A 72,089-nucleotide genomic window follows, 5' to 3' on the forward strand; every position below is an offset into this window, starting at 1 on the left:
CTCAGTCATGTCTGACTCTTTGCAACCACATGGAATGTAGCATGCCAGGCTTCCCTGGCCTTCACTATCTCCCAGAGTTTGCTCAAACTCATGTCCGTTGAGTCGGTGATGCCATCCAACTATCTCATCCTCTGTTTCCCCTTCTCTTTCTGCTCTCAATCTTTCCAACATCAGGGTCTTTTCCAATGAGTTGCGTGGCTCTTTGTATCAGATGGCCAAAGTATTGGAGCTTCAGCCTCATAATCAGTTCTTACAATGAATATTTAGGGTTGATTTCCTTTAGGATCGACTGGTTTGATGGTAGTACCATATTTTTAATCAAAAGAATTAATTTAAATATTTCAGTGAGCTTTCTAAGTGTTCATATTACATTTTTCATAATGAAGATACTTTCATTGCTTTCAAATTACAAAATTAATATATAGTCAATTAAAACATTTCGGGTCACATCAGAAACCAAAAAACTTCACAATAGTATGATCTATAGCATTGGAAAAAGAATGAATCTGATGCTTAACTTGAAGGTGGCTGCTAATTTTTCAATGGACTGCTGCATCTAGTGTTGGGGGTGTGGTGTGTGTGTGGCCCTTTGCACTGTTTTGGAGGCAGGCAGTCTTACCTTCTGGGGAGGAATTTTTGCAAATTGATGCTCTGGCTTTTCTGTGATCTGTTCTCCTTTTTATATCCTGACTTATTTTTTACATATTTTATCTTTTAAAAATTTTTAATTGAAGGATAATTACCGAATTTTGTGATTTTCTGTCATATGTCACCAAGAATCAGCCATAGGTACATCCATGTCCCCTCTATCCTGACTCTCCTTCCCATTTCCCTCCTCAGCCCACCCTTCTAGACTGTCACAGAGCCCCTGTTTGAGTTTTCTGAGTCACACAGGAAATTCCCACTGGCTATCTATTTTACATATGGCATTGTAAATTTCCATGTTACTCTCTCCATAAATCTCACCTTCTCCCTCCTCCCCTCCCCCATGTCCATAGGTCTGTTCTCTATGTCTGTTTCTCCATTGCTGCCCTGAAAATAAATTCATCAGTACCGTCTTTTTAGATTCCATATATATGCATCAGTATACAATATTTGTATTTCTTTCTGACTTATGTCACTCTGTATAATAGGCTCTAGGTTCGTCCACCTCATTAGAACCGACTCAAATGCATTCTTTTTTATGGCTGAGTAGTATTGCATTGCATAGATGTACCACAGATTCTTTATCCTTTCATCTGTTGATGGATATCTAGGTTACTTCCATGTTCTAGCTATAGTAAATAGTGCAGCAATGAGCAATGGGATACATGTGTATTTTTCAATTTTGATTTCCTCAGGGTATATGCCTAGGAGTGGGATTGCTGTGTCATATGGTGGTTTTATTTCTAGTATTTTAAGGAAACTAGATACCATCTTCCACAGTTTACATTCCCATTAGCAATGCAAGAGCATTCTGTTTTCTCCACACCCTCTTCACCTTTTATTGTTTGTAGACATTTTGATGATGGACATTCTGACCAGTGTGAGGTGGTATCTCATTGTAGTTTTGATTTGCATTTCTCTGATAATGAGTGATGTTCAGCATCTTTCCATGTGTTTATTAGCCATCTATATGTCTTCGTTGGAGATATTTCTTTTTAGGTTTTTTTTCCCCACCCTTTTTGATTGGGTTTTTCTGGTATTGAGTTGTATGAGCTGCTTGTATATTTTGGAAATTAATTCTTTGTCAGTTGTTTCATTTGCTACTATTTTCTCCCATTCTGAGGGTGGTTGTTGTTGTTGTTGTTGTTGTTGTTTTACCTTGTTTGTAGTTTTCTTTGCTGTGCAAAAGTTTTTAAGTTTAATTAGGTCCCACTTGTTTATTTTTGTTTTTATTTCCATTACTCTAGGAGATAGGTCAGAGAAGATCTTGCTTTGATTTATGTTGAATGTTCTATGTTTTTCTCTAAGACTTTTATAGTTTCTGGTCTTACATTTAGGTCTTTAATACATTTTGAGTTTATCTTTGTGTGTGGCATTAGGAAATGTTCTTAGTTGCTCAGTCATGTACGACGCTTTGCGACCCCATGGACTGCAGCCTGCCAGGCTCCTCTGTTCATGGGATTCTCCAGGCAAGAATACTGGAGTGGATTGCCATGCCCTTCTCCAGGGGATCTTCCCAACCCAGGAATAGGACTCAGGTCTCCAGCATTGCAGGCAGATTCTTTACTGAGTGAGCCACCAGGGAAGCCCAATGTGGCATTAGGAAGTGTTCTAATTTCACTCTTTTGCATGTAGATGTCCAGTTTTCCCAGCATCACTTCTTGAAGAGGCTATTTTTGCCCCATTGTATATTCTTGCCTCCTTTGTCAAAAACAAGTTAAGTGCCTGGGTTTATCTCTGGGTTCTTCATCTTGTTCCATTGGTCTATATTTCTGTTTTTGTGCCAGTATCATACTGTCTTGATGACTGTAGCTTTGTAGTATAGTCTGAAGTCATGAAGTTTGATTCCTCCAGCTCCATTCTTTTTTCTCAAGACTGCTTTGGCTATTTGGGGTCCTTTGTGTTTCCATATGAATTGTGAAATTTTTTGTTCTAGTTCTGTGAAAAATGCCATTGGTAATTTGATAGGGATCACATTGAATCTGTAGATTGCATTTGGTAGTATATTCATTTTCATAATATTGATTCTTCCTACCCAGGAACATGGAATATCTCTCCATTTGTTTATGTCATCTTTGATTTCTTTCATCAGTGTCTTATGATTTTCCATTTACAGGTCTTTTGTCTCCTTAGGTGGATTTATTACTAGATACTTTATTCTTTTTGTTGTAATGCTGAACGGGATTGATTCCTTAATTCTGATTTTTCATTTTTAGGATATAGGAATGCAAGTGATTTCTGTGTATTGAACTTGTATCCTGTAACTTTGCTGAATTCACTGATTAGCTCTAGTAATTTTCTGATAGTTTCTTTTGGATTTTCTATGTATAGGATCATATAATCTGCAAATAGTGAGAGTTTTACTTCTTTTCTGATCTGGATTATTTTTATTTCTTTTTCTTCTCTAATTGTGTAGCTAATGCTTCCAAAACTAGGTTAAAAAACAGTGGTGAGAGTGGACACCCTTGTCTTGCTCCTGATCCTAGAAGGAATGCTTTTAGTTTTTCACCATTGAGAATTATGTTTTCTGTAGGCTTATCATAGATGGCCTTTACTATGTTGAGGGAGGTTCCTTCCATGCCCATTTTTTGAAGCATTTTTATCATAAAAGGGTGCTGAATTTTGCTGAAGGCTTTTTCTGCATCTACTAAGATGATCATATTGTTTCTAATCTTTCAATTTTGTTAATATGGTGCATTACATTGATTGATTTACATATATTGAAGAATCCTTGCATACCTGGAATTGTGAGATAGTTTGAACTGCTGAAACCTGGCTTGCAGAATTTTGAGCATTACTTTACTAGCATGTGAGATGAGTGCAATTGTGTGGTAGTTTGAGCATTCTTTGGCATTGCCTTTCTTTGGGATTGGAATGAAAACTGACCTTTTCCAGTCCTGTGGCCACTGCTGAGTTTTCCAAATTTGCTGGCATATTGAGGGCAGCCCTTTCACAGCATCATCTTTCAGGATTTGAAATAGCTCAACTGGAATTCCATCACTTTCACTAGCTTTGTTCGTAGTGATGCTTTCTAAGGCCCACTTGACTTCACATTCCAGGATGTCTGGCTCTAGGTGAGTGATCACACCATTGTGATTATCTGCATCATGAAGATCTTTTTTGTACAGTTCTTCTTTGTATTCTTGCCACCTCTTCTTAACATCTTAATCTTCTGTTAGGTCCATACCATTTCTGTCCTTTATCGAGCCCATCTTTGCATGAAATGTTCCCTTGGTATATCTCCTTTTCTTGAAGAGATCTCTAGTCTTTCCCATTCTATTGTTTTCCTCTATTTCTTTGCATTGATCACTGAGGAAGGTTTTGTTACCTCTCCTTGCTATTCTTTGGAACTCTCCATTCAAATGGATATATCTTTCCTTTTCTCCTTTGCCTTTAGCTTCTCTTCTTTCTCAGGTTTTTGAAAGGCCTCCTCAGACAACCATTTTGCTGTTTTGCATTTCTTTTTCTTGGGGATGATCTGATCCCTGCCTCCTGTACAATGTCACAAACCTCCATTAATAGTTCTTCAGGCACTCTATCAGATTTAATCCCTTGAATCTATTTGTCACTTCCACTGTATAATTATAAGGTATTTGATTTAGGTCATACCTGAATGGTCTAGTGGTTTTCCCTACTTTCTCCAATTTAAGTCTGAATCTTGCTATCAGGAGTTCATGATCTGAGCCACAGTCAACCTCTTGTCTTATTTTCGCTAACTGTATAAAGCTTCTCTATATTTGGCTGCAAAGAATATAATCAATCTGATTTTGGTAGTGACCATCTGGTGATGTCCATGTGTCTTCTCTTTTTGTTGGAAGAGGGTGTTTGCTATGACTAGTGCATTCTCTTGGCAAAAGTCTGTTAGCCTTCACCTTGCTTCATTTTGTACTCCAAGGCTGACTTTGCCTGTTACTCCAGGTATCTCTTGACTTCCTACTTTTGCATTCCAGTTCCAATAATGAAAAGGAGATCAAATTGCCAACATCTACTGGATCATCAAAAAAGCAAGAGAGTTCCAGAAAAACATCTACTTCTGCTTTATTGACTATGCCAAAGCCTTTGACTGTGTGGTTCACAACAAACTGTGGAAAATTCTTCAAGACATGACAATACCAGACCACCTGACCTGCCTCCTGAGAAATCTGTATGCAGGTCAAGAAGCAACAGTAAGTACTGGACATGAAACAGCAGACTGGATCCAAATTGGGAAAGGAGTATGTCAAGGCTGTATATTGTCACCCTGCTGATTTAACTTATATGCAGAATACATCATGTGAAATGCTGGGCTGGATGAAGCACAAGCTATAATCAAGATTGCTGGGAGAAATATCAATAACCTCATATATGCAGATGACACCACCATTATGGCAGAAAGCAAAGAACCAACGAGCCTTTTGATGAAAGTGAAAGGTGGGGAGTGAAAAAGTTGGATTAAAACTCAACATTCAGAAAACAAAGATCATGGCATCCGGTCCCATCACTTCATGGCAAATAGATGGGGGAACAATGGAAAGAGTGACAGACTTTATTTTCTTGGACTCCAGAATCACTGCAAATGGTGACTGCAGCTATGTAATTAAAGGATGCTTGATTCTTAGAAGAAAAGATATGAGAAACCTAGACAGCATATCAAAGAACAGAGACATTACTTTGCCTACAAAGATCTATCTAGTCTAAGCTATGGTTTTTCCATAATCATGTGTGGATGTGAAAGTTGGACTATTGATGGTTTTGAACTGTGATGTTGCAGAAGACTCTTGAGAGTTCCTCAGACAGCAAGGAGATCAAACTATCCATCCTAAGGAAATCAGTCCAGAATATTCCTTAGAAGGACTGATGCTGAAGCTGAAGCTCCAGTACTTTGTCCACCTGATGCGAAGAACTAACTCAATGGAAAAGACCCTGATGCTGGGAAATACTGAAGGTGGGAGGAGAAAGGGATGACAGAGGAGATGGTTGGATGGCATAACTGACATGATGGACATGAGTTTGTGCAAGCTCTGAGAGTTGGTGATGGACAGGGAAGCCTGGTGTGCTGCAGTCCATGTGGTCTCAAAGAGTCAGACACAACTGAGCAACTGAATTGACTGACTGCATCGCTGGAATAAACCGGATTTGATCATGGTGTATGAGCTTTTTAATGTGTTGTTGAATTCTGTTTGCTAGATTTTTGTTAATGACTTTTGCATCTATGCTCATCAGTGATATTAGCCTATAATTTTCCTTTTTGTGTGTTGTCTTTGCCTGGTTTTGGTATCAGCATGATTGTGGCCATGTAGAATGAGTTTGGAAGTGTTCCTTCCTCTGCAATTTCTTGGAAGAGTTTCAGAAAAATAGACATTAGCCCTTCTATAAATGTTTGATAGAATTCCCCTGTGATGCCATCTGGTCCTGGGCTTTTGTTTGGGGGAAGATTTTTGATCACTGTTTTGATTTCAGTTTTTGTAATTGGGTTGTTCACATTTTCTATTTCTTTCTGGTTCAGGCTTGGAAGGTTGAACTTTTCTAAGAATCTGTCCATTTCCTCTAGGTTGTCCATTTTATTAGCATATAGTTGCTCATAATATTCTCTTCTGATCTTATGTATTTCTGTGTAGTCTGTTGTAACCTCTCCTTTTTCATTTTTAGTTTTGTTGATTTGACTTTTCTCCCATTTTTTCTTGATGAGTCTGGCTAGTGGTTTGTTAATTTTGTTTATTTTCTCAGAGAACCAGCTTTAACTTTATTAATCTTTGCTATTGCTTCCTTCATTTCTTTTTCATTTATTTCTGCCCTGATCTTTATGATTCTTTCCTTCTGCAGACTTTGGGGTCTTTTGGTTCTTCTTTTTCCAGCTGCTTTAGATGTAGAGTTAGGTTGTCTATTCTTGTTTCATGAGGTATGATTTTATTGCTATAAACTGTCCTCTTAGGACTGCTTTTGCTGAACCCCATAGATTTTGGCTCGTTGAGTTTTCATTGTCATTTATTTCTAGGAATCTTTTGATTTCCCTTCTCATTTCTTCAGTAACCTCTTCATTATTTACTAGTGCATTTTAGTAACACAAAATCCATAAGTTTGTGTTTTTTGCAGTTTTTTTTTTCCCCTGTAGTTGATATCTAGTCTCATAGTGTTGTGGTCAGAGAAGACACTTGATACAATTTCAATTTTCTTAAATTTACTGAGGCTTGATTTGTGGCCCAAGATGTGGTCTATCCTGGAGGATGATCCATGTGCACTTGAGAGGAAAGTGTATTCTTCTGCATTTGGATGAAATGTCTTGAAGACATCAATCAGGTCCATTTGGTCTATTGTTTCATTTAAGGGTTGTGTTTTATTCTTGGTTCTGTTTTGATGATTTATGCATTGGTGTAAGTGGGTGTCAAAGTCCCTGACCATTATTGTGCTACTGTCCATTTCCCCTCTTACGCCTATTAGTGTTTGCCTTATGTATTGAGATGCTCCTATGTTGGGTGCATAAACAATTACAATTGTTATGCCTTCTTCTTGGATTGATCCCCTGATCACTAGGTAGTGTCCTTCTCTGTCTCTTAAAATATTCTTTATTTTAAAATTTATTTAGTCTGAAATAAGGATTGCCACTCTGGCTTTCTTTTGGTTTCCATTTGCATGGAATACCTTTTTCCATCCTCTTACTTTCAGTCTGTATGTGTCTCTAGGTCTGAAGTGGGTCTCTTGTAGGCAGTGTATATATATGGTTCTTGCTTTATCTTTTGGTTGGTGCATTCAATCCATTTACATTTAGGTAATTATTGATACATGTATTCCTACTGGCATTTTCTTGATTGTTTTGGGTTTGTTTTTGTAGGTCTTTCCTTTCTCTTGTGTTTACTGGCTATGTAAGCCCCTTTAGTATTTGTTGCATGGCTGGTTTGGTGGTGCTAAATTCTCTTACCTTCTGCTTATCTGTAAAGCTTTTGATTTCTCCATCAATTTTGAATGAGCTTTTTGTTGCATATAGTAATCTTGGTCATAGATTTTTCTCTTTCAGTACTTTAAATTATCCTGTGATTCCCTTCTGGCCTGCAAAGTTTCTGCTGAAAGATCCGCTGTTAATCTTATGGGTTTTCCCTTGCATGTTACTTGTTTTTCCCTTGCTGCTTTTATTATTTATTCTTTGTGTTTAATCTCTATAAGCTTGATTAATATGTGTCTCAATGTGTTTCTCCTTGGGTGTATCCTATAAGGGATTCTCAGCACTTCTTGGACTTGATTGACTATTTCATTTCCCATGTTGTGGAAGTTTTCAACTATAATTTCTTCAAAAATTTTCTCAGTGTCTTTCTTTTCCTCTTCTTCCTCTGGGACCCTTAAAACTCAAATGGTGATGTGTTTAATATTGTCCCAAAGATCTCTGAAGGTATCCTCAATTCTTTTCATTCTTTTCCCTTTATTCTGCTCTTCAGCAGTTGTTTCCACCATTCTATCTTCCTGCTTACTTATTCATTCCTCTGCCTCAATTATTCTGCTACTGAACCTTCTAGAGTATTTTAAATTAAATTTTAATTAATTTTAACAATTTTAATTAAAGTAAGTGTGTTATTCATCTCTGTTTGCTTATTCTTTACTTCTTCTATGTCCTTGGTGACTGTATAAACTGTGTTAAATGTTTCTTGCATTTTCTCCATTCTATTTTCTAGTCTTCAGAGCATCTTTACTATCATTATTCTGAATTCTCTTTCAGGTAGATTGCTTATTTCCTCTACATTTATTTGGTCTTGTGAGTTTCTACCTTGCTCTTTCATTTGTGCTATGTTTCTCTGCCTTTTCTTTTTTTTTTTTTTAATTTTATTTTATTTTTAAACTTTACATAATTGTATTAGTTTTGCCAAATATCAAAATGAATCCACCACAGGTATACATGTGTTCCCCATCCTGAACCCTCCTCCCTCCTCCCTCCCCATACCATCCCTCTGGGTCGTCCCAGTGCACTAGCCCCAAGCATCCAGTATTGTGCATCGAACCTGGACTGGCAACTCGTTTCATACATGATATTTTACATGTTTCAATGCCATTCTCCCAAATCTTCCCACCCTCTCCCTCTCCCACAGAGTCCATAAGACTGTTCTATACATCAGTGTCTCTTTTGCTGTCTCGTACACAGGGTTATTGTTACCATCTTTCTGAATTCCATATATATGTGTTAGTATACTGTATTGGTGTTTTTCCTTCTGGCTTACTTCACTCTGTATAATAGGCTCCAGTTTCATCCATCTCATTAGAACTGATTCAAATGTTTTCTTTTTAATGGCTGAGTAATACTCCATTGTGTATATGTACCACAGCTTTCTTATCCATTCATCTGCTGATGGGCATCTAGGTTGCTTCCATGTCCTGGCTATTATAAACAGTGCTGCAATGAACTTTGGGGTACACGTGTCTCTTTCCCTTCTGGTTTCCTCAGTGTGTATGCCCAGCAGTGGGATTGCTGGATCATAAGGCAGTTCTATTTCCAGTTTTTTAAGGAATCTCCACACTGTTCTCCATAGTCGCTGTACTAGTTTGCATTCCCACCAACAGTGTAAGAGGGTTCCCTTTTCTCCACACCCTCTCCAGCATTTATTATTTGTAGACTTTTGGAATGCAGCCATTCTGACTGGTGTGAAATGGTACCTCATAGTGGTCTTGATTTGCATTTCTCTGATAATGAGTGATGTTGAGCATCTTTTCATGTGTTTGTTAGCCATCTGTATGTCTTCTTTGGAGAAATGTCTATTTAGTTCTTTGGCTCATTTTTTGATTGGGTCATTTATTTTTCTGGAGTTGAGCTGTAGGAGTTGCTTGTATATTTTTGAGATGAGTTGTTTGTCAGTTGCTTCATTTGCTATTATTTTCTCCCATTCTGAAGGCTGTCTTTTCACCTTGCTGATAGTTTCCTTTGATGTGCAGAAGCTTTTAAGGTTAATTAGGTCCCATTTGTTTATTTTTGCTTTTATTTCCAATATTCTGGGAGGTGGGTCATAGAGGATCCTGCTGTGATGTATGTCAGAGAGTGTTTTGCCTATGTTCTCCTCTAGGAGTTTTATAGTTTCTGGTCTTAGGTTTACATCTTTAATCTGTTTTGAGTTTATTTTTGTGTATGGTGTTAGAAAGTGTTCTAGTTTCATTCTTTTACAAGTGGTTGACCAGATTTCCCAGCACCACTTGTTAAAGAGATTGTCTTTAATCCATTGTATATTCTTGCTTCCTTTGTCAAAGATAAGGTGTCCATATGTGCGTGGATTTATCTCTGGGCTTTCTATTTTGTTCCATTGATCTATATGTCTGTCTTTGTGCCAGTATCATACTGTCTTGATAACTGTGGCTTTGTAGTAGAGCCTGAAGTCAGGTAGGTTGATTCCTCCAGTTCCATTCTTCTTTCTCAGGATCGCTTTGGCTATTCGAGGTTTTTTGTATTTCCATACAAATTGTGAAATTATTTGCTCTAGCTCTGTGAAGAATACTGTTGGTAGGGATTGCACTGAATCTATAAATTGCTTTGGGTAGTATACTCATTTTCACTATATTGATTCTTCCAGTCCATGAACATGGTATATTTCTCCATCTATTAGTGTCCTCTTTGATTTCTTTCACCAGTGTTTTATAGTTTTCTATATATAGGTCTTTAGTTTCCTTAGGTAGATATATTCCTAAGTATTTTATTCTTTCCATTGCAATGGTGAATGGAATTGTTTCCTTAATTTCTCTTTCTGTTTTCTCATTATTAGTGTATAGGAATGCAAGGGATTTCTGTGTGTTGATTTTATATCCTGCAACTTTACTATAGTCATTGATTAGTTCTAGTAATTTTCTGGTGGAGTCTTTAGGGTTTTCTATGTAGAGGATCATGTCATCTGCAAATAGTGAGAGTTTTACTTCTTCTTTTCCAATTTGGATTCCTTTTATTTCTTTTTCTGCTCTGATTGCTGTGGCCAAAACTTCCAAAACTATGTTGAACAGTAATGGTGAAAGTGGGCACCCTTGTCTTGTTCCTGACTTTAGAGGAAATGCTTTCAATTTTTCACCATTGAGGATAATGTTTGCTGTGGGTTTGTCATATATAGCTTTTATTATGTTGAGGTATGTTCCTTCTATTCCTGCTTTCTGGAGAGTTTTTACCATAAATGGATGTTGAATTTTGTCAAAGGCTTTCTCTGCATCTATTGAGATAATCACATGGTTTTTATTTTTCAATTTGTTAATGTGGTGTATTACATTGATTGATTTGCAGATATTGAAGAATCCTTGCATCCCTGGGATAAAGCCCACTTGGTCATGGTGTATGATCTTTTTAATGTGTTGTTGGATTCTGATTGCTAGAATTTTGTTAAGGATTTTTGCATCTATGTTCATCAGTGATATTGGCCTGTAGTTTTCTTTTTTTGTGGGATCTTTGTCAGGTTTTGGTATTAGGGTGATGGTGGCCTCATAGAATGAGTTTGGAAGTTTACCTTCCTTTGCAATTTTCTGGAAGAGTTTGAGCAGGATAGGTGTTAGCTCTTCTCTAAATTTTTGGTAGAATTCAGCTGTGAAGCCGTCTGGACCTGGGCTTTTGTTTGCTGGAAGATTTTTGATTACAGTTTCAATTTCCATGCTTGTGATGGGTCTGTTATTTCTCTGCCTTTTCATCATTTTTTTCTAACTTGCTCCACTTGACGTCTCCTTTTCCCCAGGCTTCAGGGTTATATTCCTTCTTCCTTTTGGTTTTTGCCCTTGGAGGGAAAGTTTGTTTGAGTAGTTTGTGTTGATTTCTTGTTAGGGGTGACTTGTGCCTGTATTCTAGTGGGAGAAGATCAAGCAGATTAAGCAGGTAATTACAAAAATAATGGGACATATACACACAGTTCCACACATACAGTTATAACCAAAGTATTCTAAAGAAAAGAATACCTAAGATTGACTTGGTGAACAAGGGAAATCAAAAGTGATATTGATCAAGTAAAAGCAGAGCTAGCTAATGCTCAATCTGGAAAACTGAGTATGTGCATGGTGTCAACTGTGTAATATAAAAAAAGAGAACAAGAATTTAATTTACTTGGTGAAAAAGGAAAGAGTGAAGAAAAAAAAGGAGAGAAAAAAAAGAGGAGAAGGGAAGGAAAAGAAAAAAAGAGGGAAAAGAGAAAAAGAGGGAAAATAAGATAATAAAAGGGTAATTTTATTACCTTTTTGGAAAAGAGGGTAATTTAAAAAAAGGATAAAAGAAAAAATAGAAGAGAAAAGATAAATAGATATATGTGTAAAAGTTTTATATATATTCAGGAATAGCTACAGCCAGTAAAGAACTATAGAAAAAGCAGTTTAATACATCAAAAACAAAATCAAAAAGCTTTTTAAAAAAACTATAAAAACAAAGAAGGAAACTCCACAGCACTGCAAAAGGTTAATGTGAAGGTGGAATATGAAGGGGGAATAAACAGTGTAATTTATAAGAAAAAAGAAAAGGTTCTCAAGGTCGTAGCTCTTCTTGGTTGTAGAGTCTGCCCCCATTGATGGGGTTGGATTAGTGCCCTGTCATGTCTTCCTTGTTAGGGAGCTTGTGTCTGTGTTCTGGTTGATGGAGATGGATCTTGTCTCTCTGAAGGGCAGTGCAGTGTCCAGTAGCAGGTTTTGTGGTGTCTATGGGTTCAGTTGGAAGAGGAAATGGCAACCCACTCCAGTATTCTTGCCTGGAGAATCCCATGGACAGAGGAGCCTGGGAGGCTACAGTTCATGGGGTCACAAGAGTTGGACACAACATGACTTAGTGACTAAACCAACATGGGTTGAGTATGTCTTTGGTCAGTCCTTCTGGTTTTGGCAGTGTTAGACACATCTCTTTCTGCAGGTACTTCAACTCTCAGCATATCTTCACTGCCGTCAGCTCCTACTTGTTCCTGGGATCATTGCTGGTGCTTCTGTTCCACTATCCCACCCTGCACTGCTGACACCTGCTAGGTAGGGGCCTGTGTGGATCTTCTCTCAGCTCCCTGACCATGCCCTCTGCACCAAGAGATGAGTGTGGGCTTCCCTCAGCCCCTGAGCCTGCCCTCACATTCACAGGTTGTGTGTGCCCTTGTCTCAGATCCCTAGGCATGCCCTGTGTATCGTGGGGTTTGTGCTCACCTGTCTCAGTTCCCCAGGCCCATCCTCTTCGTCATGGGGCTTAAGTGTTCTTCTTTTGGCTCCCCAGACCTGTCCTCTGTGCCACGAGGGTTGTGTGTGCTGCAGAGGTTTGTATGCCTACCAACTCTCGGTTGCCCCAGCCTGCCCTCTGTTTGGGAACTTTGTCTGTGAGCTGTTAATGGGCTGAGAAGTGCAGCTTTCTGTTTTCTACCCTCTAAGTCCCTGCTTTGCCCAGTTTTCCAAGACTCTGCAGCCCCACCTTGGGCCCGCTTGCAAGGGAACTTCCCTGTGAATGGGATCTCCTCCTGTTTCAGGACTCCCTCCCTCCCTCAGGGTACAAGCTTCTGTCCAGAAATTCTTCATCTTTTCCCTTTTTCTGGCTCCATCTTCTCTCTTACCTCATTCCAGGGAGCTTAGCCTGTCCTCCTAGAGGCCTGGGGTCTTCTGCTGTTGCCTAGAGGTTGCTTTGTAGGAGTTGTTCCATATCTTGAGGAGTTTTTGATGTATTTGTGGGGAGGCTGGCGATCTCCCATTTTACTCCTCCTCCATCTTCCTCTTTTAATCTATACCCTGACTTCTAATCATTAGTTTGCTTTATTTTTGTGTGACTGACAGATAAAAGAAGCTAAAGTAAGAGTCATAAAGTGTCCATTTGTTCAAGATGATGTTTCTAGTTTACATGTTACATTTCTTACTTCCATTGAGATCTTTAATCGCTGTCTGAAGTGAGAGATAATATGAGTGAGGAACCGAGTTTTTTTCCCAAGAACAAACATAATGAAGAGTATGACTGTCTTGAAACAAATGCTTTCAGTTAAATAAACACATGTAAAAGAAGGGCTTCCTTGGTGGCTCGGTGTTAAAGAATCTGCCTACGAATGCAGGAGACACGAGTTTGATTCCTGGGTCAGGAAGATCTCCTGGAGGAGGAAATGGCAACCCACTCCAGTATTCTTGTCTGGAGAATCCCATGGACAGAGGAGGCTGGTGGGCTATAGTCCACGGGGTCACAAAGAGTTGGACACGACTGAGTAACTAAACAACAACAAATTAAAAGAAAGTCTTGTTCAAATACTCTTTATATTTTTTTAAGCATCTTTTTTTTTGTATGTGTGTGTGTGAAAATGACCATAGAAAACTTGCTAATGTAGAAATAGCCTTGGTTAATGAACATTTCCTGAGTGCTGCAGAGCAATGTGCTAGACAATAAAGATGCAGCTTTGACCTCAAGGTAGGGATATATGTCACTCCTGTGTGTGTAGAAAGACCCTTACAAGATAAAAGATAGAGAAGTGATGAAATAACAAGAAACCAAAACTATGAAAACATTCCATTACACTCATGTTTCCATTTTTAAGCTTTAATTTCTTCTTCCACTTATGGTCCTTTAAATCCCTTTTTTACCCTCACCACTTTTTTTCATGATGTATTTCAAGGCTGATCATATTTAGATTCCTCTTGCCCATAAAAATTAAGTACTAAAAGTTATGTTATTAAAAAAAAAAAAAATATATATATATATATTTAGGACTTCCTGGTGGTCCAGTGGTTAACATTTCACCTTCCAATGTAGGGAATGTGGGTCTGATACCTGGTCAGGGATTTAGGATCTCACATGCCTTTTGGCCAAAAAAGCCATAACGTTAAAAAAAAAACAAATAAACAGAAGCAATAATATAACAAATTGATTAAAGACTTAACAAATTTTAAAAATATGAATGAGTAATCAATTAATTAATTGCTCACAGAGTTTTTGAAGGATCATGATTCGTCCCTTAAAGATAGAATATCATTCAGGTAGTAGATTAAGGATGCAAAGTGTAAGGGTTGATGAGATACAGTCACCTAAGTCCAAGGAGGAGCCCTATGCATGTGCAGCACTCATTTTTAAAATATTTATAAAAGAATAAACAATAGATAGGATCCCATGTAACTCACAGCTTTAGAGTTGGTCAGTTTTTCTGCATTAAAATCATCACTACATCTTCCACACAATTTATAAAAAACCAATCATGTTGTGAATGCTTAGAAATACAAGCAAATCTTCTTGAGCTTAGAAGTCAACTGGATTGATGAACCACTTTTCACAAACCACATGACTGTGCTTTATTATGTGCTAAGTCATGATGGACTCTTTGCGACCCTGTGGACTGTAGCCCACCAGGCTCCTCTGTCCATGGGATTCTCCAGGCAAGAACACTGGAGTGGGTTGCCATTTCCTACTCCAGGAGATCTTCCCAACCCAGGGATTGAAGCTGAGTCTCTTGCATTGGAGGCTTGAAATGGTACAATATGCCCCTTCTTTTAAAAAATAATTATTTATTTTTAATTGGACGATAATTGCTGTACAACACTGTGATGGTTTCTGCCATTTGTCAACATGAATCAGCCACAGGGATATATATACGTCCCCTCCCTCTTGAACCTCCCTCCCACCCTCTAGGTTATCACAGAGCACCACGTTTGAACTCCCTGTGTTATACAGCAAACTATCACTGGCTATTTTATATATGGTAATGTACATGTTCCCACACTACTCTCTCTATTCGTCCCACCCTCTCCCTCCCCTACTGTGTCCACAAGCCTGTTCTCTATGTCTGCGCCTCCATTTCTGCCTGCAAATAGGTTCATCAGTACAGTCTTTCTAGATTCCACATATAAGCACTAGTAACAGTCTCCCTCTCGATGCTTCTCCCAAAGACAGAGCAGATTCAAGGGGCAGGAGCAGACTCCACGTCTGGAGAAGAGATGCTGGGAAGGTGGCTTGAGCACAGAGAGGGAGCTGATCTTGCCCATTTTGCAAAGGACTTGTTATGATCTCCCCACCCATCACCTGCAGTGTCTGTCGACTTGACTTCCACCCAAGCACACTGTCTTCTGCCACGCTGATCTTCTTGTCACTCTCCCCTAAGGCCGAGCATTTCTGGCCAGTTGTTTCTGATCCTGCTGCTCCATGGCTAGAATGCTCTCCCTCCGTGGTTGTCACTGACTGGTCACCTCATTCCAGGCCCAGATAAGTGGTCTCCTGAAATCTCTACATGACCTAGACCTATTTTTCTAGGAGTAAAAACTCCTCCAGTCTGAGGGGTAAAAAGAGAAATCTGCAGTTAAGTAAGTGCTGTAAATTGTGTCCTGGCTCCAGGATTATTAGCTCACAGTAGACTGTGAGCTCCATGAGGACAGGCATCAAATCTTCACACACACCTGTGTATGGTACCCATATCATAAATGTCTGCTGCTCTGATTTTTGAAATGCACCAACACGATTGCCTTAGACCTGAAGCAATTATTTCACAAAACATGGAACACTTTAGGGAGAAGAAAAAGTCCCTGATATTGTCAAGTACAGATTCCTCCATGACTCCCGCACAATCAAAGCCCTTTGTGAGCACCTGCTTTGATGTGGCTTTTTAATTATTCTTCTCCCCTCACAATAGAAGAAGGTAATTACATTCTGGGCTCTTAATTATGAGCTTCTTGCCCAGTGCATCTGGTTCTGCTTCTGTCTGCAGAGCAGTGAATCACAGTTTTACTCTGTCTTGTAAGTCTGTATGTTTGTGGTTGCTCAGAAGTTTACTGTGGTGTTTATTATAATGCAATTATAACAATGAGCCTACATTATTTCCAGTTAGGGTTTTTATTTTTTCAAATGTATCCATTCATGATCCCTTGGACTGCAAGAGATCAAACCAGTCAATCCTAAAGGAATCAACCCTGAATGTTCATTGGAAGGACTGTTGCTGAAGCCGATGCTCCAATACTTTGGCTACTTGACGCGAAGAGTAGACTCATTGGAAAAGACCCTGATGCTGGGATATGTTGAGTGCATGAGGAGAAGGGGGTGACAGAGGATAAGATGATTGGATGGCATCACTGACTCAGTGGACATGAATTTGAGCAAGCTCTGAGAGATAGCAAAGGCCAGGGAAAGCTGGCATGCTGCAGTCCATGAGGTCACACAGAGTTGGACGTGACTTAACGACTGAACAATAACAACCAGTCAGAAATTGAGCTCTTGCCCAGTCCAGCAGCGACACACTAACTGTACCTTATGACAGGTGCTTGGTTGGGGGTTGAAGGTGAGTATCTCTGTGGTCGTTACAAATGGGCAGACTAACGTACGCTGACTGAGTCATAAAACCTGCCATCTAAGACTTGATTTATGCTTTTAGCTTTGATCATACTCATCTGTGGGAAAATAGGGTAAAAGAACACAAAGTGAAAACTGATCATTTTCTTTACAGTCTCTCAGTGCGAACAGTGCTACCCTCACCAGACTTTCCAAAATCTTCCTCTCAAACCTCCAGCCTCCTTGCTCTTAGAAAATTGCTGTCACACAAAATATGGAGATTTGCTTATCCCTTGAAGCCTAAAATATATAAATGGAACATCAAACACTATTCAGAAGTTTGAGGAGAATTTCATCTTTGTTTGAATCATTGAGTAGATTACCATGTGAGAATAGGAAAAAAAACATAACTGACATTATCAGGGAAGAACACAAATCAGAATAAAAGACCCAAAGAACTGTTCTGTGGCTTATGCTATTTGATCTTTGCTATTTGATCTTCTAGGTTTCACTTAAAATCCCTCACCATTGACAATGCATTAATAACTTTGTGATTGATGAAATTCATGACATTTAATATCAATCAAAAGGAAAAATAAAGCACCATATTTAAGGCAAAAGTTTGTACACAAGAAGTAAAGGAGAAACCAGCTATTCAACCACATGCATGAGTCAGAGATTCAAATATCCTGTGTTTATTTGCTGAAGAGTCATGAATCCAAAACATGGGTCTTTGAAACATTGGCCAGGAAGCTAAATGATCAGACACCTGACCAGGAAATAGAATGTTAACTTTAACTAAGATCTCATAACTGTCCCAGCATTGCCACCTCACTGCCTGCTCAGCCAGAGGGGTTTGGGACCCAGGACTCTGCAGCCTTGGGTCCTCATAAACTGGGCTTTGCCTTGGGAGCTAGCTTTGCTGGTGAAAATCCTCAGTAGTCAAACCCCAGACAAAGCTTCTTCTCATTGTTCACTTACTCAGTCATGTCTGACTCTCTGCAACCCCATGGACTTCAGCATACCAGGCTTCCCTGTCTGTTACCATCTCTTGGAGCTTGCTCTAACTTGTCCAGGAAGTTGGTGATGTTAACAGAGCATCTCATCTTTTGCCGTCCACTTCTCCTCCTGCCTTCAATTTTCCCCAGCGTCAGGGTCTTCTCTAATCAGTGAATTTTTCCCATTAGGGGGCCACAGTATTGGAGCATCAGCTTCAGCATCAGTCTTTCCAAAGAATATTCAGGGTTCATTGTTCAGTTCAGTTCAGTCACTCAGTCATGTAAGACTATTTGCAACCTCATGGACTGCAGCACGCCATGCTTCCCTGTCCATCACCAACTCCTGGAGCATGCTCAAACTCATGTCCATCGAGTTGGTGATGCCATCCAACCATCTCATCCTCAGTTTTGCCTTTTTCCTCCTGCCTTCAATCTTTCCCAGTGTCAGGGTCTTTTCCAATGAGTCAACCCTTTGTATCAGGTTGGCCAAAGGATCGGAGCTTCAGCTTCAGCATCAGTCCTTCCAGTAAATATTCAGGACTGGTTTCCTTCAGGATTGACTGGTTTGATCTCCTTGCTGTTCAAGGGACTCTCAGGAATCTTCTCCAACACCAAACCATCAGTTCTTCAGTGCTCAGTTAGCTTTATGGTTCAACTCTCACTTTCATACATGACTACTGGAAAAACCATAGCTTTGACTAGATAGACCTTTGTTGGCAAAGAAATGTGTCTTCTTTTTAATATGCTATCTAGGTTTCTCATAGCTTTTCTTCTAAGGAGTAAGTGTCTTAATTTCATGGCTGCAGTCACCATCTGCAGTGATTTTGGAGCCCAAGGAAATAGTCTCTCACTTTTTCCATTGTTTCCCCATCTATTTGCCATGAAGTGATGGGATCAGATGCCATGATCTTAATTTTTTGAATATTGAGTTTTAAGCCAGCTTTTTCAGTCTCCTCTTTCACTTTCATCAAGAGGCTCTTTAGCACTTCTTTGCTTTCTGCCATAAGGGTGATGTCATCTGCATATCTGAGGTTATTGATATTTCTCCCTGCAGTCTTGATTCCAACTTGTGCTACATCCAGCCTGGCATTTTACATGATGTATTTTGCATGTAAGTTATATAAGCATGGTGATAATATACAGCCTTGATATTCTCCTTGCCCAATTTGGAACCAGTCTGTTGTTCCATGTCCAGTTCTAACTGTTGCTTCCTGACCTGCATACAGATTTCTCAGGAGACAGGTAAGGTGGTCTGGTATTCCCATTTTTTCAGAATTTTCCATAGTCTCTTGTGATCCATGCAGTCAAAGGCTTTAGCATAATCAAAAAAGCAGAAATAGATGTTTTTTTGGAAATCTTTTGCTTTTTCTATGATCCAATGGATGTTGGTACTTTGATCACTGGTTCCTTTGCCTTTTCTAAATCCAGTCTGAACATCTGGAAGTTCTCAGTTCACATAATATTGAAGCCCAGTTTGGAGAATTTTGAGTTTTGCTTTACTAGCATGTGAGATGAGTGCAATCGTGCAGTACTTTGAACATTCTTTGGCATTGACTTTCCTTGGGATTGGAATGAAAACTGACCTTTTCCAGTCCTGTGGCCACTGCTGAATTTTCCAAATTTTCTGGCATATTGAGTGCAGCACTTTCACAGCATCATCTTTTAGGATCTGAAATAGCTGAACTGGAATTCCATCACCTCTACTAGCTTTGTTCGTAGCGATGCTTCCTAAGGCCCACTTGATTTCTCATTCCAGGATATCTGGCTCTAGGTGAGTGATCACACCATCATGGTTATCTGGGTCATTAAGATCTGTTGTGTATAGTTCTTCTGTGTATTCTTGCCACCTTTTAATATCTTCTGCTTCTGTTAGGTCCATACCATTTCTTTCCTTTATTTTGCCCATCTTTGCATGAAATGTTCCCTTGGTATCTCTCATTTTCTTGAAGATATTTCTAGCCTTTCCCATTCTATTGTTTTCCTCTATTTCTTTGCACTGATCACTGAGGAAGGCTTTCTTCTCTCTCCTTGCTATTCTTCGGAACTCTGCATTCAGATGGATATGTCTTTCCTTTCGTCCTTTGCTTTTTGCTTCTCTTCTTTCCTCAGCTATTTGTAAGGCCTCCTCAGACAACTGTTCTGCTTTTTTGCATTTTTTCTTCTTGGGGATGGTTTTGATCACCACCTCCTGTACAAAGTCACAAACCTCCATCCATAGTTCTTCAGACACTCTATCAGATCTAATTTCTTGAATCTATTTGTCACTTCCACGGTATAATTGTAAGGGATCTGGTTTAGGTCATACCTGAATGGACTAGTGGTTTTCCCTACTTTTTTCAGTTTAAGTCTGAATTTGGCAATGAGGAGTTCATGATCTGAGCCACAGTCAGCTCCCAGTCTTGTTTTTACTGACTGTATAGGGCTTCTCCATCTTCAGCTGCAATGAATATAATCAGTCTGTTTGGTATTGACCATCTGATGATGTCCATGTGTACAGTCTTCTCTTGTGTTGTTGGAAGAGGGTGTTTGCTATGACCAGTGCATTCTCTTGGCAAAACTCTGTTAGCCTTTGCCCTGCTTCATTTTGTACTCCAAGGCCAAATTTGCCTGTTACTCCAGGTATCTTTTGACCTCCTACTTCTGCATTCTAGTCCCCTATGATGAAAAAAATATCTTTTTTGGGTGTTAGTTCTAGAAGTTCTTGTAGGTCATCATAGAATCATTCAACTTCATCTTCTTTGTTATTAGTGCTTGGGGCATAGACTTGGATTACTGTGATATTGAATGGTTTGCCTTGGAAACAAAGAGAGATCATTCTGTCATTTTTGAGATTGCACCCAAGTACTTCATTTTGGACTCTTTTGTTGACTATGAGTGCAACTCCATTTCTTCTAAAGGATTCTTGCCCACAGTAGTAGATATAATGGTCATCTAAATTAGCTAATTCCAGTCCATTTTAGTTGACTGATTCCTAAAATGTCAACGTTTACTCTTGCCATCTCCCATTTGACCACTTCCAACTTACCTTGATTCATGGACCTAACATTCTAGGTTCTTATGCAATATTGTTCTTTACAACATCGGACTTTACTTCCATCACCAGTCACATCCACAACAGGGTGTTGTTTTAGCTTTGGCTCAGCCTCTTCATTCTTTCTGGAGCTATTTCTCTACTCTGCTCCAGTAGCAAATTGGGCACCTACAACCTGGGGAGTTCATCTTTCAGTGTCATATCTTTTTTCCCTTTTCATACTGTTCATGGGTTTCTCAAGGCAAGAATAGTGAAGTGGTTTTCCATTCCCTTCTCCTGTGGACTGCATTTTGTCAGCACTCTCCACCATGACCCGTCTCACTTGGGTGGCCCTACACGACATGGCTCATAGTTTCTTTGAGTTAGACAAGGTTGTGATGCAAGTGATCAGTTTGGTTAGTTTTCTATAATTGTGGTTTCCATTCCAATGAATATTCAGTGTTGATTCTTAATGTGTTGTTATTTCTGCTCTCACATCCTGGCATTTATGTCTGTAGGGTGAAGCCACTCATCCCCTCATTTACAGAAGCTGCCTCAGTGTCAAGCTGAAAAGAAGCAGTTCCCAAGACAGTGCAGGGGGAGAGCTGTCCCTGATTTTATTCAAGGAGAATCTGTCACTCGAAGGTCTGTCTTCCTAATTCCTATTTGTCCACATCCTCCACATTCTGGTGGACCCACTTTAAACCCTTCATAGGCTCATGGTGGCTCAGACAGTAAAGAATCTGCCTGCAGTGCAGGACATGTGGGTCGATCCCTGTGTCAGGAAGATCCCCTGAAGGAGGAAATGGCAATCCCCTCCAGTATTCTTGCCTGGAGAATCCCCATGGACAGAGGAGCCTGGTGGCTCCTGTAGTCCATGGGGTCACAAAGAGCTGGACGCAACTGAACAACTAACACATTCAGTTTGTCTGTTCACTTTCACTTTAGGCTCCTTGATGGTGATGACTCCTAAAGGCCGAGTTCATGAGCACCTGCCGACCCTGTGCCCCACATCCACTGGGCTACACACTTAGGATGGGCTCTCTGGGCTGTGTGGTCACCAGATAAACAGACTGATGGGTGTTGCCTGCAGGTGGGGACTCAGGAGCACGGTGCCTCTGAGAACCACGGGATACAACCATCAGGGTGTGCAGGGAAAGTCACCGTTTGTCAGACTGTGCTCACTGGTGCTACTGAGTAAGAAGATGCTTTGCAGTCCATATAATCTGAATGGTATATAGTATGGAATTATCTTTAAATTTCTTAAGGACAGTAATCACTTCATTCTGGTAGTTATAAGATAACACCTATTAACTTCATTTTCCATATCTAGCAATTCAGAGCATAACACAAAAGCCCTTTTGTCTCTGTGGCTATACAGTTGCTGCATTTACTATGAATAGGTTACACGTATACACTTAAACCCCTCCATTGGCTTAGAATAAAGTAAGACAATTACAGTTACATATGAAATTCTTTGTGTGTATGACTTATTAATTATAGAGCACTTCCAAAATGTGTGTGTTGTTTGGACTTTGTCACTGCATTTCCAAATATATTCCATGAATAAAGACACACTCTTTGGTGCATTACCAGTGTCAGTGGCCACAGAAGGATTTTCTCCAAAAGCTGTCCTGGGTTTTTGAGACTCAGCTCTGTGGGGAAGATGTATGAAGAGCAGAGATGGGGAGGCAGGACAGGTGAGAGCCATCTAGGTCAGGATGTGAAGCTTCAAGTGGTACTGACCTCTTCTGGATGAGAGGCCAACCAAAGGATGGAGTTATCCTTGCCTTTTACTTGGTGCCCTGACCATGCACGCAGGGCAATTTTCTATTATAGTTTAGCTTTTTTACTTTTTTGAAAAGTTATTTAAATTTTCGTTTCTCTTCTTTAACTTTTCAGCAGGGAAACATGATTCACTTCCTCACTTTGCTGAATGGTGATGATGGCTTTTGTGAATGATCCAGACACTGATAGATGTCTTGAAGTCTCAGAGAACATCCTGACCGAGCTGACCATCTGCCCTTTGACAGACACACAGATTCTAACCCTGCTCTAGTCAGACTACAAGATGCAGAGGTGGAAGTTTTCATTTAATAAAAAGAAAAACAATTCTTCACATTAAATTACATATTGTTCAGGGAGTATAAATCAAAATACAGTTGGAAAATGCCATGGGAATCATCTCCACACTGAAAAATTTCAAAAGCAGTTCATACAGGTTCATAAGGCATATGTTTCTGTCTTGCGGTGGCAGCAGGCCATTCATGTGGGGCTGGGCCAGGGCCACCCCCGTGTGGCAGAGAGTAAATGAGGCATTTATGCCAGGCTCTGGAACTGAGTTTGACAGGAAGGTAAGCGTGAATGCCTCCTTTATGATCAAATGTAGGCAGTTAGACTAATTAATGTAAGAAGGTAAGATCCGGATGTATTATTTAGAATCAATGATGGGAATGGGTCTTTCACCATTCAGTATGTACTGAATCACCTGGTCCCCTTGGTGAGAACAGGTTCTCCCTACAGTCAAGAATGGAGGAGAAACCACTATGGACTCTTTCTGTGCTGGAAATAAAAACTATCAAAATTAAACTTTTCCAGCACTCAAAGTCCTTTTCAATAGCAAAGACATGCTTGCTTTGGTTTGTAAAAATTACTATTCAATTTATTAAAGTCACAATTTAGAAACTCAGTTCTTTAAACTTTTAGGTTCACTTAGATGTATTATTCTAAGTATGAATCTAGGAATTTTCAATAATTGTAGTAATCAGGGCTTTAATTCTACTTATAAACTTAATTACCATTTTACCAATTAGCAATTACCATTTTAACTGCATTTATATAATATATTTAGCTCTCTCTTTAAGTGTATCAATTTTCTGACTGAATTTCCTTAGGACTTGAACAAGTTTTAGAAATTAACCAAAATCTTTATATTTGGTAAAATTTAAGTTCTCTGAAATGACAAACTTTGGATCTTCCCAACCCAGGGATCCAACCCAGGTCTCTTGTACTGCAGGCAGATTCTTTACCTTTTAATCCACCAGGGAAGTCCAACTATATGGTTAAGTTGTTTATAACCTTTGTAAGGTTTCAATTTAAAATCACAAGCCTTAGTCAAGTTTTGAAATATATATTCTAAATTTGATTCTAATATCTGATTTCTTTTTCTAGGAAGCTGATTTCTGTTAAAGTCTTTAAGTACATGAAACACCAAATTTGCATAGATTTCTAAGAGCCCAAGATATTAACAGTGGGACTTTACTTTCTGAAATGCTGTGTTTATTCTAAATCGTCTTGGGATACAACAGGCAATAAACTTTTTAGTGAGTTGAGTTGATGGATTGGAGATGCTGGTTGAGCTATTTTCCCATGCTTTTTTTTTGGCCAGCCTAGCTTCTGTTTGGGGTTCTGGAAGCTTCTGCAGCAGAGGAGGAAGGGTGGGCCTAGCAGAATTCACCATTCCATCCTCATGAGTGTCTCCAGACCCTTGGAGTCCAGACCTTTGTGCATCTTGTAGCCCATGTTCATCAGCAGCAGTTTTAGGTTAATGACGGTGACCCCCAGTGTTTCTCATCATGTCCAGAGTTTATGAACCTTAGACCACATGTTGCAATTGTTTGCTGGTTCTCGATTTTGCCCTGTAAACCTCCAGTTAGATTATATATCCAGAGCCTCTCTTTAGCTATTGCTCAAATAACAGCCTTCTCATGTTATGAACTTTAATTTAATTTTATAAATATGCATCTTTCAGCTACTATTGAAAATAAATGAAGCAACCTCCTGAGTGCCAGGGAGGGCAGGTCATCTCAGAACCTGAGTCTAGGACCACACCCTCTGAGCAAGGAAGGTAAGTTCCACCTTTACTATAACCCAAAGGGACTGCAAGTTCAGAAAAGTATGAGAGTATTTAGGATTAGGTGAAGCAGGAAGGTTCCTCACTGAACATTTCCATGATTCATCACTCACGTCTCCAATCACCGTTTCCCACATTCAGCTCTGCTGATGGGCATAAACTTGAGCAAACTCCGGATGATAGTGAAATACAGGGAAGCCTGGGATGCTGTAGTCCATGGGGTTGCAAAGACTCAGACACGACTGAGCGAATGAACAGCAACAACAGCTCTGCCAAAAACAGTTGCCATAATATCTTTGATCAGATTCTTGTGCAGTGAATGAGAATAAAAGGCAAAACTAACTTCATGTCTCAAAAGAGAGTGTTGCCTCAGGATAGAAAACAGAAACATTATTCATTAGGATGATTTTAAGCACTGTAGTTGCTTGGAATATTAAACATGAATTTTTGCATGCACAATTAAGAATGAATATTTTTTCATGGCCCTTTGCCCTTCTTGAATTTTCTGCTCTCTAAACATCTAATTCTGACACCAGAGACAAAGACTGAATCCTAAACGTGGAGCAGGTCCCTGGCTGGTCCCAAGCTCCTTCAGCAGAGTGAGTGTCATGTTCGCACAGAGAATGCCATCGCCTGGTACATCCAGCTGTAGGTCTCCACCAGTTAGTACACATTTCCATAACCAGTGGGCCCTTTCAAGCACCCTTCATTTTTAATTTACTGAAAAAGTTTGACTCTCCACAGGCTCCCAAAACCATTAGGTGTGTATGAGGTTGCTGTCTCCAGATCTTTGTTCTTATGTCTCTATTTAGCAGAGAGACAGACAGACAGAGACACACAGAAAGAGACAGAGACAGAAAGGAAACAGGGGAGAAGAGGTCACAGGATAAGTCAGATCCCAAGATAAACTTGCATTTCCACATTTTAGATATTCTGTGTCTGTCTGAAAATTCTCTTCTAATGTCTCATGAAGTTAATATTAAAGAATTTTGTAATTTGGAAGCATTTTGTCGAATAATCCCTTTGAAGAGAGAATTTTGGATAAAATAAAGACCTGATCTTACTTCAGAGGCAGAAATTATCTCAGATGTGAATGTGGTTCATTTGATTCTTAAGGAAAGAGAGAGATTCTATTATTTAAAAGTTAAGAGTATACCTCATGCAATTTTCACAGCGACCCTTATATTTGATTAATTTTTATAACTAAGACCCAAGAAATAGAGAACAGTAAATGAGAGCTCAAAATGTCCACATTCATTGTAGCGACTATTGGAAAATTACTTGAACTGGGGAAACCTGAGGGATGGAATTGACTTGAAGTTTGAGTAAAACAGGATTGTTGCTGGGTCCTTTGCTTTATCCCTGGATTTCTTATGGGAAACAATTTCCCTGATACTGAACTGCCTGATAGGCAAAGATGGCCTCGATTCAGACCTGAGGGGCCACTCCAGCAACACACTCTCCTCTATGGCACCGGGATGCATATTCTTCTTTGTTTCCAGGCTGATGGTATCTGTTCTGCTTCACAAGTTATGAGGGCTAATTTGCCTTTACCCCAGGATAGATTTAGCTTGAATGTGAAATCAGTCTAGAATCTAAATCTAGAATTGAATCATAGATACACAGAATCTCAGTTCCAAGATTCACTGGGCGACAGTCTAACAGACTGCTTGGCCATCACCTAAAGGTCAGGGTTGACTCTCAGCCAGCGTGAGGAGCTCTCCCTGCCCCCTCATGTCTCAGTCCAGTTAACTCTAAATTTTAGTAACAATCTTGTTACCACCACACCTCCGATTGATTCTGTTAGACAATTCTATTTCAGATGCAGAGGGATTCATCATCAAACCAGCTCCGAAAGGGAAGTTTATTGAATGGTTATGTCAGGAAGTTCAAGCTGTGAATTTTCAGGAGAGATGGATTTAGGGGGTCAAATGATGCAACCAGGAATCTGGGTCTCTTTATCTCTTCCATTTGCATTATTTGCTGCTAGATTTGTTCTCAGGAAGCTCATACTATGAGCCAGAGTGAGGGCGATTGATCCTATAGGCTTACATAGCCTTTGCAGTCACACTTCTTTTATTATCCCACAGAAGTCCTGAGTGCTTCCATCAATTTTCCTTCCTAGGTTATCTAATAAATAGCACAGCAAGTGCTGAGCCCAGCACTACGGTCCCTTGGCTGGCCAGAACTGGACTGTATGTCTTTCCCTAAGATGATGGAAAATGAGGCTATTTTCATGTAAACCTAGTGGAAATGGTTTTCAATAACAAACATGTATTATGCTATCCAAAAAATGAAGAAGAAAAACAGTATGAATTGATGCACATGAGAGATACTCTATTTCTCACACTTCAGTGTTATGATAAAGTAGGCTATATACGGATTCTTAGAGTAGGACATAGTACAACATTATATAAAAATGTTGTAAAGGTATTGGTACTGTGTTGTGTCTTCCTTTGTTTATTAGTGATTTTACTATTTTGAGACCTGATGAGAAAAACATGAAGCAATGAAGAGGGTTCTTGAGAAATGGTTCTTGTCTGTCTATGGCAGTTGTTCAAATTAACAGACTTACAAGATGCTTTATAGAGATAAGCCATGCCATGCCATGTAGAGTAATAGACTTCATTTAGGGATATTGAATTCTATAGGCAATAAAGGTAAAAGATCACCCATGAAGCCATAGATAAATGGTAGAGCTTTCTGAAAGATGTGTGCGTGCATGTGTGTGGTGCTCAGTCATCAGAGATTGCAGCAATCTATCCCTAAGGAATAATTGTTCTTTATATGTTAATTTCCAATTCACAAACAACAAATGTTTATGAAAATCCATGTATTCCTTTAAAGTTGCCTATTAAATTATAAGCTCTAAAGTTGTGCGTATTATCTAGCAGAGGATTGATTTTCAGGAATACTTACACCTTAAAAACAGGTCAATCCTTCCACAATTCTGAAATAAAGCTTTTACCTAGTTTGAAATCTTTTCAAAGTTGTATTCAAAATAATTGAGAAACTTTTAAAATAAAACCCATTTTTTAATATCAAATATACTATCTTCTTACTCAACATGGTTTATGACACACACATTTTTAGTACCTTGCTCCCTCAATGTTCTATTGGAATAAATGACTACACATAAAAATAAAATTTAATTTATTTCACCACTTTAAAACTAGGAGGAGGGCTACCAGCAGACCGGAGCAGTGAAGAATTAATGGACCCAATAAAGCCGGTGAGAAAGGGAAGACATAAAAATAAGTTCACATTTAGTAAAGTCTGGAAATAGTCTCAAGGAATGAAGCAGCAGAGCGTGAGGGCCGGGAGGAGGCAGCTAGGCATGCTGGTCAGCTGACAAAGGAAGGGGAGATTGAGAAGTGCGTCCAGTCCTATTGCTGAATAGGATGGACAGATCTTCCCAGGACTGTCCATATGGGTTTCGTGTAATTACAGGTGTTCTTACAGTGAAAGTCCATTGGATGGCAAGGAGATCAAACCAGTCAATCCTAAAGGAAATCAACCCTGAATATTCATTGGAAGGACTGATGCTAAAGCTCCAATACTTTGGCCACCTCATGTGAAGAGCCAGCCAACTCATTGGAAAAGGCCCTGATGCTGGGAAAGATTGAGGGCAGGAGGAGAAGGGAGCAATAGAGGATGAAATGGTTGGATGGCATAACCAACTCAATGGACATGAGTTTGAGCAAACTCTGGGAGACAGTGAAGGACAGGGAAGTGTGGTGTGCTGCAGTCCCTGGGATCGCAGAGTCAGACGCGACTCAGAGACTGAACAACAACAACCCGATGGGATAAGTTATTTTCTCCCTACTCTGCACATAAGAAAATGAAGGTCCAGAGAGTCTCAGAAGTTACAACCCAGGAAGTAGATAAGCCGCATATCCACTTGAAACAAGATACCTTGAGTTTATATTAAATGCTCTCAACATATACACCATTCTTTGAATTTTCTAAATAAAATAAATAATGGCTGTGATCATCTGAAGTGAAAAGTAACAATAAAACCAGACTTACAGTAAACATTAAAATGTTGTTACCATTATGTAAGAAACTGGTCTAAAGTGATAAAATTGGAGTTTACAGCAATGGATGGTCTAGAGACAGACAACCAAAAGCATCCACATGCTAACAGCAGCCGTGTTTGATCGTAGTTTACTGTGTATGCATGGTAAGTTGCTTCAGTTGGGTCTGACTCTTTGAAAACTTAAGGACTCTTTGCCACCTTATGCAGCCTGCTAGAGACTGTCCTGCATTCCTCTGTCCATGGAATTCTCCAGGCCAGAATACTAGAGTGGGTTGCCATGCCCTCCAGGGGTTTTTCCTAACCCAGGGATCAAACTCTCATCTCCTGAAGCTCTTGCAATGCGGGCAGATTCTTTACTGCTGAGCCACTGGGGAAGCCCAGAAGATGGAAACCAAAGTGTTTTAAGAGCTGTAGTGAAGTTCCCATTGGCTAAGGTGTCACCCAGAATATTTTACAAGCATGAATGCTTGTTTCCAAGACTGAGCTATTATAAAGGTAAGTTAAAAGGGTGGACCCCTCAGAAAGATGATTTGGGCATGTGTTCACCAAGAGTTGGAAAAATGAAAATATTCTCATTTCAAAAATGTGTAGTAAGAAATAAAGTGAAACAAAAGATGACTGTATCAATCAGGGCTCACTGGAGAAACTCACCAATAGAAGCTATAATCGATATACATACATGAGAGAGATTCACAATAAAGAATGGGCTTGCATGGTCTCATGTGATTGTGGGAGCTGAAGAGTTTGAAACCCACAGGTCAGGTGGAAAACTCAGGTGAGCACAGGAGAGCATTCATCACATAGATCATCTTTGTCTCTAGGAAACCTCAGAGTTTGCCTGCAAGGCCTTTCAACTGATTGAATGAGGCCCACTCTCCTTATTGAGGATGCTGCTGCTGCATCGCTTTAGTCGTGTCCGACTCTGTGCAACCCCATAGACGGCAGCCCACCAGGCTCCCCTGTCCCTGGGATGCTCCAGGCAAGAACACTGGAGTGGGTTGCCATTTCCTTCTCCAATGCATAAAGTGAAAAGTGAAAGTGAAGTCGCTTAGTCATGTCCGACTCCTAGCGACCGCATGGACTGCAGCCTACCAGGCCCCTCCGTCCATGGGATTTTCTAGGTAAGAGTACTGGAGTGGCTTGCCATTGCCTTCTCTGAAACCTCTTTTATTTCCTCTCAATTGACTATAAGTATTATTCATAATGACAACACACCCCCATATCAACACCTAGGTTAGTATTTGATTAAGTACTTGGGAGCTGTAGCATAGCCAAGTTTACACGTAAAACTAACCATCATGAGTTCTCAATGTACATAACAGTTTTTGGACTCCTGATTAAACTGTGATGGAAATAAAGTCATAAATGTCTTTATTTCAGTTCAGTTCAGCCACTTAGTCATGTCTGACTCTTTGCGACCCCATGAACTGCAGTATGCCAGACTTCCCTGTTCATCACCAACTCCCAGAGCTTGCTCAAACTCATGTCCACCGATTTGGTGATGCCATCTAACCATCTCATCCTCTATACCCTTCTTTCCTTGGCTTCAATCTTTCCCAGCATCAGGGTCTTTTCCAATGAGCTCATTCTTTGCATCAGGTGGCCAAAGTATTGGAATTTCAGCTTCAGTATCAGTCCTTCCAATGAGTATTCAGGACTGATTTCCTTTAGGATTGACTTGTTGGATCTCCTTGCAGTCCAAGGGACTCTCAAAAGTCTTCTCCAACACCACAGTTCAAAAGCATCAATTCTTCGGCTCTCAGCTTTCTTTATAGTCCAACTCTCACACCCATACAGGACTACTGGAAAAACCACAGCTTTGACTAGATGGACTTTTAAATAAAAAAATAAAGTCTGTAATGGCCTAAACACCTCTAGAAATATGACAGTGTAACAGAAAATAAACTACATAGCAAAGAAAGAAATGAGACCAAATCTGAAGTTTGGACAATGGATGGAGAGAAGGGTAGAAATGAGTCAAGTCTTGCAGAAAGAATGGGTAAAGATAGAAAATTTTATAGTCATTTAGGAAGAGATATTGTAATCAAGTGTTTGATTAACATGATCTCCTGCTCATGAGAGAACAACCTGTTGAATATTTGGGTGGCTCAGGTTTTTCTACATCAGAAGCAATTTTATGATATTTACTGGTTTCAAAATTGACATGCACAGTATAAAAATAGCTACAACAATTTTACACTCACATACCAAATGACAAGTTTGACAGTTATCTGTAAGACTGAGAAAATATAGATACTTTGGGGTAGAAGATAAAGACTAGAAGATTCAAGGCTAGTCCTTGTGTTAGGAATAATCCATACTACCATACCCAGCATGGTTTAAAAGTCCCTGGCATTCTCTGTGCTGTTTCAGGATTAGTAAATATTGTTAATCTGGTATTAGGAGGTTGAATTGATAAACCACATGTTAAAACAAAGGAGATGACAAGTGAACATGCCAACCAGTCAACCGCTCATTCACCTTCAGTGTTTCTAGTCTAGACTTTTCCTACCACAAAATCACACAGCACATGGCCTCTGCAGCGGCTTCTTTCACCTGCCATGATGCTGTCAAGATTCATCCATGATGGTGCATGTATCAGTATTGAATCCCTGTTTATGACTGAAACATACTCCATTGTATGGATGGATCATATGTTATTGATCTGTTCATCAGCTCATGAACATCTGAGTTGCTTCTGCTTTGGGCCTGTCCTGAGCAATGCTGCTGTGAATATTCATGAACAAGTGTTTAAGTGGGCCTGTGTGTTCATTCTCTCAGGTATATACCCAGGAGCAGAACTTTTGGGTTGCATCATAACCCTGTGTTTAACATTTTGAAAAACTAAAACATTGTTTTTCAAGGCAACTTTGTCACTTACACTCTCACCATCATGTAAGTGTGTTCTAATTATTCCTCAGACTTAATTGACTATACTTTAAAACATTATATCTCTCCTAGTTGGTACAAAGTGTATGTCATTTTTGTATTGAAATCATCATCTCAATTTTCTGATGACTAACGATGTTGAGCTTTCCTCATCTGCCATTTGTAAATCTTTCAGTAACTGTGAAAACCCACCTTGCATTTTTATTTGAATTTCATCTTTTATTGTTTAATTGTCAGAGTTCTAAAAAAATGATATGGACTACTTTTTCCAGTGTTCTTTGCCTTTATGTAGGAGGGGAGTACTGGAGGCTCTACTTTGCTCATTCTACTGGTATCACTGGTATCTCTTACTTTTGAATAATCTAGACACTGGAAGCAGTGCCCCTGTGAGCACTAAGTGTCAGTGGTGCACACGTGACTTGGCTGAGCTGACACTGTGTCCATCACGAGTATTTCTGACTAGATGAGGATGGAGAGTGAAGTCAGCAGTGCAGACACCCTGAGGCTCCCGGGACAAGGGGCATGCGCGGAGAGCCCCCACAAGAAATGCACCCACAGTGCTCCTGCGGGTCCAGCCTTGTCAGGACTCTGGAGACTGTCTAGCGAGAAGGGGCTTTGACTTAATGTTTTGGTTAGATTGTGAGTATAAGGCAAAGTAGTAATAATCAAACACAGCAGCAAATGCTGGAGTTTGGAAATCTAGAATCTTTTTCCCACTATGCAGTGAAATGATCACCACACGTTGGTCTTTTCATTCAACATCCCAAACCGAGAGGAATTGCAGTCGATAGCATAGTTGCTCTGATAGGAAGGATGACAACGTGTTATCGGAACAAATTCTCAAGGCAGAAAGAAAATGACTAGCATTATATCATCTGGCTTCAACCTGAGTTATTTTAGTCCATTTACTGATATTTTTCAAATAAGAACAAATTTCTTTTCTTTGCAAAGCTGTAAGTCAGTTCTCAGAGAATTGAGATCATTTGGCACAGGGTTGAGGAAAATTATCACAGCATTCATTTTTAGAACTCAAACTTAATTCACCTCAAGCACCAGGAAAAAAATTAAATCTTCTCAGGAAAGATAAGGATGAGGCTTGTCTACTTTCACAATAATACAGGAATTTTCTGTAAATATAGAAATTCTATGTATATAGTTTCTGAGCCACTTTCCAACACTGCCTCAAAATAAACTCTTATCAGTTTTGCAATCCCTGTTCCAGAAACAACAAAAATAACTAATACTCATCATGCCCTTGACCTCTGCTGAGCCCTGAGCTGACTGTTTTACCTATATTATTTCCTTTGATAGTCGTGTAAATTCTTCAAGGCTGATATTTTTTATTCAGATTTTATAGATGATGGTTCTTAAGCCTGTAAAGGATAAGTGTTCTGAGCAGACAATACATGATAGAATAAGGACTTGAATTCCGATTGGTTCTCTGTTACTCCATGTCCTCCTCCCCCATCTCTGCTTCAATGTGGGGCACGTCCTTGCCTCCACAGCATCCGTGAATGAAAACATGGTAAATCAGTTCTTTCCCAAAATAGTTACAGAGGAAAATATTCAGCTTCTCACATCTGAGTTTCCTAACTAAGAGTTTGGGCCTTCTACATAGGACAGATGTAGACCCCCAGTCCTGTGAGCTGTGTGAGCCTGGCTGGGGTTGGATTCAATCTGGTTCACTCCTGGTCTGTATTTAGTAAACCCCACTTTGCACAGGTGTGCCATCGAGATGAAAGAAGCAAATCCAGATATGTTCTGACATACTCCAGCTAGTTATCAGTAAATGTTAAATTTTCTTATACCAGAGCAGACTCGAGGAGACTGAGCTCATCCATTGTAGAAGCTGAGGGTGTAATCTGGACATGAGATGCTTTAGGAAGCTTATGGAGTTTATTTCACTTATCTGGAAATAATCGCTGACCTTAAAACAACTCTATCACTATGGCATGTATTTGAATTTCTTTAACAATGATTATTTCATTTCAAGAAATGAATATTTTTGAATATTCATTTCAAGAGTATTGAAATATTGAAATATTCATTCAAATGAATGAATATTCATTTCAAGAAATGAATAATATTTCAAGAAATATTACTTGTACATGTGTCCCTCATCCTGAACTCCCTTCCCACCTCCCTCCCATCCCATCCCTAAGGGTTGTCCCAGTGTACATCCATGGCTGATTCATGTCAATGTATGGCAAAAACCACTACAATATTGTAAAGTAATTAGCCTCCGATTAAAATAAATAAAATTAAAAATGAGTAGAAAAATATTACTTGTAAAAATGGAATTTAGGAATTACATGGAATAAAATAACTTTTAATGCCTCCTTGCAAAGAAATAAAGGAAAACAATAGAATGGGAAAGATTACAGATCTCTTCAAGAAAATTAGAGATACCAAGGGAACGTTTTATGCAAAGATGGGCTCAATAAAGGACAGAAATGGTAGGGACCTAACAGAAGCAGAAGATATTAAGAAGAGGTGGCAAGAATACAAAGAAGAACTGTACAAAAAAGATCTTCATGACCCAGATAATCACGATGGTATGATCATTCACCTAGAGACAGACATCCTGGAATGTGAAGTCAAGTGGGCCTTAGAAAGCATCACTACGAACAAAGCTAGTGGAGGTGATGGAATTCCAGTTGAGCTATTTCAAATCCTAAAAGATGATGCTGTGAAAGTGCTGCACTCAGAATGCCAGCAAATTTGGAAAACTCAGCAGTGGCCACAGGACTGGAAAAGGTCAGTTTTCATTCCAATCCTAAAGAAACGCAATGCCAAAGAATGCTCAAACTACCACACAATTGCACTCATCTCATATGCTAGTAAAGTAATACTTAAAATTCTCCAAGCCAGGCTTCAGCAGTACATGAACCGTGAACTTCCAGATGTTCAAGTTGGTTTTAGAAAAGGCAGAGGAACCAGAGATCAAATTGCCAACATCTGCTGGATCATCAATAAAGCAAGAGAGTTCCAGAAAAACATCTATTTCTGCTTTATTGACTATGCCAAAGCCTTTGACTGTGTGGATCACAGCAAACTGTGGAAAATTCTGAAAGAGATGGGAATACCAGACCACCTGACCTGCCTCTTGAGAAATCTGTATGCAAGTCAGGAAGCAACAGTTAGAACTGGACATGGAACAAGAGACTGGTTCCAAATAGGAAAAGGAATATGTCAAGGCTGTATATTGTCACTCTACTTATTTAGCTTATATGCAGAGTACATCATGAGAATCCCTGGGCTGGAAGAAGCACAAGCTGGAATCAAGATTGCCAGGAGAAATATCAATAACCTCAGATATGCAGATGACACCACCCTTGTGGCAGAAAGTGAAGAAGAACTAAAGAGCCTCTTGATGAAAATGAAAGAAGAGAGTGAAAAAGTTGGCTTAAAGCTCAACATTCAGAAAACTAAGATCATGGCATCTGTTCCCATCACTTCATGGCAAATAGATGGGGAAATCATGAAAACAGTGGCTGAATTTATTTTTTCTGGGCTCCAAAATCACTGCAGATTGTGATTACAGCCATGAAATTAAAAGATGCTTACTCCTTGGAAGGAAAGTTATGACTAACCTAGATAGCATATTCAAAAGCAGAGACATTACTTTGCCAACAAAGGTCCGTCTAGTCAAGGCTATGCTTTTTCCAGTGGTCATGTATGGATGTGAGAGTTGGACTATAAAGAAAGCTGAGTGCTGAAGAATTGATGCTTTTGAACTGTGGTGTTGGAGAAGGCTCTTGAGAGTCCCTTGGACGGCAAGGAGATCCAACCAGTCCATCCTAAAGCAGATCAGTCCTGGGTGTTCATCGGAAGGACTGATGTTGAAGCTGAAACTCCAATACTTTGGCCACCTGATGCAAAGAGCTGACTCATTTGAAAAGACCCTGCTGCTGGGAAAGATTGAGGGAAGGAGGAGAAGGGGACAACAGAGGATGAGATGGTTGGATGGTATCACCAACTCAATGGACATGGGTTTGGGTGAACTCTGGCAGTTGGTGATGGACAGGGAGGCCTGGCATGCTGTGGTTCATGGGGTCGCAAAGAATCAGACACGACTGAGCGACTGAACTGAAATGAACTGATGCATTAAAAGGAACTTGTGTTTCTCTGTATTTAGGAGAAATGATGGAAAAAGAGAAAACCTGACACTGTATCCTTCTGAAAGTCAACATACTCTTTTCATTGATTTAAGATTAGAACTTTCATTACTGTTAAAATTGAATATGGGAGGAACTTTTTAGAAGCATTTTGATTTATTCTATTTTTCCAGAGCCAAGACACCAAGACTTACCAACTTTTTCTTTCCAGAAATGCTTTATAGGATATAAAAAACTCAAGTGAAGTGAAATGCAATTTATATTAGCTTTTTAGTAATTATCATATCTCTTTCAGTATTTGAAATGTTTCTATTTAATGCTATTTTACTGTCTTCTCTAAACTATGCTAGAGTAATCCTGTTTGCATTTTGCCCTCACATGGACTTTTTAATGACAAAAACCTTACATCTTTGCCCTTATTTTATTTAGTCTTCTTCTCACTTGTTTGCCAAGCAATTACTCAGTAGTCTGTTTTTCTGAATGGAACCATATTAATTTATAATAATAAGTGATAGACTGTTAGTATGAATAGATTGTTATTATGAGTATATTGTAATAAATTCAATAAACCAGATTAGAATCATCTTGATCAAAATACTTCATTTCCATTATATTTCATCAGGAACATGAACCTCACTTGGATATAAGAGTTCTTGTCTTAGTATTAAAATTGCTGTTATGTTTTATATAAACAGTGTTTTCCTCGTCTCATTTCTTGGGGAACAATATAATTATGGAAACTGTTGTGTTTGCCTATACATGACCTTTCACAAATGAGAGATAGTTGTCTAGATCCCTGCCGTGCTACAGTTCCTTTTCATTGGAAATATTATCATATTTATTGAGTATTATGTGCACAAAGTTGGGTATGTGTTAGTGTCAATGGTATTCATGTTTCTCTAAATTCAGTTAATTACACAAATAATATTTGCTTCCCAGGTGGCACAGCAGTGAAGAATCTGCCTGCCAACATAGGAGACATAAGAGACACAGGTCCAATCCCTGGCTTGAGAAGATCTCCTGGAGGAAGGTCTGGCAACCCACTCCAGTATTCTCGCCTGGAGAATCCCATAGACAGAGGAACCTAGCGGGCTACAGTCCATGGGGTTGCAAAGAGTCAGGCATGACTGAGCACGCACACACACTCAAACCAAACAGCTATTTCAAAACATGGAAAATGAAAAGAAATTGTGATTTCACCATTTTAAAAATCATTTTTAGATATTTTTGACTAACATGTATAACATGTACCAGAAAGGGGCACAAAACATAAATCCACAGATTAATGAATTATCATAACCCAAGGAAACCAGCATTCTGCCCAAGAAATTGGATATAATAGAAGCCAAGAAATCATCATCTTAATTACATACTTTTTTGCTCCCTGAAAGTATCTACTAGTGTACATCATGAACCTCTATTCTACAAGTTTTGAAATTTAAACAAAGGGGATCACATAATTTGGATTCTTTTGTTTGTGTTTTATATTAGTCAATAGCGTATGTCTTGAGATTCATACACATGTATGCATATATGAAATTTGTTATTTTTCCTTGTTGTATAATACTCCACAATAAATTTTGATCACAGTTTATTTAGCCTTTGTACAAGTGATGGATATTTGAATAATTCTCAGTTTTAATAAAAAACTTCTGATAGACTCTCTTACCTGTGTCAGTTGGCGAACTTATTTATGCATTTTTCTTGGATATAAAACTAAGAGAGGGATTATTGGGTCATTGCTGTCCATGTATTCAAATTTAGGACATATTCTAGATGGTCTGATTGATTTACACTCCCACTAGTAGTGCATGAACATTCCTAATTAATGAACACCCATTCCTACTCTTACAGTTTAAGTGATCAGTTTTGATAATGCAGCATGCTATCTCTTTGTGGTTTTAATTGACATGATTACTAAAGAGATTGAGAATTAAAGTTCTTAATATTAATTAATAAATATTTCCTTTTATTGATAGTTCTTTTATGCCCATGCTAAGGAAACTTATTGTATCCTAAGACCATGAAGATCATTATATTATCTTTTGGAAATTAAGATTCTATATTTCAAAATTAGATAATCAGTATTTGATTCTGTTCTGTGAAGTTGTGTTTATTTTCTTTTCATAAAGATAATCTACTGGTACTATACTCCTTTATGAAAGGCAGCCATGCCACACTGCTCTGAATGGCTAGATTTGTCACAAATTAAGTGTTCAAATGTGTGCATGTGTCTGTTGGACGTGCTGTTCAGTCTCATTGTTCTGTATTTTACAAATTCTTACATCAATTCCTTACAGGCTAGAATTCTAAAATTTATAATAAAAGTTTGATATGTAGAAAACTAACTCTCTTAATTCGTTCTTACTCTTATTAACATGGGTGTAGACAAAAATAATGGTCTCTCCCAAATATGTCCACATCCTAATTCCCATAACCTATAACTACATTATTTTTACATAGGAAAAGGGAACTTCCAGATGTGATTAAATCAAGCATTCTTAAAAAGGGAGATTTTCCTCAGTTATGTGAGCTGGCTGATGTCATCACAAGAGTCCGTTTATAGGAAGACAGAAAAATCAGGTCAGGAAGGAGAGGTGATGATAAAAGGCAGTCCTGGAGTAATGGGACCATGAGTGAAGAGCAAGGGCAGCCTCTAGAAACTGGAGAAAAAGGGAGGGAATAAATCCTGTCCTGGAGCTTCCAGGAGTGTGGGGCCGGTGACACCTTGGTTTTAGGACATTTTACTCAGAACTGTGAGTTAATAACTTTATGTCATTTCAATCCGTTATATGGGTTAATTTGGTAAGAGCAAAGAGCAGTACTTTGGCCATCTTGTGCAAAGAGCTGACTCATTGGAAAAGACCCTGATGCTGGGAGGGATTGGGGGCAGGAGGAGAAGGGGACGACAGAGGATGAGATGGCTGGATGGCATCACTGACTCGATGCACATGAGTCTGAGTGAACTCTGGGAGTTGGTGATGGACAGGGAGGCCTGGCGTGCTGCGATTCATGGGGTCGTAAAGAGTCGGACAAAACTGAGAGACTGAACCGAACTGAACTGAACGAGAGTCTTTCTTTTTCCTGAACCACGTTTCTTCTCATATAAACTTGAAATTATATTGTCTGCTGGAGGATTGCATTGACTCTGGATCCAACTGGAAAGAAAAGCGTATTAAACTTTCCTCTCCAAATAATCCTGGACTCAAAGAGAAACTTGGGGGCTCCGGGGTCATCAGGATACTCTGGAGGGGACACAAGAGGATACCAGAGAACCTCTGTTCAGTCTATTTCCAACTTCTTCCCTCTTTTTCTCACTTCTTTTATCCACATCCTCTCATCATAGCTCCTTCCAGGTCACTCCTACCACATGGCCATTCTTACAGCAGAAAAAAAGAGTTCATATAATGAATTCCCCTCAAGGTACAGTAATAACTTATTTTTATGGGGGCATAACATAAAAGGGTAAATAATGAAATGCTACCCATCCCCCATATATTTTATTTGTAAGGAAAAGTCCTTGTGTAACTTTGGCAGCTTGTAACCTTCCAAGGATTGTTCAAGTCACAGTATAAAGGCAGCTGACTTCCATTTTTTAAAGTATAAAAAAAGTCATATGGTGTATTATACATTTTTAGAAAGACTCCATAGTAATACAAATGTGTGAGCCATTGGATAATAATAACCATATTACTTTTGGGAGTATCAGCTGTATTATTTATTTAACACTCCTGAAAATGTATTCTTCTCATTATTAAAATTTAAATATAAGGAAATGAAAGCACAAAGAAGTTAAGTGACTCCTCAGAGCTCATCAACCTTGAGTCTGAATGCTGCCAAGCAGATATCTGAATTTTGATGTGTCTGATCCTGGACACAGCTTTACCCACCAGTCAACAATTGCTGCAATCTTCTAGAGTGATAGATGAGGACTTAAACATATTTGGGGGACTGCTATGGTAAAAAGAATTTAAAATCTGGTCTTCATAATAATAAGAGGTAACCTCCCTGATTTTAGCAGAAGGTTCCTATGTAGGGGTGGAGGACGGGATGAACTTGCATACCATTGAAGGTTTGGATCCTGTCAAGGATAATTAATCACCTTATCCCATTGAAAGAGAGAGAACATAAATAGAACTTTCTCTATGTACTTTTGGAAAAATCTCACATCCATATTTCCATCCTGCATACATTTAAGATCCTCACTAAAGTCAGTGTAGGAGAAGGCAATGGCACCCCACTCCAGTACCCTTGCCTGGAAAATCCCATGGACGGAGGAGCCTGGTGGGCTGCAGTCCATGGGGTCGCTACGAGTCAGACACGACTGAGCGACTTCACTTTCACTGTTCACTTTCATGCATTGGAGAAGGAAATGGCAACCCACTCCAGTGTTCTTGCCTGGAGAATCCCAGGGACGGGGAGCCTGGTGGGCTGCCGTCTATGGGGTCACACAGAGTCGGACACGACTGAAGCGACTTAGAAAAGTCAGTGTAAGATGAGGAGTTTGCCCTTATACCCTTGGTCAGATTCAGTCACCTGAATGCCTAAGGAGCTGAAAACTTATTTTATCCTCAAACTTGTTAGCTAGCCTATAGAAGTCATTTTGTTGTTGTTGTTTAGTTTCTCAGTCACGTCCAACTCTTTGTGACCTAATGGACTGTAGCCCACTAGGCTCCTCTGTCCATGAGATTTCCCAGGCAAGAATACTGGAAGAGAAGTGAAGTGAAGTGAAAGTCGCTCAGTCATGTCTGACTTTTTGCGATCCCATGGACAGTCCATGGAATTCTCCAGGCCAGAATACTGGAGTGGATAGCCTTTCCCTTCTCCAGGGGATCTTTGCAACCCAGGGATTGAACCCAGGTCTCCCACATTGCAGGCAGATTCTTTACCAGCTGAGCTACAAGGAAAACTGGACTGGGTTGCAATTTCCTCCTCCAGGAAATCTTCCTACCCAGGGATCAAACCTGCATCTCCTGTATTGGCAGGTGGGTTCTTTTCTGCTGAGCCTCCAGGGAAGCCCTGCATAGAAGCCATATTTATTTGTTCTGATTTTGGCACGTCCACTCTAGAATGAATTTTGTTCCTTATAAAGACGACCTGTTTGGAAAGAACTGTAGCACTGGTCACAGAAGAGGGAAGTTGCTGTAACAGGTGGATTTCCCATTAGTTTCCCATCTACTATCTCTGTTTAGTCTCACTATGACCAAAGCTATTTATCAATATCTGAAAGGGGAAATAGCCCTCTCTCAAGAGCTGAAGAGAGAGCTATACATTTTTATCAGTACAATGTGTATGTATCAGTATCTGTGCAAGATGAAATATGAACAGGATGACATGACAGATTTATGGCCCTCATTCTCTGTGTGTCTGTTTATATGTAAAACTCTCACACTCTGACCTGGTCAACACTTTCCCTTAAACCCATGTACACAGCATCGTCTTCTGTCCATAGATTTGTACCATATATGACTGACTTATGACTTACAGGGCTAGCAGGGCTTCTCCAAGTCCCCCGCGCAACCCGACCTCCAGGAAAGAGAAAGGAGCTGAAGACCAAAGCCACAGAGTGTGATCTGTGTAAATGTACTGAGGAAATGCCATGCATCTTTCTGTCCTAGATAAATGATAAATGGCCTTAACTGTTAATATGTTGTTTTAGTGATGTGTATTTTGAAATACACTAGATGAATTATTCTTGTCATTTAGCATTTGAATGCTAACAGTTTTCAGGATTTTATGTGGAAAGAATTTGGTCTTTCTTTCAAACACAGTTTATCAAATAAAATGACCAGTAATAAAGAAAGAAGTTCTATTCTTCTATTGGTTATATTATCAAATTTTAATGTATCAACCTTATATATTAAATATAATATTTTACAGTAATCTTTTTTCTATCTTTCTGTTTCCTTTTTCAATAAATGAAAACTTTCTGAAATCCCATCAAATAGACAAATATTTCTCCTTATAGCAATCCCCATTTCTGTCAGAGTCTACATTTATTCCAAACTGACCAATTCAAAACACTAAAACATTTTTAAAATTAATCAAGCAACGCTTTTCAATGCCTATGGTTTATAAGATCCTGTAGCCGGCATTGTAAAGGATATGGTGTTTAAAATACAAGGTCCATCTTCCACTTGTGATCTTGTAGCCTTGTAATCTAGAGAGAAAAATAAAAGATATGCACATGAGAAGAAACTCATGTCCAAGCTATAAAGTGTAAGTTAATTGTGTGGAAAGTTAAATTGTCTTCTTCCTAAACATCCTTTATTTCTGTCACATGCTGCTCACCATGCTTCATCATCTCATTTGTGTGCATTTTCACTTGTCACGTCTACTTCCCATCTTTTCATCTCTAATCTTCCCAACATTTGCCTGCAGAGCAATTTTCCGATGAAAATAATTTTATTGTAGATCTTTGGAGCTATAGGTTGTCTTAACAATCTCATTTAGAAGCTACTTCTTGCTCATTTTTGTATTCACTGCTGTGCCTACAGCAGAAATGATCATGTGGCAGAAACAAGTGCTTTCATTTGTTGAACTACATATCTGAGCTTCTTTTTCCCTCTGTGATGTTTTCCTGTCATGTCCCATGGTTTTCATGATTTTTTTCAAAACCATGCTCAGTTTACCCAACCATCTTATCTGAGAGACCCCACAGCACACTCTGCTATTTTAACTAAACCATTGTCTTCATAACCTCCAGAAGGCACTGTTTTCCTAACACAATCTTTGGCCTTCTCCATATTGCATTAAATGTTACAACCTCGCTTGTCCCTGAGCAGAAAACAAAGATGCTTGTGGCAAATAGAATATTTGTGGAGTATTATCCGGCCATAAGAAAGAAGGAAATCCTGTATTTGCAATAAGGTGGATGGACCTTGAGGATGTTATGTCAAGTGAGATGAGTTATATGCAGAATTTAAAAGAGTCAAACTGCTAGAAACAGAGAATAATAAGATAGCTTCATAAGTCAGAACATTTTTCTACCACTATCTCTTTAACAAGCTTCCTACCCTTTCTCCCCACCTTCTTCTTCTGTGACCTGTAACACAGGGGGCTAGAGGCAGAGGCCACCCTAGCTCTGGGGGACATGATGAACTAGAAGCCCAACCCTGAGGCAGCAGTGTCCACAGTATGCAAACTGTCTCCTTGCAGAAGAACTGGGGGTGGGCGCTTGTCTGCCTTGTATTGGCTCTGGGGGAGCAGGGGAGAAACACTCCTTTGTTTGCCAAAGTCCTGTCAGAATCTTCCTGAATGCAAGACCCACCAGCTATCAGAACCAGGTGGTTTGGGATAAAGCTGCTTCTGTAATATTTCTTTCAATTATAATTTTATAAACTCTGAATGCAGCACCCCTGCCCTGTAACTAGTCTTGAGTCTACAATGAGTCTACATGGGGGTTCACAGGGTATTAATGATATTTCCTTAAAGTTCAGTGGACTTTTAAAATAATAGGCATTATGAGCTTGGCAATATCTCTGTAAATCATCTAATGGAAGAAATTATTTTCAGAAACTTTGAAGGAATTAAAAAAATATTATTATGAGCTTTCAGCTTTTAGAGGAAATGAATACTCAAAATGACCTTATCTTAAAAAAAATTTTTTTTATTGAAGGATAATTGCTTTACAGAACTTTGTTGTTTCCTGTTAAATCTCAACATGAATTAGCCATAGGTATATATATATATACCCCCTTCCTTTTGAAACTCCCTCCCATCTCTTGGGATTTCCCTGGTGGCTCAGATGGTAAAGCATCTGCCTACACTGTGGGAGACTCGGTTTCAATCCCTGGATGGGGAAAATCCTCTGGAGAAGGAAATGGCAACCCACTCCAGTACTCTTGCCTGGAAAATCCCACGGACTGAGAAGCCTGGTAGGCTACAGTCCATGGGGTCGTAAAGTGTCAGATATGACTGGGTGACTTCACTTCACTTCACTTCCCATATCCTGCCCCATCCCATCCCTCTATATTGATACAGAGCCCCTGCTTGAGTTTCCTGAGCCATATAGCAAATTCCTTTGGCTATCTATTTTACATATGGTAATGTAAGTTTCCATGTTACTCTTTCTATACATCTCACCCTCTCCTCCCCTCTCCTCGTGTTCATAAATCTACTCTCTATGTCTGTTTCTCCACTGATGCTCTGTAAATAAATTCTTCCATACCATTTTTCTAGATTCCATATATATGTGTTAGAATACGATATTTATCTTTCTCTTTCTGACTCACTTCACTCTGGTTCTAGGTTCATCCACCTCATCAGAACTGACTCAAATGCATTCCTTTTTATGGCTGAGTAATATTCCATTGTGTCTGTGTACCACAACTTCTTTATCCATTTATCTGTCGATGGTCATCTGGGTTGCTTCCATGTTCTAGCTATTGTAAATAATGCTGCAATGAACAATGGGATACATGTGTCTTTTTCAATTTTTATTTTCTCGGGGTATATGCCTAGGAGTGGGATTCCTGGGTCATAAGGTGGTTTTATTCCTAGTTTTTAAAGGAATCTCCATACCATCTTCCATAGTGGCTGTATCAATTTACATTTCCACCAAAAGTGCAAGAACATTTTCTTTTCTCCAGCATTTATTGTTTGCAGACTTTTTGATGATGGCCATCTGACCGGTGTGAGGTGATATCTCGTTGTAATTTTGATTTGCACTTCTCTAATAATGAATGCTGAAGAATTGATGCTTTTGAACTGTGGTGTTGGAAAAGACTCTTGAGAGTCCCTTGGACTGCAAGGAGATCCAATCAATCTATTCTGAAGGAGATCAGCCCTGGGATTTCTTTGGAAGGAATGATGCTAAAGCTGAAACTCCAGTACTTTGGCCACCTCATGCGAAGAGTTGACTCATTGGAAAAGACTCTGATGCTGGGAGGGATTGGGGACAGGAGGAGAAGGGGACGACAGAGGATGAGATGGCTGGATGGCATCACCGACTCGATGGATGTGAGTTTGAGTGAACTCTGGGAGTTGGTGATGGACAGAGAGGCCTGGTGTGCTGTGATTCATGGGGTCGCAAAGAGTCGGACACGACTGAGCGACTGAACTGAACTGAACTGAATAATAAGCAATGTTGAGCACCTTTTCTTGTGTTTGTTAGCCATCTCTATGTCTTCTTTGGGGAAATGTCTGTTTAGGTCTTTTTCCCACTTTTTAATTGGGTTGCTTGTTTTCTGGCATTGAGTTGTATGAGCTGCTTATATATTTTGAAAATTAATCCTTTGCCAGTTGTTTCATTTGCTATTATTTTCTCCCATTCTGAGGGTTGTCTTTTCACCTTGCTTATAGTTTCCTTTGCTGTGCAAAAGCTTTTAAGTTTAATCAAGTCCCACTTGTTTGCTTTTGTTTTTATTTCTGTTACTCTAGGAGGTGGGTCATAGAGGATCTTGCTTTGACTTATGTCATCAAATGTTCTGCCTATGTTTTCTTCTAAGTTTTATAGTTTCTGGTCTCACATTTAGGTCTTTAATCCATTTTGAGTTTATCTCTGTGTATGGCATTAGGAAGTGTTCTAATTTCATTCTTTTGCATGTAGCTGTCCAGTTTTCCCAGCACCATTTATTTTAAGAGTATGTCTTTGCCCCAATGTATATTCTTGCCTCCTTTGTCAAAAATAAGGTACCCATAGGCACATGGGTTTATTTCTGGGCTTTCTACCTTGTTCCATTGGTCTATATTTCTGTCTTTGCACCAGTACCATACTGTCTTGATGACTATAGCTTTGTAGTAAAATCTGAAGTCAGGATGGTTGATTCCTCCAGCTCCATTCTTCTTTCTTGGTTTTGGCTATTTGGGGGTCAAAATGACCTTATCTTTAAATGAAAATTTTGATGAGTAATATGCTCAGTCTACTTAGTTTTTTAAAGTTCACTAACCACCTCTCATTCATTCATGTAGTGTAGATTTATTTAAAATAAAACTATAATTTGCAGTAATCAACAAGGACCTGCTGTATAGCACAAGGAATCTGCTTAATATTCTGTAATAACCTTGGAAAAGAATTTGAAAAAGAATAGGTAAGTACATATGTATAACTAAAGCACTTTGCTGTTCCCCTGAAACTAACAGCACCGTTAATCGACTATTCAATATATAATAAAAGTTAAAAACAGCAACAAATAAGTCACCAAAAGCCTTCCTCAGTAATCAATGTAAAGCAATAAAGGAAAACAATAGAATGAGAAAGACTAGAGATGTCTACAGGATTATTAGAGATACCAAGGGAACATTTCATGCAAAGATGGGCACAATAAAGGACAGAAATGATATGGACTTAACAGAAGCAGAAGATATTAAGAAGAGGTGACAAGAATATACAGAAGAGCTATACAAAAAGATATTCATGACCCAGATAAACACGATAGTGTGATCATTCACCTAGAGCCAGACATCCTGGAATGTGAAGTCAAGTGGGCCTTAGGAAGCATCACTACAAACAAAGCTAGTGGAGGTGATGGAATTCCAGTTGAGCTACTTCAAATCCTGAAAGATGGTACTATTAAAGTGCTGTACTTTTCCAGAAAAACATCTACTTCTACTTTATTGACTACACCAAAACCTTTGACTGTGTGGATCACAACAAACTTTGGAAAATTCTTCAAGACATGGGAATACCAGGCCACCTTAACCTGCCTTCTGAGAAATCTATATGCAGGTCAAGAAGCAACAGTTACTGGAACTGGACATAGAACTGGACATGGAACAACAGACTGGTTCCAAACTGGGAAAGGAGTACATCAAGGCAATATATTGTCGCCTTGCTTATTTAACTTATATGCAGAGTCAGTTCAGTTCAGTCCAGTCACCCAGCCATGTCTGACTCTTTGTGACCCCATGGACTGCAGCACCCCAGGCTTCTCTGTCCATTACTGACTCCCAGAGCTTGCTCAAATTCATGTCCATCGAGTCAGTGATACCATCCAACCATCTTATCCTCTGTCATCCCCTTCATCTCCTGCCTTCAATCTTTTCCAGCATCAGGGTCTTTTCCAATGAATCAGTTCTTTGTATTAGGTGGTCAAAGTATTAGAGTTTCAGCTTCAGCATCAGTTCTTCCAATGAATATTCAGGACTGATTTCTTTTAGGATTAACTGGCTTGATCTCCTTGCAGTCCAAGGGACTCTCAAGAATTTTCTCCAACACCATCATATGGAATGCAGGGCTGAATGAAGCACAAGCTGGAATCAAGATTGGTGGGAGAAATATCAGTAACTTCAGATATACAGATGATACCACCCTTATGGCAGAAAGCAAAGAAGAACTAAAGAGTCTCTTGATGAGTGAAAGAGGAGAGTGAAAAAATGTCTTAGAAATCAACATTCAAAAAATGAAAGTCCTGCAACTTTACTATAGTCATTGATTATTTCTAGTAATTTTCTGGTGGACTCTTTAGGGTTTTCTATGTAGAGGATCATGTCATCTGCAAATAGTGAGAGTTTTACTTCTTCTTTTCCAATTTGGATTCCTTTTATTTCTTTTTCTGCTCTGATTGCTGTGGCCAAAACTTCCAAAACTATGTTGAATAGTAATGGTGAAAGTGGGCACCCTTGTCTTGTTCCTGACTTTAGAGGAAATGCTTTCAATTTTTCACCATTGAGGATAATGTTTGCTGTGGGTTTGTCATATATAGCTTTTATTATGTTGAGGTATGTTCCTTCTATTCCTGCTTTCTGGAGAGTTTTTATCATAAATGGATGTTGAATTTTGTCAAAGGCTTTCTCTGCATCTATTGAGATAATCATATGGTTTTTATTTTTCAATTTACAGCCACTATGGAGAACAGTGTGGAGATTCCTTAAAAAACTGGAAATAGAACTGCCTTATGATCCAGCAATCCCACTGCTGGGTATACACACTGAGGAAACCAGAAGGGAAAGAGACATGTGTACCCCAATGTTCATCGCAGCACTGTTTATAATAGCCAGGACATGGAAGCAACCTAGATGTCCATCAGCAGATGAATGGATAAGAAAGCAGTGGTACATATACACAATGGAGTATTACTCAGCCATTAAAAAGAATACATTTGAATCAGTTCTAATGAGGTGGATGAAACTGGAGCCTATTATACAGAGTGAAGTAAGCCAGAAGGAAAAACATAAATACAGTATACTAACGCATATATATGGAATTTAGAAAGATGGTAACAATAGCCCTGTGTACGAGACAGCAAAAGAGACACTGATGTATAGAACAGTCTTATGGACTCTGTGGGAGAGGGAGAGGGTGGAAAGATTTGGGAGAATGACATTGAAACATGTAAAATATCATGTAAGAAAAGAGTTGCCAGTCCAGGTTCGATGCACGATACTGGATGCTTGGGGCTAGTGCACTGGGACGACCCAGAGGGAGGGTATGGGGAGGGAGGAGGGTTCAGGATGGGGAACACATGTATACCTGTGGCGGATTCATTTTGATATTTGGCAAAACTAATACAATTATGTAAAGTTTAAAAATAAAATAAAATTCAAAAAAAAAATTAAAAAAAAAAATGAAAGTCACGGCATCCAGTCCCATCACTTCATGGCAAATAGATGGGGAAACAATGGAAACACTGACAGACTTTATTTTTGGGGGGCTCCAAAATCACTGCAGATGGTAACTGCAGCCGTGAAATTAAAAGACACTTACTCCTTGGAAGAAAAGTTAGACAACCTAGACAGCATATTAAAAAGCAGAGATATCACTTTGCTGACAAAGGTCCATCTAGTCAAAGCTATGATTTTTCCAATAGTCATGTATGGATGTGAGAGTTGGACTATAAAGAAAGCTGAGAGCTGAAGAACTGATGCTTTTGAACTGTGGTGTCAGAGAAGACCCTTGAGAGCCCTTTGGACTGCAAGAGCTCAAAACAGTGAATCCTAAAGGAAATCAGTCCTGGGTGTTCATTGGAAGGACTGATGCTGAAGCCGAAGCTCCAATACTTTGGTTACCTGATGTGAAGAACTGACTCACTGGAAAAGACCCTGATGCTGAGAAAGATTGAAGGCAGGAGGAGAAGGGGACAACGGAGGATGAGATGGTTGGACGGCATCACCAACTCGGTGGACATGAGTTTGAGCAAGTTCTGGGAGTTAGTGATGGACAGGGAAGCCTGGCGTAATGCAGTCCATGGGTCACAAAATGTCAAACCCTACTGAGCTATTGAACTGAAAGTCACCAAAATCATTTTTAAACTATAAGTTAAATACATTAAGTATAAAATAAAAGAAGTGTAATCCTGGTATACTACATGAATAAAGTTATAGGAATTTAAACACTAAAACACAAAAACAAGTATTGAGAGTCTGTTGTGTAAAACACTGCACATGCTTGGGGCCACAGTGACCTACAGGAACCTTCTCCTCCATGGAGGGCGCCTTAGGGAGGCAGGGCCGGATCATAAGCTCATTGGATCAGAGGCCAAACAAACTTGTTTGCTCTGAATAGGAGAATGCAGCATTGGTCTAAGTGTGTGGACTAGGGTGAGGGCCATCCGCACAGAGGAAGGCCCATTTGAAGGAGGTCTCACAGAGCACTTGTGCAAGATTGTAATGAGAGAAGGATGGGAGGAGGGCTACATGGACCATTTCAGGTAGCAGGTCATCATGGTGACAAAACCACCTTGCATGTGTCTCTCAGAATGTTTTACTATGGCTGGAGTGCAGTTTCATGACCTGGTCCTCTCCTTACTATGCTAGGGTGAGTCCATGGTCTTTTTTTTTTTTAATTTTGAGAAAGTTAGACTTCATATTGCAAATGATTTTTTTAAACCTTAGTATTTTAAGGCAGGAGATTTACTTGAATGAGAAAAATAATTCTGATGACCCTTTGATAATTGGATGCTAAATGGAAGCACCAGTGATTGCTCCGGTTAAGAAGACGGATGTTGACAAGGGAGACAGAGGCAGAGACAAGCCTCCAGGAAGCCCAGGAGCAGAGTGGATGGGGCTCAGGGACTGAATTAACATGAGGACTACGATATTTTTTCATTTGAGCAACTAGTACTTTTAATCAAGACTGAAAGTAAAGTGGAGGAGGAGGTGTGAGGAATAAGCAATAGTGGGTTTCCTACAGACTGCATATAATATGAAGTTCTTGCATAGCTTTTGGTGGAACTACAGTGTAATAATGATAAATATGTAAGTCTGTGAGCTTCACAACAGCCCCCTGGGGGAGGGAAGATGTGGGCATACTGAATTTCCCAATAAAAAAGAAAATTAGACTGTCTTCATGACTTATTCTGAGCCACATCTCTAGACAGATTTTCAGTCGCAAACTAATTGTCTGTCTGCTGAGTTGCCGGTGGGTCTGGGGGCTGAGCAGCCTTTGGAAGCAGCAGGCTATGCTTCGTAGGAATACATGCACTCCTGAATTCTGCTCTCTGCAGAATATCGAAACACTCTTGCCTCCTGCTCTCCTTCAAGGCTGAGCCTCAGCACTGGTGTCCGTTCACAGCGGCACCTGGAGCGTCTAACAGTCCTTCCCAGCCTATTCCCGGGTCTGTAATCCCAATAGTCAGCATGCTTTCTTCTTCTGCATATTGTTTCATTCAGGCTTTATCTTCTTGTAAACTGCAGAAAGTGTTAGTCACTAAGTTGTGTCCGACTCTTTGCCACCCCATGGACTGTAGCCTATCAGGCTCCTCTGTCCATGGAATTCTCCAGGTAAAAATACTGAGTGGGTAGCCAATCCCTTCTCCAGGGGATCATCCTGATCCAGGGATTAAACCTGGGTATCTGGAACTGCAGGCAGATTCTTTACCATTTGAGCCACCAGGGAAGCCCTTTGCTAATAAAGGTCCGTATAGTCAAAGCTATGGTTTTTCCATTAGTCTTCTTTGGATTTGAGAGTAGGACATAAGAAGGCTGAACACCAAAGAATTGATGCTTTCAAACTGTGATGCTGGAGAAGACTCTGGAGAGTCCCTTGGACAGCAAGGACATGAAACCAGTCAATCCTAAAGAAAATCAACTGGATATTCATTGGAAGGACTGTTGCTGAGGCTGAAACTCCAATACTTTGGCTACCTGATGCGAAGAGCTGACTCATTGGAAAAGATTCTGATGCTGAGAAAGATTGAGGATAGAGGAGAAGAGGGCAGCAGAGGATGAGATGGTTTGATGGCATCATTGACTCAATGGACATGAGTTTGAGCAAACTCTGGGAGATAGTGAAGGACAGGGAACCCTGGCATGGGTCAGAGAATCAGATGCGACTGAGTCACTGAACAACAACAACAGCCTTATAAATTAAAACAGAATATTGTATTTTCTCCTGCAATTTGTTTTTTCATCTCAGTTACTGACAACACAATCCACATAGCTGCCAACTACAATAAATAAAAATGAATAAGAGACAATCTCTTTTACCTCTGGATCACTACAACTCATGTGGCTGTAATCACATCCCCAGGACTTGGCCGCTGTCACTTCAGGTGACCACTGTCCATAGTGAAGCATCTTTCCCCAGTCTGTGAAGACCTCCCTAACACGCTCCACATTGGCCAATCTGTGGTCCATCCTCCAAAGTGAAAGCGGGTCCTCTCCCTGTCCCACCAGCAGGACAAGAGCTGGAACTCTAGGGTGTGTACACGTGCACTCTGGAGAATAAGTCACAAATGTGCCTGCTGGTCTATCACTACCACCTGCAATAAATAAAAAATGGCCTTGTCTTCCGTCTCCACGGCTGGCTTCTCATTCAAATGAACAGTTGTCAGTAAATACCTTACCTGATGGGAGCTGTTTTTCAGGTGACCAAGCAAATATATCATCTCTAAGTCTTTAGATTATTTGATTCATTTGCCATCTTTGCATATGATGAAAGAAGTTTTATTTCTTCAGAACAATTTTAAAGTGAAAATGCTAGTCACTCAGTCATGTCTGACTTTTTGAGACCCTGTGGACTGTAGATCGCCAGGCTCCTCTGCCCATGGAATTCTCCAGGCAACAACACTTCAGCTATGTCCATGGAATTCTCCAGACAAAACAACTTTGCTATGGCCTAATTGTAAAGCTCTTCTGAAGGGTCTGTTGATTGTAGCTTTAAATAAAAATAAAAATAAACTCCAGTTTTCAGCAATAATTACACAAAATAAAAACCCATTATCAAGAAAAAGAGTAAGGAGTCATCAACAGTGACTAAATCAGATAAGATTCAGTCTCTTATTATAGCAAGTGAAATTGACTCCACGTGCATGTATGTGTGTGATTTATTGAATTTACATATTTGCATGATGTTATAATGTTTGTTTATGCACCTGCATTTTACTGACTGTGGTTATCTATCACTATTTTTCATGTTAGGAAATCGGAATTCTAGCCCTGGTTTTGTAAATACCAGGTGTGAAATTTGCAGCAATTGGCTCAGTTTTTCTGGACTTGAGCATCTTCATCTATAAATACTAACTTTCCATTTTTGTTGTGAGACACTCAAAAAATATCAGTTATGTTTACATCTAAACAAATCTTAAGATAACTTAGAAATTAATGCTTTTATATTATACCAAAATTAGTATCTTAAATTATTGATGCAAATGTTTTGACCTCTCAGTTTTTCCTCTCCTTTCGGAACCTTTCTTCTCTTATCCACTGACTGCATTTTTGATGGATTAAATGTTGCAGGTATAGATCATTCTCCCTGTGAGAGAGAGAGAACTGGGGTGAGAACGGGGAGGCACAGCATCCCTTCTTCACTCACTGGTCCTTTAAGACACAACATAGGAACTCTATTTTAGAGGTACTTTGTTTGTAATTCTAGTGACATTTTTTCACTCATATTGCTGATGCCATATTTATATTACTATTGAAGTAGTATCTTTCATTTTCTTGAGGTTGAAAAATTCAAAAAGAATGAGAAGGAACTTACTGTTTAAGGGTTGACTAATATTTTTGGCATTTCAAAGTATTTTCTCATTTAATAATTGAGTTGCCCTAGAATTCAGTAGACTGCATTTATACATGGAAGAGCAGTTTAAGAAAAATTAGATAAATTGGCAAACATAACCAGAATTTTAACAGTTTTCTTTACTCCAAAGAAAATACTCTTCACAACTCTAAATTATTTTTTTTTAGTTTTTTTAAATCTGTGGAAGGATTTTCTATTCATTAATACTTTTCATGTGATTTAAAGAATTAAAAAATTATAATCGGCACAAGAACTCAAAATACATATTTATTTATTTCATGGTTATCTGTTATTTATTAAGTGCTTCTAGTATGTCCAGAATCACTGATATGCTGAAATGTTTTTATTTCATGTTACTTTCAATATCAACCCATGATGTAGGTATCTTTTTCTTCTCATTTCATAAATTAGAACCATTTAAAAAGTAAATAAAAGAAATAAAAGAGTCACTGAGAAATGGCACAGCTGCTCCAGCTCATCTAGACGGTCAAGGCTTGAGAGTGTTCTGAAATGTGGGGCTGGCTGCCCACAGGAAATGAAATGGTTGTCTTGTTTTCAGACTTTCTATTAAGCAGAAATTTTACTATTTTATTTATGGTGTTGGAGGTACTATTAAAAAACACTTTAAATGCAGTGTCTTGTTAAAGACAATCAAGAAAAATAAATAGCAAATAAAAGTTAAAAAAGAAAGAAAGAATGCTCTCCTGCAATCAAGACAATTCAGTTATTGTCCTGTTTCAGTCAGTATATGACAAGGGGGATGATTTGATTAACTAAAATAGGGAGATTGGCGAGATGATGTTTGAAGCCCTCTTCAGCTCTAACATTTAGGATTCTGTCTCTTTGATCCATGAAAATTGTGTGATTTTGTAGAAACTGAAATCTGCCAAAAAGATGGTCCATGTTACCAAAGTCCAGTTAAGAGAGGAATTTCAATACTGCAGACAAAGGGTCAATCTCCACCCTATTCCTATCCAGTGCCGATCTCTCTGTTTCTATAGATCAGTATTGTCTGTTCTAGAGCTTCATGGAAGTGAAATTGTGTTGTACATGCTCTCTTATGTCTGGTTCACTTTACTCACTATAATGTCATGGACTTTAGCCTACGCAGATGCACACGTTAGCAATAGATGCATTTCTATGAGAATTTTAGCCCTCTTTACTCATTCATATCAGATTGCTCATGCTGCTGCAACTGGTCGCACAGTCTGGGTGGCTTCAGCAGCAGGGATTAATTTTCTCAGAGCTCAGGGAGCTGCACATCCAATATCAGAGTGTACAGTCAGTTCTGTGAGGTTCTCACTGGCCGATGGCTGCCTTCCCCTGTGATATCTCATGGCTGGAGGAGGGCATGAGGTCTCTGGAGCCTCTTCTCACAAAGACACTAATCGTATTGAATCAGGGCCCCACCCTTATGACTTCTGTAATCTTATTTGTCTCTCTGTCAGCCCCATCTCCAAATACAGTCACATAGGGGGTTAGGGCTGCAATATAGAAATTTTGGAGACATGACTCAGTCAACCACACATACTGCTGTTGTTGTTCAGTCACTCATTCACGTTTGACTATGTGCAACTCCATGGACTACAGCATGCCAGGCTTCCCTGTCCTTCATCATCTCCTGGAGATTGCTCAAACTCATGTCCACTGTGTCGGTGATGCCATCCAACCAACTCATCCTCTGTCGTCACCTTCTCCTCCTGCCCTAAATCTTTCCCAGCATCAGAGTCTTGTCCAATGAATCGGCTCTTCAGATCAGGTGGCAAAAATATTGGAGCATCTGCTTCAGCATCAGTCCTTCCAATGAATATTCAGAGTTGATTTCCTTTAGGATTAACTGGTTTGATCTCCTTGCAGTTCAAGGGACTCTCAAGAGTCTTCTCCAGCACCAGTTTGAAGGCATTAATTCTTTGGCACTTAGCCTTCTTTATGGTCCAAATCTCACATCCATACATGACTACTGGAAAAGCCATAGCTTTAACCAGATGAACCTTTGTTGGCAAAGTAATGTCTCTGCTTTTTAATACACTGTCTAGGTTTGTCACAGCTTTTCTTCCAAGGAGCAAGCATCTTTTAATTTCACAGCTGCAGTCACCATCACACATACTGACCAACACTAGGTAGATTCCATACTGGAGTGATTCTGAACAAAATGCTGTGGATGATCTCATATAATGTTTTTGAGGACACATATGCCATTGCTTTTTGATATAGATAAGAAGCAGAATTGTTGTTCCTTTAGTGTATGCTGATGATTATGAGAGCCCCAGCAAATTCCTTTCCACAGTGATTGTATCATTTTACACTCACATCAACAGTTTTCTTAGAGCTGGTTGTTCAAATGCCTAAAAAACACTTTTCATTATCCAGATTTTAAATGTAGTCACAGTAGTAGAAGTAGTAAAAGAGACGTAGTGTCAAATTTATTTTTACTTTGCATTTTTCTGATCTCAAAGGAAGATGAGCTTGTTTTTCTGTGTGTTTTAGCTGTTCATAAATCTTGTTCTATGAGACTTCTTTGCATATTTTTGAACATTTTAATTGGCATGGTTTTTACTATTTTAAAATTCAGACTTAAGTTGAACACAATAGGGAAAACCACTAGACCATTCAGGTATGACCTAAATCAAATCCTTTATGATTATACAGTGGAAGTGACAAATAGATTCCAGCAATTAAATCTGATACAGTGCCTGAAGAACTATGGACAGAGGTTTGTAACACTGTACAGGAGGTAGTGATAAAAACTATACCCAGGAACAAGAAATGCAAAAAGGCAAAATGGTTGTCTGAGGAGGCCTTACAAATAGCTGAGAAAAGAAGAGAAGCTAAAGGCAAAGAAGAAAAGGAAAGATATACCCATCTGAATGTAGAGTTCCAAAGAATAGCAAGGAGAGAGAAGAAAGCCTTCCTCAGTGATCAATGCAAAGAAATAGAGGAAAACAATAGAACGGGAAAGACTACAGATCTCTTCAAGAAAATTAGAGATACCAAGGGAATATTTTATGCAAAGATTGACACAATAAAGGAAAGAATCAGTATGGACCTAACAGAAGCAGAAGATATTAAGAAGAGGTGGCAAGAATACACAGAAGAACTATAAACAAAAGATCTTCACGACCCAGAAAACCATAATGGTGTGATCATTCATCTAGAGCCAGACATCCTGGAATGCAAAGTCAAGTGGGCCTTAGGAAGCATCACTATGAGCAGAGTTAGTGGAGGTGAAGGAATTCCAGTGAGCTATTTCAAATCCTAAACTATGATGCTGTGACAGAGAAGGCAATGGCACCCCACTCCAGTACTCTTGCCTGGAAAATCCCATGGACAGAGGAGCCTGGTAGGATGCAGTCCATGGGGTCGCTAAGAGTCAGACACAACTGAGCGGCTTCACTTTTTACTTTCATGCATTGGAGAAGGAAATGGCAACCCACTCCAGTATTCTTGCCTGGAGAATTCCAGGGATGGGGGAACCTGGTGGGCTGCCATCTATGGGGTCGCACAGAGTTGGACACGACTGAAGCGACTTGGCAGCAGCAGCAGCACGATGCTCTGAAAGTGCTGCACTCAATATGCCAGCAAATTTGGAAAACTCAGCAGTGGCCACAGGACTGGAAAAGTCACTTTTCATTCCAGTTAGAAATAAAGGCAATGCCAAAGACTGTTCAAACTACCACACAATTGCACTCATCTCACACACTAGCAAAGTAATGCTCAAATTTTTTCCAAGCAAGACTTGGAAACTTCCAGATGTTCAAGCTGGATTTAGAAAAGGCAGGGGAACCAGAGATCAAACTGCCAACATACACTGGATCATAGAAAAAGCAAGAGAATTCTGGAAAAATATCTACTTCTCCTTCATGGACTGTGCTAAAGCGTTTGACTGTGTGGATCACAACAAACTGTGGAAAATTCTTCAAGAGATGGAATACCAGACCACTTACTTGCCTCTTGAGAAATCTGTATGCAAGTCAAGAAGCAACAGTTAGAACCGGACATGGAACAATGGCCAGGTAACAAATTGGGAAAAGAACACATCAAGGCTGAATATTGTTACCTTGCTTATTTAACTTATGTGCAGTATATATCATGTGAAATGCAAGATTGAATGAAGCACAAAGCTGGAATCATGACTGCAGGGAGAAATATCAGTAACCTCAGATATGCAGATGATACCACCCTTAAGGCAGAAAGCAAAGAGGAACTAAAGAACCTCTTGATGAAAGTGAAAGAGGAGAGTCAGAAAGCTGGCTTAAAGCTAAACATTCAAAAAACTAAAATCATGGCATCTGGTCCCATCACTTCATGACAAATAGATTGGGAAATAATGGAAACAGCGAGAGACTTTATTTTGGGGGGCTCCAAAATTACTGTAGATGGTGGCTGCAGCCATGAAACTAAAAGAGCTTGTTCCTTGGAAGAAAAGCTATGACCAACCTAGGCAGCATATTAAAAAGCAGAGACAGTACTTTACCAACAAATTTCCATCCAGTCAAAGCTATGGTTTTTCTAGTGGTCATGTATGGATGTGAGAGTTGGACTATCAAGAAAGCTGAGTGCTGGAAAATGGATGTTTTGAATTGTGGTGTTTGAGAAGACTTTTGAGAGTCCCTTGGAGTGCAAGGAGATCAAGCCGGTCAATCGTAAAGGAAATCAGTCCCAAATATTCACTGGAAGGACTGATGCTGAAGCTGAAGCTCCAATACTTTGGTCACCTGATGCAAAGAACTGACTCATTTGAAAAGACCCAGATCTGGGAAAAATTGAAGGCAGGAGGAGAAGGGGACGACAGAGGATGCAATTGTTGAATCACATCACCGACTCAATGGACATGAGTTTGAGCAAGCTCTGGGAGTAGGTGATGGATAGGGAAGCCTGGCTTGCTGCAGTCCTTGGGGTCGCAAAGAGTCAGACATGACTAAGCAACTGAACTGAACTGAACTTACTCCTTTAAAATTTAACCTGCTTTATAAATACTAGCATTGAAAATCTGGAGTTTGGATACAGGTTGTATGTCCAATATAAGTCTTATGACAACGTTTGGTTTGTTGTCTTTTAAAAAATTAAAGTGTCATTTGGAGACCCGAAGTTTCAAGTGTGATGAATTCTTGTGTACCCATTTCTAGGTGCATGTACCTATTATTTTTCATTGCTCTTGAATACTGTGTCTTATCACCTCAGTTCAGTTCAGTTCAGTTCAGTCACTCAGTCGTGTCCGACTCTGCGACCCCATGAATCGCAGCACTCCAGGCCTCCCTGTCCATCACCAGCTCCCGGAGTTCACTCAGACTCATGTCCAGTCAGTGATGCCATCCAGCCATCTCATCCTCTGTTGTCCCCTTCTCCTCCTGCCTGCAATCCCTCCCAGCATCAGGCTCTTTTCCAATGAGTCAACTCTTCGCATGAGGTGGCCAAAGTACTGGAGTTTCAGCTTCAGCATCAGTCCTTCCAACACCCAGGACTGATTTCCTTTATGATTGACTGGCTTGATCTCCTTGCAGTCCAAGGGAGTCTCAAAAGTCTTCTCAAACACCACAATTCAAAGCATCCATTTTCTAGCACTCAGCTTTCTTTGTAGTTCAATTCTCACATCCATATATGACCACTAGAAAAACCACAGCCTTGACTAGACAGACCTTTGTTGGCAAAGCAATGTCTCTGCTTTTTAATATGCTATCTAGGTTGGTCATAACTTTCCTTCCAATGAGTAAGCATCTTTTAATTTCATGGCTGCAATCACCATCTGCAGTGATTTTGGAGCCCAGAAAAATAAAGTCTGTCACTGCTTCCACTGTTTCCCCTTCTACTTCCCATGAAGTGATGGGACCAGATACCATGATCTTTGTTTTCTGAATGTTGAGCTTTAAGCCAACCTTTTCACTCTATCTACTCAAAGGTAACACAAATATCTTTCTATTTTGTTCTTTGTTGAAGCTTCAATATTTTTGCTGAAGGCCCAGCCTTAACTAACTTGTTTATGTGGTAGGAGATGCAGGCCAGGAGTATTTTTTTTTTCAAATGCACACCCAATAGTTCCAGCTTTATTAAGATATAATCAACATACAAACACTGTGCATATTAAACCTGTATAATCTCATGACATTACAATGAACACTTTTATTCAAATTATTGGAGTTTCCCATACGTTGTAAGAAATATGGCAGAAGCTCTGTGTATCATCTATTTAGTTGCCACTAACGGTAACATCTTACAAAATGCTGTTACTATCAGTTTATTGACTGTAATACAATCCACTGATCTGCAGCTTTTTCATTTTACTTCTCTGTGTGTGTGTGTGCACACATGTGCTCAGTCCTGTGGATTCTTGTCACATGTGGAGTCTTGCATAGTCAAGACCACAGTCAGGATACAGAGCGTCACTCCAAAGGTCTCCTTCATGCTCTTCCTTTACAGCCAGGTTTCCCTGACTATTCCTCACCACTGCAAACCATTACTACTGTCCTTCAACTTTATAGTCTAAAGAAAGTAAAGGAAATGGAATCAAACGTTAAGTGATCTTTTAAAATTAGCTTTTTTCACTCAGTGGATTTTCTTTTGGGTAAATGCCAAAATTGGATAAATATTCAAAATTGTTGAATGGATGGATCATATGGTACGTATCATGTCTGCTAAACTATTTAGCCATTTATTCTTTGTTTTCAGTCTTTTATTGTTGAGCATTGATAGCTTTTTACATATTCTCAATGCCAGACCTTCAGCAGGAACAAGTTTTGCAAATGTATTCTCCCAACAGTGAACAATCCAGAAAGGGAAATTTGTTTGAAATGTTGCTTAGAGATCATGCATTTCTAGTGAAACTAAAATTCATGAATAGAAGCTTCATAACCTGGTTATGCCTACTTAACATTTAGAAGAATATGCAAGCACACCCAGGACCTGCAGACGCTTCCCATGTGGATGAAGCTCTTTAGGAAACACTTGGTCACACTCTCCTTGGCTGCTGCGTTCCATCAGAGCAGTCAGGTTTTACTGCCCCAATAAACTACTTAGCATAGACGATGATCCGGAAGCAGCTGTTTGCAGCCTGATCTGATAGCAACTGTCAGCTGCAGATGGGATGTTGATGATTTCAGAAAATGACAGGATGCTAAATGCCAGTGACAGAGCACCGCAGTGAGGAGCCTTAGAGACATACAGCATCTACATTTTACATCCGAAGCTTATAATTCGTTCATTTCTGCCAGATTTCAGCAAGGGGCTTACAAATTCATTTAGATAAAACCAAACACATGAATAAGCATATATGCAGTGATACTCATGTTCTTTCTGTATCAACCTCAAATGCTTACAATCAAATGCCTTGTTTAGAGCAGAGTGAATTATTAATAAACAGATTTTTTAGATCCTTAACTCCATAGCTGCCTTTGGAAACCATTCAGATTTGGACAATACATCATGGAGGTTATACATTATAGACTCCAGCCTAACTTATAAATCAAGGAAGAGGATGCTTAGTGAAATGTTCCTTTAGAAAGTTATTTATTTTTGCCATTAATAAATACATGATATACAGAGGTAAAAGAATCTCTGGAGTAGATATGTGCTCTTTCTGATAACAACACTAATTGAGCATCTGACTTCAAACCATGTATAAATTATGTAATTAATACTGAATTTAAAATTCAGGAAATGTGAACTTAATGGAAACAATGACCTGTAAGTGTCAATTCCCCACAAGTTATATAATCTGATTTTTCTAGAGAGATCAATGGCTTATCACACATGAAATTAGATAAGAAATAAAATAAAATGGATATCATCAACTTAGAAATATGATAAGAGAGGCAACATTTAATCAAAGCTGTTTGATTTCTTTTGTATCACTATATAAATGAATAATTTTAGAGATCAATCTCTAAAAAAACAGAGCACTGTATCAGAAAACTTCTCCAAAAATAAACAGTCACAATTCATTCTGGTTATCTTGGAAATGGAAAGAACAAGGCAATGTATATAAAAGGATACTATAGGGACTATGCTAACAGATACTCATCACACTAGACAATTTATCCAGTAAGTCTATATTCAGTCTTAATAATTTTCAAGCAGTCTCCTTCTCACTAGATTAAGTAGCATTCTTTTTGTGCAATTTTCAATACATAATGAAACCTTTAAATAACTTTTTAATATATAAACTAAACAGCATTTGCACAGAACAGTAGATTTAACCTGTCCCTTCCAGCCCTAAGTCCTGGCAGTCACTTCTCTTCCTTACTAGCAAATGCCCTTTGTGACTTTCCCCCAAGAAAGTGTACTTACATCTTCACTAAAATCCTACTCAGGCAGGTGTCCTTTCTTAATGGCATCCAGGAGCTTGGCTGCTGCCTCTTGTGGACAGAAGCTATTTCTCCTGCTGTCTTGACTTCTTTTAAGAGAAGCTTGTTTCTTAAATCATCAACCATCCTTTGCTGGCTTTATGTTCTCCAAGTTTCGCTCCTTCACCTCCCTTTTGATTTAAGTTGTATGATGACTTCACATTTTTGGAATCATGTAAGAGTCCACAAGTAAGCCTTCCTTACAGCAGTCCTGCACTTGCAGAAGAGCTCCATGTTCAATATGAGATGAAAAAGGCATTTCTCAAAAAGTGTGAGGATTTTAAGCCTGCTGGCCTAGCTGCAGTGAGAGCTCCTCCAATTTCCTTTCCTTTTTGACAATGGTCCTTACACTGGATTCATTAATCTTGAAGAGGTGGCAACTGCAGCTGCAGACCTCAAACTACTGCGCTTCTCAAGCAATTTAACTTTTTCTTGTCATGCCCTGACATTTTTCTGTTTCTTGGGAGCTCTTCCAGTGTCATTATTGGCAATTTTTGTGGTTTCCATGGTGTTATTCAAGATTCTTGGTGTTGCACTAAGCATGATAGAAAATATGTAAGAACTGAGAGAGATCACCTTTTACTATGACATGTAATTTACTAGAGAGACAGCTGCTCACCTGGTTTAAGCCGATATGTGCACACCTGAGCTCACTGCAGTAGCAACACAAGGGGCTACAGAATTATGACAGCATCCCAGGAAGAACTACAGTTAAATGCCTGCAGTTATGCCTTAAAACTCTATCTCTATCTCGGTTTACATCTCTTTCCATTGCAAGTCATCCTTTCCATCACAAAGGTCTGTATGTGTGTGTATGTGTGTGAGTTTTAAGACATTTTAACTTTTTATAATAGATTTGTGTATATTCTATGGTAACAAATGATAGACTCGTGTTTACATGCATTTTATGTATTCATGACATACCTTTTTCTTAATATTTTTCTATTTCTTTTGTTGTTGTTGTTCAGTCACTCAGTTGTGTCTGACTGTTTGTGACCCCATAGACTGCAGCATGCAAGGCTTTCCTGTCTTTCATTATCTCCCAGAGTTTGCTAAAACTCATGTTCATTGAATCGGTCATGCCATCCAACCATCTCATCTTCTGTTGCCGCCTTCTCCTCCTGCCCTCAGTCTTTACCAGCATCAGGGTATTTTACAATGAGTTGGCTTTGCATCAGGGGGCCAAAGTATTGGAGCTTCAGCTTCAGCATCAGTCCTTCCAATGAATATTCAGGGTTGATTTCCTTTAGGGCTAACTGGTTTGATCACCTTTCTGTCCAAGAGACTCTCAAGAGTCTTCTCCAGCACCACAGTTCAGAAGCATCAATTTTTGGCGTTCAGCCTTCCTTATGGTCCAACTATCATATCCGTACAAAGGGTGGTCCAAGCATGGCCGAAGGGACTTGACATCCACACAGTCATCAGGCCTTTGAGTGGATTGACCATGTTCACTTCTCTGAGATAAACTGGACTTCAGATACAAAGCTTTGTTTTTCATCTTATCTAAGCATAGAATCTAACATAATTAGATTATCTAGATTATCTAGGATAGAATCTAACACCTAATCTAAGCATCTTATCTAACATAGAACCATGTTTTTCTAAATGCTTTTTTCTATAATTTCACATTATCACCACAGGTACCAGAAATTAAAGAGTAGAAAGAGTGAATTTCTGAGTACCTTATTAAAATATCAGTCAGTTCAGTAGCTCAGTCACGTCTAACTCTTTGCGACCACATGGACTGTAGCATACCACGCTTCCCTGTCCATCACCAACTCGCAAAGCCTACTCAAACTCTCCTCCACTGAGTCGGTGAGGCCATCTAACCATCTCACCCTCTGTTGTCCCCTTCTACTACTGCCTTCAATCTTTCCCAGAATCAGGGTCTTTTCAAATGAGTCAGTTCTTTGCATCAGAAGGCCAAAGTATTGGAGATTCAGCTTCAGCATCAGTTCTTTCAATGAACATTCAGGACTGATTTCCCCTAGGACTGACTGGTTGGATCTCTTTGCAGACCAAGGGAATCTCAAGAGTCTTCTCCAACACCACACTTCAAAAGCATCAATTCTTCAGCTCTCAGCTTTCTTTTTTTTTTTTTAATTTTATTTTTTATATTTTTTAAATTTTATTTTATTTTTAAACTTTACATAATTGTATTAGTTTTGCCAAATATCAAAATGAATCCATCACAGGTATACATGTGCTCCCCATCCTGAACCCTCCTCCCTCCTCCCTCCCCATACCATCCCTCTAGGTCATCCCAGTGCACTAGCCCCAAGCATCCAGTATCGTGCATTGAACCTGGACTGGTATCTCGTTTCATACATGATATTTTACATGTTTCAATGCCATTCTCCCAAATCTTCCCACCCTCTCCCTCTTCCACAGAGTCCATAAGATTGTTCCATACATCAGTGTTTCTTTTGCTGTCTCGTACACAGGGTTATTGTTATCATCTTTCTAAATTCCATATATATGCATTAGTATACTGTATTGGTGTTTTTCCTTCTGGCTTACTTCACTCTGTATAATAGGCTCCAGTTTCATCCACCTCATTAGAACTGATTCAAATGAATTCTTTTTAATGGCTGAGTAATACTCCATTGTATATATGTACCACTGCTTTCTTATCCATTCATCTGCTGATGGACATCTAGGTTGCTTCCATGTCCTGGCTATTATAAACAGTGCTGCAATGAACATTGGGGTACACGTGTCTCTTTCCCTTCTGGTTTCCTCAGTGTGTATGCCCAGCAGTGGGATTGCTGGATCATAAGGCAGTTCTATTTCCAGTTTTTAAAGGAATCTCCACATTGTTCTCCATAGTGGCTGTACTAGCTTGCATTCCCACCAACAGTGTAAGAGGGTTCCCTTTTCTCCACACCCTCTTCAACATTTATTATTTGTAGACTTTTGGATCGCAGCCATTCTGACTGGTGTGAAATGGTACCTCATAGTGGTCTTGATTTGCATTTCTCTGATAATGAGTGATGTTGAGCATCTTTTCATGTGTTTGTTAGCCATCTGTATGTCTTCTTTGGAGAAATGTCTATTTAGTTCTTTGGCCCATTTTTTGATTGGGTCGTTTATTTTTCTGGAGTTGAGCTGTAGGAGTTGCTTGTATATTTTTGAGATGAGTTGTTTGTCAGTTGCTTCATTTGCTATTATTTTCTCCCATTCTGAAGGCTGTCTTTTCACCTTGCTGATAGTTTCCTTTGATGTACAGAAGCTTTTAAGGTTAATTAGGTCCCATTTGTTTATTTTTGCTTTTATTTCCAATATTCTGGGAGGTGGGTCATAGAGGATCCTGCTGTGATGTATGTCAGAGAGTGTTTTGCCTATGTTCTCCTCTAGGAGTTTTATAGTTTCTGGTCTTATGTTTACATCTTTAATCCATTTTGAGTTTATTTTTGTGTATGGTGTTAGAAAGTGTTCTAGTTTCATTCTTTTACAAGTGGTTGACCAGTTTTCCCAGCACCACTTGTTAAAGAGATTGTCTTTAATCCATTGTATATTCTTGCCTCCTTTGTCAAAGATAAGGTGTCCATATGTGTGTGGATTTATCTCTGGGCTTTCTATTTTGTTCCATTGATCTATATGTCTGTCTTTGTGCCAGTACCATACTGTCTTGATAACTGTGGCTTTGTAGTAGAGCCTGAAGTCAGGTAGGTTGATTCCTCCAGTTCCATTCTTCTTTCTCAAGATCGCTTTGGCTATTCGAGGTTTTTTGTATTTCCATACAAATTGTGAAATTATTTATTCTAGCTCTGTGAAGAATACCGTTGGTAGCTTGATAGGGATTGCATTGAACCTATAAATTGCTTTGGGTAGTATACTCATTTTCACTATATTGATTCTTCCAATCCATGAAATGGTATATTTATCCATCTATTAGTGTCCTCTTTGATTTCTTTCACCAGTGTTTTATAGTTTTCTATATATAGGTCTTTAGTTTCTTTAGGTAGATATATTCCTAAGTATTTTATTCTTTCCGTTGCAATGGTGAATGGAATTGTTTCCTTAATTTCTCTTTCTGTTTTCTCATTATTAGTGTATAGGAATGCAAGGGATTTCTGTGTGTTGATTTTATATCCTGCAACTTTACTATAGTCATTGATTAGTTCTAATAATTTTCTGGTGGACTCTTTAGGGTTTTCTATGTAGAGGATCATGTCATCTGCAAATAGTGAGAGTTTTACTTCTTCTTTTCCAATTTGGATTCCTTTTATTTCTTTTTCTGCTCTGATTGCTGTGGCCAAAACTTCCAAAACTATGTTGAATAGTAATGGTGAAAGTGGGCACCCTTGTCTTGTTCCTGACTTTAGAGGAAATGCTTTCAATTTTTCACCATTGAGGATAATGTTTGCTGTGGGTTTGTCATATATAGCTTTTATTATGTTGAGGTATGTTCCTTCTATTCCTGCTTTCTGGAGAGTTTTTATCATAAATGGATGTTGAATTTTGTCAAAGGCTTTCACTGCATCTATTGAGATAATCACATGGTTTTTATTTTTCAGTTTGTTAATGTGGTGTATTACATTGATTGATTTGCGGATATTGAAGAATCCTTGCATCCCTGGGATAAAGCCCACTTGGTCATTGTGTATGATCTTTTTAATGTGTTGTTGGATTCTGATTGCTAGAATTTTGTTGAGGATTTTTGCATCTATGTTCATCAGTGATATTGGCCTGTAGTTTTCTTTTTTTGTGGGATCTTTGTCAGGTTTTGGTATTAGGGTGATGGTGGCCTCATAGAATGAGTTTGGAAGTTTACCTTCCTCTGCAATTTTCTGGAAGAGTTTGAGCAGGATAGGTGTTAGCTCTTCTCTAAATTTTTGGTAGAATTCAGCTGTGAAGCCATCTGGACCTGGGCTTTTGTTTACTGGAAGATTTTTGATTACAGTTTCAATTTCTGTGCTTGTGATGGGTCTGTTAAGATTTTCTATTTCTTCCTGGTCGAGTTTTGGAAAGTTGTACTTTTCTAAGAAACAAGAAAAAAGTCAAATAAATAACCTAACTCTACACCTAAAGCAACTAGAAAAGGAAGAAATGAAGAACCCCAGGGTTAGTAGAAGGAAAGAAATCTTAAAAATTAGAGCAGAAATAAATGCAAAAGAAACAAAAGAGACCATAGCAAAAATCAACAAAACCAAAAGCTGGTTCTTTGAAAGGATAAATAAAATTGACAAACCATTAGCCAGACTCATCAAGAAACAAAGGGAGAAAAATCAAATCAATAAAATTAGAAATGAAAATGGAGAGATCACAACAGACAACACGGAAATACAAAGGATCATAAGAGACTACTATCAACAATTATATGCCAATAAAATGGACAACGTGGAAGAAATGGACAAATTCTTAGAAAAGTACAACTTTCCAAAACTCAGCTTTCTTTATAGTACAACTGTCACATCCATACATGGCTACTGGAAAAACCATAGCTTTAACTAGATGGACCTTTGTTGGTAAAGTAATGTCTCTGCTTTTTATTATGCTGTCTAGGTTTGTCATAGCTTTCTTCCAAGGAGCAAGCATCTTTTAATTTCATGGGTGCAGTTACCATCTGCAGTGATTTTGGAGCCCAAGAAAATAAAATCTGTCACTGTTTCCATTGTTTCCCCATCTATTTGCCATGGAGTGATGGGAACAGATGCCATGATCTTAGTTTTCTGGATGTTGAGCTTTAAGCCAACTTTTTCACTCTCCACTTTCACTTTCATCAAGAAGTTCTTTAGTTCTTCATTTTCTGCCATAAGAGTGGTATCATCTGCATATCTGAGGTTACTGATATTTCTCCCATCAATCTTGATTCCAGCTTGTGCTTCATCCAGTCTGGCATTTTGCATGATGTACTCTGCATAGAAGTTAAATAAGCAGGGTGGCAATATACAGCCTTGACGTACTCCTTTTCCTGTTTGGAACCAGTCTGTTGTTCCATGTCCAGTTCTAACTGTTGCTTCTTGACCTGCATACAGATTTCTCAGGAGACAGGTCAGGTGGTCTGGTATTCCCATCTCTTTAAGAATTTTCCACAGTTTGTTGTGATCCACACAGTCAAAGGCTTTGGCATAGTCAATAAAGCAAAAGTAGATGTTTTCTGGAACTTTCTTGATTCTTCAGTGATCAAGTGGATATTGGCAATTTGACCTCTGGTTCCTCTGCCTTTTCTAAAACCAGCTTGAACATCTGGAAGTTTACAGTTCATGTACTGTTGAAGCCTAGCTTGGAGAATCTTGAGCATTACTTTGCCATCATGTGAGATGAGTACAATTGTGTGCAATTTAACATTCTTTGGCATTGCCCTTCTTTGGGATTGGAATGAAAACTGACCTTTTCCAGTCCTGTGGCCACTCCTGAGTTTTCAAGATTTGCTGGCATATTGAGTGCAGCACTTTCACAGCATCATCTTTTAGAATTTGAAATAGTTCAATTGGAATTCCATCACTTCCACTAGCTTTGTTCGTAGTGATGCTTCCTAAGATCCACTTGACTTTGCATTCAGGATGTATGGCTCTAGGTGAGTGATCACAACATTGTTGTTATCTGGGTCATTAAGAATCTTTTGTGTATAGTTCTTCTGTGTATTCTTGACACCTCTTCTTAGTATCTTCTGCTTCTGTTAGGTCCATACTATTTCTGTCCTTTGCTGTGCTCATCTTTGCATGAAATGTTCCCTTGGTATCTCTAATTTTCTTGAGGCCATCTCTAGTCTTTTCCATTCTATTGCTTTCCTCTATTTCTTTTCATTGATCACTGAGGAAGGCTTTCTTCTCTCTCCTTGCTATTCTTTGGAACTCTGCATTCAGATGGATATATCTTTCCTTTTCTTCTTTGCCTTTAGCTTCTCTTCTTTTCTCAGCTATTTGTAAGGCCCCCTCAGACAATTGTTTTGCCTTTTTTCATTTCTTTTTCTTGGGGATGGCCTTGATCCCTGCCTCCTGTACAATGTCACGAACCTCTGTCCATAGTTCTTCAGACACTCTGTCTATGACATCTAATCGCTTGAATCTATTTGTCACTTCCACTGTATAATCTTAAGGGATTTGATTTAGGTCCTACCTGAATGGTCTAGTGGTTTTGCCTACTTTCTTCAATTTAAGTCTGAATTTTACAATAAGGAGTTCATGATCTGAGCCACAGTATGTTCCTGGTCTTGTTTTTGCTGACTGTAATGAGCTTCTCCATCTTTGGCTGCAAAGAATATAATCAGTCTGATTTCGGTAGCATTAAAAAATTTGGTATTATTAAAAGATAAGGGAGCAAATTTCTACAGTTCTTTATGGAGCTGGTAGGGGAAGAAATTAATTAGCAGCATGGAAGAAGTAAGATTCAGTGTTTTCCAGAACCTTGCCCCGTGTGTTCATTACTGCTCCAGACTTGCTGAGCTAGTGGTTAGAAACGTGTCTTTCAATTTAAGGTTGTCTTCTACCAGACAAATGAAAATCATTTCAAGTTTTAACTGGACCTTTTGTAACCATAGATGGAAACATAGTCTTATACATTTTTAAAAGTCTGAAATGAAATTGAAATTCCTATATTATAAATCTGTAGCACTGTTTTGCTAATTATAATATTCATACCTTTTTATTCACTTTACTTTTGGAAGTCTAATATGATCTTTGCATGTTTACAAATATTTTCATAATTTTGTAAAATTCAAACATCAACATATGCAAGATACTTAGTTTATATAAAGTGTTCTCTATTTTTAAGATAGAAAGGTATTTTTATAGAACCTGCTTTCAGAACAGTTCCACAGTCTTTCTTTGAGAGCAGTATATGCTGGAGAGATGCTTACCATCATAAGAAATGACAACCCAGATACTTCTCTTCGTGGAAGAGAAATGGGAACCCTCATTCATTTAAACATTCATGCTGACAACTGATTTAGGACGTTTATAGTGTAAATAATCCTTCCACTATGCTTTTGAGTTCTTGACTGAAGTGTTCCTGTAAAGAGGAGGAAAAAATTAATTAATTATGTATGTATGAGAGTCACAGAAAGATATGAAACTCAGAAGATAGGCAGTTGGCTGAGACTTAGGTAACATCCCTAGTGGTAAAGAACCCTCTTCTTAATGCAGGAGATGCAAGAGATGTGGTTTGATCCCTGGGTTGAGAAGATATCCTGGAGGAGGAAATGTCAACCCATGCCAGTATTCTTGCCTGGAAAATTCCATGGACAGGGGAGCCTGGCAGGCTACAGTCTATGAGGTGGCAAAGAGTTGGATACAACTGAGCGACTGAGCACACAACACACACACACACACACACACACACACACACACACACAATCTAAGGAAAGGGGTGGAGTCTGGGGCTTCAGGGCAGGAGACAATTCCTGGGGAGGCAGCAGGGGAGAAGAGATGTTAGCCAGACAGAAGTGCCCCACGTGTAGACAAAGCAGCTCAGGTGAAAAAGCTACCTCTATGATGCTCACCTCTTGGTACTTAACCCTTTTCTAATTTAATTTACTTTATAGATTTCCCTTACAAGGGGGAATTTCTACTCTGTTTTCAGAGTTTCTCCTGTGTCCTTTCTTAAAATTAGCCAGCTTAAAATCACTCTGCGTCTAGCAGAGAAGAACTATACAAAAACGATCTTCACGACCCAGATAATCATGATGGTATGATCACTCACCTAGAGCCAGACATCCTGGAATGTGAAGTCAAGTGGGCCTTAGGAAACATCACTACGAACAAAGCTAGTGGAGGTAATGGAATTCCAGTTGAGCTATTTCAAATCCTGAAAGATGATGCTGTGAAAGTGCTGCACTCAGAACGCCAGCAAATTTGGAAAACTCAGCAGTGGCCACAGGACTGGAAAAGGTCAGTTTTCATTCCAATCCCAAAGAAAGGCAATGCCGAAGAATACTCAAACTACCACACAATTGCATTCATCTCACACGCTAGTAAAGTAATGCTCAAAATTCTCCAAGCCAGGCTTCAGCAATACGTGAACCGTGAACTTCCTGATGTTCAAGCTGGTTTTAGAAAAGGCAGAGGAACCAGAGATCAAATTGCCAACATACGCTGGATCATGGAAAAAGCAAGAGAGTTCCAGAAAAACATCCATTTCTGCTTTATTGACTATGCCAAAGCCTTTGACTGAGTGGATCACAATAAACTGCGGAAAATTCTGAAAGAGATGGGAATACCAGACCACCTGACCTGCCTCTTGAGAAACCTGTATGCAGGTCAGGAAGCAACAGTTAGAACTCGACATGGAACAACAGACTGGTTCCAAACAGGAAAAGGAGTACGTCAAGGCTGTATATTGCCACCCTGCTTTATTTAACTTTTATGCAGAGTACATCATGAGAAACGCTGGACTGGAAGAAGCACAAGCTGGAATCAAGATTGCTGGGAGAAACATCAATAACCTCAGATATGCAGATGACACCACCCTTGTGGCAGAAAGTGAAAAAGAACTAAAGAGCCTCTTGATGAAAGTGAAAGAGGAGAGTGAAAAAGTTGGCTTAAAGCTCAACATTCAGAAAACTAAGATCATGGCATCCGGTCCCAGCACTTCATGGGAAATAGATGGGGAAACAGTGGAAACAGTGTCAGACTTTATTTTTCTGGGCTCTAAAATCACTGCAGATGGTGACTGCAGCCATGAAATTAAAAGACGCTTACTCCTTGGAAGGAAAGTTATGACCAACCTAGACAGCATATTAAAAAGCAGAGACATTGCTTTGCCAACAAAGGTCCGCCTAGTCAAGGCTATGGTTTTTCCAGAGGTCATGTACAGATGTGAGAGTTGGACTATAAAGAAAGCTGAGAGCTGAAGAATTGATGCCTTTGAACTGTGGTGTTGGAGAAGACTCTTGAGAGTCCCTTGGACTGCAAGGAGATCCAACCAGTTTATCCTAAAGGAGATCAGTCCTGGGTGTTCATTGGTATGACTCATGTTAAAGCTGAAACTCCAATACTTTGGCCACCTGATGCGAAGACCTGACTAACTGGAAATGACCCTGATGCTGGGAAAGATTGAGGGAAGGAGAAGGGGACAAAAGAGGATGAGATGTTTGGATGGCATCACTTACTCAATGGACATGGGTTTGGGTGAACTCCAGGAGTTGGTGATGGACAGGGAGGCCTGGCGTGCTGTGATTCAAGGAGTCACAAAGAGTCGGACACGACTGAGTGACTGAACTGAACTGAACTAGCAGTTATATTTTGGCAATTTATTCAGCTCTTTCACAGTGTTCTTCTGTTCCTCTGCTCTGGAATTTCTTCATCTCGAGTGTGATATTCAGTTGTATTGGTACATTCATGCAGTAGAGTTTCATTGTCTAATGTGATCAAGTATTTTTGAAAATGTTAAACTTTGGATCACTATCCAATTAACTACTGGATATATTAAGATATATATATATATATATAACTATTGGATATATATTAATTCGCAGATATATGAGGAAATATTTATTGGAGTACTTAAACTTTTTATAAGCAGTCAATGGAGAACAATTTTATGGAACAATTAAGAAAGATTTAAAGTCTAAATAGAAACATTGCATTCACATTTTCTATCTTTAGGTTATAAGAAAACCACTGATATTTGTTTCTTAAAATAAGGTAATTTTCCACACAATGCAAGCTCATCAAGAGAGAACTTCCTTTGTGTTCTGACACCTCCAGGCAGAAACCTTCAGAAGCCTTAAAGAACCAATCTCTCTCTTGCAATTTTATTTTTGAAATAGGACATTCTCACGGAAAAGTGTCCTATCGATATTCTGTCTAAATATAGCAACCAGGAAAGAAGAGAGCCTTTAGAGAAATACAACCAAGTATGTTATAAAAGATTTATAAGAATCATTTAAACCTTTTTATAGAATTATTTTCTCTCCTCTTTTCATAAATCTTTATTACAATTAATTAATGTGTTTTAGACAATTGCTTCATCAGAAGTACTGAGGTTACTTATATCATAATCTATACCTAACTAGGTAATAAAATATACATTGTAGTCAATGTACAGAGTGGAAATATAGATAGAAGGATGACCCCTTATCTATGTATTTTGCATGATATAATGTAAGATATAATTGATACAGGGCTTCTCTGGTGGCTCAGACTGTAAAGAATCTGCCTGCCAGTGCAGGAGGTATGGGTTCGATCCTTAGGTCAGGAAGATCCC

Source organism: Bos indicus x Bos taurus, chromosome 14 (assembly GCF_003369695.1).
Source record: "Bos indicus x Bos taurus breed Angus x Brahman F1 hybrid chromosome 14, Bos_hybrid_MaternalHap_v2.0, whole genome shotgun sequence".
Lineage (NCBI taxonomy): Eukaryota > Metazoa > Chordata > Mammalia > Artiodactyla > Bovidae > Bos > Bos indicus x Bos taurus.